The 72,089-nt window shown below is 42.0% G+C and overlaps 4 protein-coding genes across 6 annotated transcripts in view; 2 read left to right on the plus strand and 2 right to left on the minus strand.

Annotated features, from left to right (window-relative positions):
• Positions 1–5,134, minus strand: part of LOC138958303 (polycystin-2-like) — a 26,460-nt gene extending 21,326 nt beyond the window's left edge. Inside the window, exons 1-2 of the mRNA XM_070329413.1 lie at positions 4,512–5,134; positions 1,542–1,655 (exon numbers count right to left, since the gene is read on the minus strand). Of these exons, the coding sequence (XP_070185514.1) occupies positions 1,542–1,655; positions 4,512–4,728 (331 nt within the window). The 5' untranslated portion in view covers positions 4,729–5,134. The remainder of the gene's footprint in view (positions 1–1,541; positions 1,656–4,511) is intronic.
• An 18,448-nt stretch (positions 5,135–23,582) lies between these two features.
• LOC138958306 (uncharacterized) lies at positions 23,583–36,879 on the minus strand. Of its 2 annotated transcripts, none has more exons than XM_070329416.1 (8): positions 36,750–36,879; positions 31,865–32,040; positions 29,917–30,016; positions 29,368–29,516; positions 27,604–27,700; positions 26,161–26,325; positions 24,908–24,978; positions 23,583–23,836 (listed from the first exon to the last, which is right to left on the minus strand). In XM_070329416.1, the coding sequence occupies exons 2-8, from the start codon at positions 32,029–32,031 to the stop codon at positions 23,779–23,781; spliced, it is 807 nt and encodes a 268-aa protein (XP_070185517.1). In that variant the 5' UTR covers positions 32,032–32,040; positions 36,750–36,879; the 3' UTR covers positions 23,583–23,778. The 2 variants fall into 2 exon arrangements, with proteins under 2 accessions (XP_070185517.1, XP_070185518.1); XM_070329417.1 differs by having other exon boundaries at positions 36,715–36,863.
• On the plus strand, positions 36,431–49,391 carry LOC138958304 (ketimine reductase mu-crystallin-like). Of its 2 annotated transcripts, XM_070329414.1 has the most exons (8): positions 36,444–36,811; positions 38,697–38,844; positions 39,955–40,017; positions 40,625–40,726; positions 41,238–41,421; positions 45,168–45,289; positions 45,690–45,774; positions 46,837–49,390. In XM_070329414.1, exons 1-8 carry the CDS (start codon positions 36,645–36,647, stop codon positions 46,911–46,913), a joined length of 948 nt encoding a protein of 315 aa, XP_070185515.1. In that variant the 5' UTR covers positions 36,444–36,644; the 3' UTR covers positions 46,914–49,390. The 2 variants fall into 2 exon arrangements, with proteins under 2 accessions (XP_070185516.1, XP_070185515.1); XM_070329415.1 differs by lacking the exon at positions 45,168–45,289 and having other exon boundaries at positions 36,431–36,811; positions 46,837–49,391.
• A 21,068-nt stretch (positions 49,392–70,459) lies between these two features.
• LOC138958307 (sodium-coupled monocarboxylate transporter 1-like) overlaps positions 70,460–72,089 on the plus strand; it is a 31,665-nt gene continuing 30,035 nt past the window's right edge. The window contains exon 1 of the mRNA XM_070329418.1: positions 70,460–70,668. The gene's annotated coding sequence lies outside the window, so the exon portion shown is untranslated. The remainder of the gene's footprint in view (positions 70,669–72,089) is intronic.

Here is a 72,089-nt window from a genome sequence, read left to right on the forward strand (position 1 = left end):
AGCATGTTATGATGTTTTTATTTAATTTATTAACTAAATTGTTCTGGGAGTCAAGAGGTTTTAAGGCCACAACTGTAAATTATACAAATACTTTGATTTACTTATGTTTGTATCTTTAGCTGTCCGTTTTTGGCTCACGTAAGTGTAGCCTATGCGATGCTAACTTTTGTCTGTCTGTGCGTGCGTGCGTGCGTGCGTGTGTGATAGAAACTTTAACATTTCGTCATTTGAAGACGTCACACGCACGTATGTGCGTGCGTGTGTATGTCTGTGGTAGAAACTTTAACATTTCGTCATTTGAAGACGTCACATTATGGCGTAAGAGGGTTAGACGTCACGCGAAGGAATTACTGAAAGTCTCGGTCATTGTTACTTTGAGCGGGCCGAGACTAGTTGGCAGTCGTGTCGCAGGTATTGTTGACACACTCTCTCTCTCTCTCTCTCTCTCTCTCTTTCAACTTCAGGCCCTTCAAGCGTTATTATTCTGATTTGTTTCGTTTTGGTTTCATTTTTCATTGCTCATTTTTCTTTTTGATTTATCTCCCTTCCCCCTTCTTTTGCGCTTGGAGGACATCATCTTCTCTGATAAGTCGTTTTGATATTTGTATTGTTGTTTTCATTTTTTTTTTAACCTGTTGAAGACCATTAGGTCGAAACGTTGTTCATTGTCATTTGTTTGTATATTTCGTTGCGAGTCCAGAATATTACCCAATATTGACGGACTGTGTGATGATATCTTCTGCTATGGTCTGTTGAGACAGTGATATCAAAATCGAGACCGGAGGTCGAGATTTTGATATCACTGTCGAAACAGACCAATGGCAGAAGATATCATCACACAGTCAGTCAATGTTAGATATATTGCTAATTCTCTGGACATTTTGTATTTACTGTATAGAAATTACAAAAGTATTTGTCTCAGTTTTGGCTGTTCCATATCCCTCCCTCTGATTATTATTTCTTTTTGTTCACTCTTTTTTTGTACTTTTCAGTATTTAAAAATGTCTTTTCTTTCAAAAAATCTTTAGTCACTTGCTCAACTAAATTCTGGGATCATTACATTTTCATATATATTTGTTTGTTTTTAAATTCAGGTGTTTTTGTTTTTGAAGTGGGGAAGCAATAAAGAGGTCGTCGATATCAAAACTGATATCGACGGAAATGTCGTCGATATCACTTTTACAATGAGCTCAGTTTTGCCCAATTGACCAATGGAAATCCACGTAACATATGAAATAGCAATATTAGGTATTACTCTTAGTCGTGTCCCTGTAAGTAGGCTACATGCAGACAGACATATCTAGATCTAGTGTTTCGCTTTCTTGCACAGTGTCACCAATGCTTACTGTGTGTGTGTGTGTATGTGTGACGGAGCGATTGAGTTTGTCTTACTGTTTGTCTATTTCTTACGTGAGCCTTGAAGGCTTCGCCTCTTGTTTATAATCATAATCATCCCACTAATTCACAATACTTTCACTATTGTACTCAATAGCAATTTATCATTACCTTTACAAAAGAATGAAAGCAAGCCAGACACTTACTGACACAGATGACGATGAGAAAGACGATGTAGATGATCAGCTCTCTCAGCGTGGTCTTGACGTACAGCTCGCGGTTGGTCGTGGTCTCCTCCGTCTGGCGAGTCGCCCATATCGCTGTAAGTTTAGATGCAAATTTATGTAAATGTGCCTGTGGCAAAAGGGCGTAGTTTGTGAAATATAATCATGCAAACAAATATCCACACAAAACTGAATGTGAAAACTTACTTTATTTCAATATCTTCTGCAAACACAGAAAATAGCAACAAGCTGATAACTAACTGCACAAATAGTTGTTTAGCTAAAGTTGTGATGCGTAGGACATCTTCTTCGAGACAAGAAAATGAGGATGATTTTATTTCCCTTTTGAGAATATCAGCAAAAAACCCAGATTTGCCGGTGATGTCATTTCTGACACAAACATGAAAACGCCAGCTTCTGTCACAGGCACAAATGTGCTTACCCAACTAAAATAGTTAAAACGTTTACTAGTTTTAGACATTCCCGCCTGATTTTACACCTTCACAAAGTATGAAGACATGTCATTGTCAACCTGAAGTACAGTGAAGACCCAGACATATATCGTTATAATTAAGACTTTCATTCTATACTACGCGTCATAAAAAAGTAGGCAGATACGCATAAAAAGGCGGGTTCTTTTAGCCGTTTTAGCGGACTTAGCCGTTTTAGCGGACAATGAGACAAAAACAGTACACTTCAATACCTACTCAACGCATTACCTTCAAAATTTCCGTGATTGGTGGTAACATGTCGTTAAATACACATTTATCTTAGGTAATTTGAGACATTAGTTATGCTGTTATGTGACATGCCAAAAACAGTTTTAAGAATAAAGATGAATCCTATCACACTCGCAAAAAAATTAGTAGGCATGAAGAAAATAGAAAGCTTCAAATAACACTTTAAAGGCATACTAATTACTAGTGAATTCAAGTTACATGTACTTCCCCTGCTCTGTGGCGTCATTTGCTTCATTTATTCGAGGAGTTACCTCCCTTACTTTTGTTCTCTCCAAAGACAAGAAATATATATAGGTTACACACTCCGAGTTCTGATTATCTTGCATATTTTCCCGAGGGTCGATTTTCATGTATTACCAAGCCTTTGGCGAGGTAATACATGAAAATCTACCTGAAAATCGACCTGAGGGAAAATATGCAAGATATTCAGGACGAGGTGTGTAAGTTCTAATAGTTTTAATTTTTGTATTTGTCTTTAATGGCAAAACGCAGTACTGCAATTTGTTTTTTTGCTGAAAGTATATATATATATATATCTTTCTCTTTGTTAATTAATTTACTAACTTATTTCACAATCAATTTATAAGCATTGTTTTCAATAATAAAAACTTATACTTTTTTGGTTTTTCATTTACTCAATTAATGCCTTTTCACAAACAGGCTCTTCCCAAAGCCAAACACTGTTTTTGAAGTGATAATGTACAATAATTTAGTCAGTTGAACAAGTCATATTAAGTGCTTAAAGTTAAAATAAAAAAGTATCATATTGTTGACATCCAGGCGTAACTCCATTCTTGGTGATTTTGATGTGTTTGTGCTTCAAAAAATAAATCATTTTTCATGAGAAATGTTCTCTAAATTACGATTGACAATACAGGAATTAACTATCTTTTATTTTTCTATCCATAACAACAGGTACAAATATAAACACTATTTCATAATATAAATAATCAGTTCTAGACTTCTGTTGAAAATCTATATAAAATGAGATACGCCAAAATTCCATGACGACGTTGATATAATATATATAAGATGAGATATATATAAAATATGTATGATGTATTATTATCCTTATGCATACTGAAACAATGATTTCTTTTTAGCACAAAACTACAAATCTAAATGAATACATGTACTATGTAGTGATATATTGTCAAAGAACAGATCATGATTCACAATCACATAATAATCTTGTCATCCTTGGCCAACCCATCGAAATAAATCTCATTGAAAAAAAAAATTATATAAAATAATATATATATATGTATTATATGACATCAGCATTCAGTGATTCCCACTCACAGTAATACCAATAATAAGTAATAACCACAAAGAAAGAAAAGAGCCCAGAAAGTCCAACAAATGGTGTACTCACCTTTAGCTAGTGATTCTAAAAATTTACTAGCCAGAGAGCAAACTTTACTAGCCAAACAAACAATTTGTTTCAGCAAATTTACTCGCATTTGGCGAGTAGATGAATATTTCTACTGACCAGTTACATACATGTTTCTACTCGCCATGGCGAGTAAGACACTTGCCACTTTCAGGCCTCCCCCCGCAGGTTAGGGGGAAGAATTTCCCCGATGCTCCCCAGCATGTCGTAAGAGGCGACTAATGGATTCTTTCTCTTTTTACCCTTGTTAAGTGTTTCTTGTATAGAATATAGTCAATTTTTGTAAAGATTTTAGTCAAGCAGTATGTAAGAAATGTTAAGTCCTTTGTACTGGAAACTTGCATTCTCCCAGTAAGGTAATACATTGTACTATGTTGCAAGCCCCTGGAGCAAATTTTTGATTAGTGCTTTTGTGAACAAGAAACAATTGACAAGTGGCTCTATCCCATCTCCCCCCTTTCCCCGTCGCAATATAACCTTAGTGGTTGAAAACGATATTAAACACCAAATAAAGAAAGAAAGAAACTTCCAGGCCTGAACAAGGCAGTGGTAATAAATCTTAACTGAAAAAAAGTTAACCAGTGTAAACTGTAATAGGTTTATTCCCCACACTTTCTGTTCATTTCCTCCTGACCCAATCCCACAACATATACACCCTTTGAAAACCCCGCAACCCATAACCCTACAACTTCAGCACCACATCAACAATACATTAATTTAGTCAAAATCTGCATAAGTATTGTGCTCCTAAAAGAAAGCAAACCAACCCAACAAATTTACAGCAGTGTTTTTCACAATGAAAGTCAGTAAACTACTTACACCTGATGCCACGACCAATGGAGGCGAAACAGTTTCCACCACCACCACCTCTGGCAGTGGACTTAGTCGCCACAGTAGAGGTGTTAGCAGCATTGCGATTCTTGTTTCCTCCCATGTACTGGCTGTCTACCAGATCGGGTTCGTCTCGAATCCCATCATTGCCGTAGTCATTTACCCAGGCGTTTCGAGACTGGGCGCTCCCAGGACGATTCGACATCGCGGCAGTCAAAGTTTAGAAACTTTTACCTTCAATTTCAGCCTTCGGTCAACGGTAGGTGAGGAGGGCAGTTCTTTTAGAGAATCAACAACTCTGCAACACACACAGTTGGTCTAGTGTGCTGTTTGCTTATGGAATATTTTGTTTTTACTGTTCAAACTACCGAGCGCGGGTGTCCGCTCTGTTCAAAGGTGAAACGGGAACTGCGCAGAGCGCGGCCGGGCCTACCAACTTTTCTTCCAGAACTCTGCGAGAAAATCGATTTCCAGGCAAGCAACCAAGATGGCTGCCAATGACGTCACTCATCAACACCACAAAGATCGATCCTGTACATGGGAATGCAGGGGAAGTGAAGAGAACCAAGCTCCCTGCCAGCAGAACTAATCAATTAAAGATACGTCAGTGACAAGTTGCTTGGCGACAGGTACGCCGTGTGACTGAGGCTTTATCGCATCGCTGTGGTCCCAAAGAAGGACTGCGCAAAAGTTCGGATTGGAAGTTTGGAGGGCCGAGTTCTGGACGAGGCACAGGTGCTTGACAGAAGTCATTTTTGTAACAACTCTCCTTCTCGCACAAAACAATAGACTCAATGCTGGTTCCTTTACTCATACAACTGACCCTAAGTACGTTTTTAGCACTTTGATGACATACATGTTCAAGGAAGTATTAGTAAAAGCACATTTTAAAACAGATAAAAATTATGGAAAACAGTTGCAATGCGAAAACTTTTGACCGCAGTGACTGTTTTCGTAAAAATTGCCATATTTACAACACTCAACTTCAACTCAGTTGAGAGCGGTTGGAAAAAAACACAGGTTCCCTTTGGTGTGTCTGGCGCCTGTGTTAAGTAGTGCAGTTGCGACTGCTGATGGTGATGGCAACTAAGTTGAGGTTGATGACTCCGATCTAAACTGAATTGAAGATCTCACTGATAATGAAGCGAATCAGTGGAATATTTGAAACAAACAAACAAGCGAGCAGGCAAACAAATAAACACCGTGAGAATACACACAACTCCGCCTCTAAGACTGATGAGGCGGTTTGGGTTTACAGAACGATGGAATCTTTCACGAAATAAGCAATTCTAACCTTATGGAACACACTTGTACTAGTATTTAACAGCATTAAATGACACAGTTCGTTTGGATGGCTATTTAGCATGCGTAAACCACACACCAGTTCTCGTGCAGTTAAATCCCCGAGCGATCGTGGACCCGTGTGACCCACTTCCCCTTTTTCACATACGTGATGAATTAAGTCGTCAGTGTGTGGTTTCAATGCGACTCGCTGTATCTCATAGCACGTTATTGTGTACATCTGAATCTAAAATGCAACACACGACTGCGTGTGGCACGAACTGCGGGGTGGCGGTTGACGGGCCGTTCAAAGAAACTGGCAATATGCAGAAAATTCGTCTGCTTGGACAAACACGACCTTGCATGATCTGCTTCCAGGCTCCCCTTTTTCAAAGTTTAAAAACTTCGAATTGTACTGATCTTGTCTTGATGAAAAAAGAATCATTTTAAGATTTAAGAATGTTTGTCTCTCATGCTGTCAATTTATTAGTTCAGAGATTTTAAAAGTTAGTTCTGGCGCCAAAAGGAGGCTCCCGATTTGTTTTGTAGTACATCCTTTTCTAACTGCACGAATTAAATTGTTTGAAAATGTCTCACTCTCAACGCAAAGCAGGGAGGATGCCCCCGAGCGGTAAGCGTTCAAATGGAAGTATGTTTGTAGACCTACTGTCCGTGTAAAAGCTCAGGGATCAGAAACAGATGGTTCACGGGAAACGGAGGGTGGCTTTTAAAACTAAAGTTCTCTGGTGTGAAAAGTGTGCGAACACAGGGAAACAAAAACACCCATGAAACAGCGATTTTACAAACACTTAGTTTGCTGACATTCGCCAAAACACTGGCCCAGCACACGTGTAACACAGCACTTCAATCAGCCGGGTCTTGGGGTGGACGATAGTCTTAGATGACGATGCACCACGCCGCACTGACAAAGTGCCAAGTGGGATTCTTGTGGATGACGAAGCTGAAAACGATACATCCCCTTGGACTCGCCGGGCAACTCCGCGAGAGAGAGAGAGAGAGAGAGAGAGAAATGTCAGTGTGTGCGTGCGCGCACGCGCGCGTGTATGTGTGTGAGGGAAGAATGAGAGAGACAGACAGCCAGACAGAAAACGCGAGAGAAAGAAAGACGCGCGAGAAAGAATATGATGTCATAATTCATCATGACAATACACTCAGTATCACGTGCCGTTAGTCCGTCGCGATATAACCTTGAACGGTTGAAAACGACGTTAAACACCAAATAAAGAAAGAAAGTGCCGTTATTCCATACTTTCACGACGTGTACAAGGGTTTGGGACTTGGCAAATGGTGGCCGCCATTATTTAGTCTCGGCTTTCCCATTTGTTGGAGGAACTCAAACTTCCGGTTAGAAAACACGTGGAAAAGTTTTAGACATAAATAATAACAAGCGTGTCGTCACAGTCGCGTCAAATGTATCATTACGTCATGTTTTTATAGCAAGGGACGTAATCGCTTCTCGTTTTTCTTCAAGCTGAAAGTGACAAATAGGATACTGTCGAGGCTGTCTGTGCGGGAAAAATAATGTTTCCCACGCGGTTTAGCATAAGAGAATATATATGCGAGGACGTTTCACTGAGGAATCACTCTTGCAAAATCAGTAGCTGCAGCTGGGTTACGGTGTACAGGGGTTCTGTGTGCTGATCAATCTTTCAAAACAATACAAGTTTCCACGTGTTTTTGGCTCACGTAAGTGTAGCCTATGCGATCGTAACTTTGTCTGTCTGTGCGTGCGTGCGTGCGTCTGTGCGTGTGTATGTCTGTGGTAGAAACTCTAACATTTGAAGACGTCACATTACATTGACGTCACATTATGACGTAAGAGGGTTAGACGTCACGCGAAGGAAGTACTGACAGTCTCGGTCATTATTATTTTGAGCGCGCCGAGACTAGTTGGCAGTCGTGTCCTTGTAAGTAGGCTACATGCAGACAGACAGATCTAGATCTAGTGTCTCGCTTTCTTGCACAGTGTCACCTATGCTCTTTCTCTCTGTGTGTGTGTGTGTGTGTGTGTGTGTGTGTGTGTGTGTGTGTGTGTGTTTGTGTGTGTGTGTGTGTGTTACTGTTTGTCGATTTCTTACGTGAGCCTTGATGGCTTCGCCTCTTGTTTCCACATGTTTTCTAACCGGATGTTCTGGTTCCACAAACCGTATGGCCTTCACGGCTTGGGTCTGTCAATTATGCTGGGTCACGGGGTCCTGCTATATAGTATGGATCAATTCAAAGTTATGTAGTTCAAAAACACAAGGCTACGACACGCATAACTTGCATCTTTCATTAAATTTTGACTACTGACCCACCCCCCTCCCCCACCACACACACACACACTTAAAAACATACCCAAAATGAACTGCCTTGATCCTTTCCGCAGTGCAATGCAGGTGGGGATTCTTGAATGAATTATTTTCCCAGCTGACACAAGTGGCATTTAGCGACATATACACTCTTCACTGAAAAAGCAGTTGATTTTGGCCTGGGTGGATGTCCAAGTGGAGGCATGCTATGCCGGCTAACTTGGTTTTTCTGTCCCCAGAACTAGTGTCTATTTGGGACATGACGTGGTCATATGCTGGGTAGTGGAGGCAGGTCAGTGTGATCCCATAAAAGCCTGGGCAGATCTCAGATGGTGAGCCGAATCGTTTCCACGGCAAGGACTCTGCCTTCAAACATTCAGAAACAACAACAACAACAACAACACCAACACCAACAACAACACCAACAACAACAAACAACAACAACAACGACGACGACGACGACGTTATGACAACACAATGCTTTGTTGGTTGTAATGCGAAATAAATCGTTTCAGATCGCCGTTGGTGCTCGGGAGACAATACCCCCTTTTAGTAAAGAAAGGGGCGGGGATGTAGCTCAGTCGGTAGCGCGCTGGATTTGTATCCAGTTGGCCGCTGTCAGCGTGAGTTCGTCCCCACGTTCGGCGAGAGATTTATTTCTCAGAGTCAACTTTGTGTGCAGACTCTCCTCGGTGTCCGAACACCCCCGTGTGTACACGCAAGCACAAGACCAAGTGCGCACGAAAAAGATCCTGTAATCCATGTCAGAGTTCGGTGGGTTATAGAAACACGAAAATACCCAGCATGCTTCCTCCGAAAGCGGCGTATGGCTGCCTAAATGGCGGGGTAAAAACGGTCATACACGTAAAATTCCACTCGTGCAAACCACGAGTGCACGTGGGAGTTTCAGCCCGCGAACGCAGAAGAAGAAGAAGAAGAAGTAAAGAAAGAAAGGCAAAGAAGAAAGAAACAAACAAAAAAATACAGAAAAAATACAACTCACAAACAAAGAAACAGTAGAATTGTTTTCTAATCTTCCAAGTACAGTGCTGTCAGTGCTGCATTCTTCATCCCCCCTCCTCCCCCTCCCCACACACACACAAGCAGTGAAGCACATCATCGCATCTTGTCAGGATGAATTCAGCTTGGCCGAGACTTGATCGTCTTGCACTAAGCCCCTGCAATGGTCCTGTCCCGCGTCATCTGCCATCTTGAACGGGATGATCGTGCACTTTTGGGGGTTCAGTCCCCTTGGTGACAGCACCGCAAGAATTCGGCTTATGCCATCTGAATGCGGACTGAAGAGGCGACACATGTACAGTGACGCACAGAGTCCAAACGGATTAATGCCGCATTTATTTGCTTGGTTATTTACAGATTTGTTTATTTATTTTGTTGACGTCAGAACTGCAAAAAGAATGCTATGTTTTACTGCTTCAGTCTATAGGGGAAGGGCTCCTAATATGGACCACTTTTTGTTTCATGCTGATAACTAGCTTGTTTTCTTGCGAAGAAGTTTCATTTTGTGTTTGGTAGTCCTTCTCTCTTAGGTTAACCGTTAGGCCTAATTAGAGTGAAATAGCTTTGATAGACATTCAGCAAAAATTAAATAGAGAAAAAATCACAAAGGATCCATATTAGGAGCCTGGGCGCCTAATATGGACCAGTGAAGCGGCCTTCACGAATCACTGTAAAAAGCCCCCTATATTTCAAAATAACATGATACAACTTGGTGTACAAGTCAGCCTAATTAAAATATGCTCTAGATTTATCTGTTTCGGGTTGATGAGAGCATTATTTGAAGCACACCAGGAAACTAAAGAAACTTATCAAAAACATAGTGAAAATAAGTGAAATTATCAACTTCCACGAAAAGAAGACTTTTTTTTGCATTTATTTTAAATCTCGAGGGCTAGTTATGGGTTATTTCCAGCAAGCTTCTTAATGAATTAATGAAAATAGCCTTTAGCTTTTATTTTCTTCGATTTGTTGAAGGTGGTCCATATTAGGGGACTCGCACATACTTTGAGATTTTGCTATTATGTTTTGTTTGCAGTAGAAACTCGGGGTCAACACTGCTAAAATGTAACAAATACGGTCTTAGCTGTCATATATAGCAATTTTTGTGTGATAAAAGCTTTGGCTGTGGACAGAAACGAGTCCGTTTTAGGCGGCAAATTTAGAGTGAACGCTGCCAAAAGTGAAAACAAGTCGCGTAAGGCGAAATTACTACATTTAGTCAAGCTGTGGAACTCACAGAATGAAACTGAACGTTGTCCGCCGCTAGTGCAAAAGGCAGTGAAAGTGACGAGCCTGTTTGGCGCTGTAGCGGTTGCGCTGTGCTTCATAGCACGCTTTACTGTACCTCTCTTCGTTTTAACTTTCTGAGCGTGTTTTTAATCCAAACATATCATATCTATATGTTTTTGGAATCAGGAACCGACAAGGAATAAGATGAAATAGTTTTTAAAACGATTTCGGAAATTTAATTTTAATCATAATTTTTATATTTTTAATTTTCAGAGCTTGTTTTTAATCCAAATATAACATATTTATATGTTTTTGGAATCAGAAAATGATGAAAAATAAGATGAACGTAAATTTGGATCGTTTTATAAATACTTTTTGTTTTTACAATTTTCAGATTTTTAATGACCAAAGTCATTAATTAATTTTTAAGCCACCAAGCTGAAATGCAATACCGAAGTCCGGCAAATGTACTTTTTTTTTCCTTCTAATCTTAGGGAGAGACCCAGAATACCCAATTTAAATGATAAATTTCAAGAGTAGCTTGGGGGCCAGGGTCGCACAGGCCCTCCACCTGGCCAGCCATTTTCCCCTGCCTCTTTTTGGGAACACCTCCCTTTTATATCCCAAGTTCAGCCATGTTTATCATGCTTGTCGTGCATATTAATTTTGAGTGAATAATATTAGTGGGTTTTTTTTAAACGACAGAAACCAGCTCAGTCACAAAGGGTGGAGTGGGAAAAAACCCACCTGGCAAAGTAATGATGACTGGCACATATACAATGATCGATAATTTGAATAATTCATATATTATAGGTTCAAAACATTTAAACTTGAAAGGAGATGTGAGTTGGAGGAAAACATCGTGTTAGTCTAACGGTTTTGGAGGTGTAGCTTCAGAAATCTTGAACCAAAACTGTTCACCAGTACAGAATAATCTGCGTTATAACATTTACCAAGGTAAACCATCCGCAGTCAAAAACATGATCTTCAAACATTCATGTGAGTATTTCTGCGCTTCACTGAGCTAAGTGAAAAAATAACATCAAAAACATTTTAAGCGAATATCGCTTCACTGAGTTGGACTGGCAAATCGATACTTACCATACTTACGTCAAGAGTTGTCCGAGCAACCATGTCACGCAAACGTGGTCTTTAATTAAAAGGCCAAATACCTGGTCGATAATGAAAATGCATGTATGGGAAATATCGATTTTTGTCTGCGCTTTGTGTCACATACATAACACCAACAATACATTAAGTTTAACATTTCTTCTTTTAATGTCAGAGGTGGCACGAAATATTTGTCAAAACAAGTTCAACTTGAAACGTGTTTTGGGCTCTTGGCATAGAACACCATAAAATCATTGTCGTCCTCTTCCTCACAATGAAATGATGATTTTAAAAGTGATTTATAACATTTTACATGATCACTGAGAAAAATGTAGACGCTTTTTTTCTCAGAACCGTTTATTTTTTCTTTTCTTTCTTTTAAAGCACAAGTGCTGTCACATAGAAATACTCATCTCCTGAAATAACTATTCAACCTTCTAACTTCTTTGTGTGCTTTTACCAGAAATGATGTCTTCACACTGTAACAGAGAGACTTTATATGCATTATAGAGGAACAATTTGAGAAATGTTGGCAACGTTGGAAAATCTGATTTATTCATTTTTATTTTATTTTAAATTTGTTCATATAATATCTCTCCAGAGAACAAAATCTGTACACATATTTGAAGAAAACTCGCTGTTATTGTGTGGTTGGGTCTCTTTTTTGACTGAAATAAGACATATGCATATCCCACAACTCTGAGTACCATCCTTCTCTGTTTCAAGCGATCATATTCACCACCACACCGGATCAGCCCGGTGTAACACGAAATTTTTACTCCACGAAAAAATGACTCCGGAGTAAAAATTTCGTACGAAATTCTTACTCCAAGTACACCTTTTGTACGAGAAAAGAAATCACCAAGGCACGAAAAAAGTACTCCCTCTACGAAATTTTGACTCCCCAAATTTTTTACTTCCAGTAAAAATCTCGTACGCGAAAATGGAATGGAGGCGAAGGGATAATGCCAATATGTGATCTCGCGCAAACAAATGTCGCGCTACCCTCCCTCCACCCCCCTTCCACCACCAAGACTAACAGGGAACAGGAGTAAAAGTTGCGTACACCTGGCGTGGGCAGTAAATTGCTCGTGTCACTAGGGTGGACTATTTATTCGTCAGGGGAGTATAACATTTTCGACCGAAATGTTAACTCGGAGCACACCCGTCGTTGGAAGTAATATTTTCGTGTTATGGGGGAGTAGCTTTTCGTAAAGGGAGTAAAATCATAGTTTTCGTGCGAAATTTTAACTCCGGAGTAAAAATCTCGTGGGAGTAATTTTCTCGTGTTACACCGGCTGTCACGTGGTATAAGAGCATCCTTCCACTCACCCAAAATCAACAGACTGGCTGCTTTCTTTGCAGACTAGGAATTTTTAAGCGGAATTTATTTAGCAAATTAACAGAGGTGTTGCGAAATTAATTCAACAAAACATTCCCATTCTGGACAGAAAGCAGCCATGGCTGGTGATTTTTGGTATGTGTCCAGAGACGGGCGCAGTGGCGCAGTGGTAAGACGTCGGCCTCCTAATCGGAAGGTCGTGAGTTCGAATCCCGGCCGCGGCTGCCTGGTGGGTTAAGGGTGGAGATTTTTCCGATCTCCCAGGTCAACTTATGTGCAGACCTGCTATAGTGCCTTATCCCCCTTAGTGCGTACACGCAAGCACAAGACCAAGTGCGCACGGAAAAGATCATGTAATCCATGTCAGAAATCGGTGGGTCAAGTTATAGAAACACGAAAATACCAAGCATGCATCCTCCGAAAGCGGCGTATGACTGCCTAAATGGCGGGGTAAAAACGGTCATACACGTAAACCCCCACTCGTGCAAAAAACACGAGTGTACGTGGGAGTTTCAGCCCATGAACGCAGAAGAAGAAGAAGAAGGAATGTGTTCAGGGCTCCCCATCCACCTAGAGGGTCCCGGGAACCTCAATTAGAATTTCTAGGGTGTCCAAGGACCCCATAAGCGTTAATGATAGAGGGTCCAAAAACCAGTAGGACTTTTGGCAGTTCTCTGAGACCTTCACAAAAGTCTTATTTGTCATATAGGTTTGATTTACTCCGTAGACATCCGGCAGGAAAGAGAAAATTGATTTTTTAACAGTTGTAGAAATGTCCCGTTTTTTAAATGAGTTTTTAAAAGGGTTTCCCGAAGCATACATGTGTTATCCTTGTCAGAATAATTGGCGGGTTTGAAAATCCCTTTTATTCATATTGATTTCATACAATATATCAAATCTTTCAACAGTATAAATGCTTACATTTAACTGGCTTAAAAATGGGAAAAAAAACCACCCCAGAAAACAAGAATAAAGAGCCTGCCGCCCTGCGAGGGAAAAGAAACGCCAAGGGTGTTCAGTAATTCGATTCCTGTTATTCTGGCTATCACTGAAATCGATGTTGAGCTGGGCCTTTGCTATTTATTTTCACAAACACACACACACACACACACACACACACACACACACACACACACACACACACACGCGCGCGCGCGGCGCACGTACACACACACACACACACACGCACGCACGCACCGTCACGCCGCAAGCACACAGACACACACACACACACACACACACACACTTACACACACTCACACACACAAAACTAGGACATCGATCGTATTTCTTTTGGGTCCGCTTTCATGCAGGGTTTTGTGTAAACAGTTGACTAGCGATGGCAGTATACCTGAATGCCGAAATCGATCGCAATGATCCCGGGCCCTGTTCAGAAATATCAAAGCCAAGGAAATCAATATTGTGCGACAGGTAGAACCGGTTTGGCATCTCTAGGGGATCGGAACAGTTGTTGTTGTGCATTCAGCTATTCACTGATCCTTCGATCGGTATCATAGTCGCTGACAACTGACGTCCATTTCCCTGTCCGTAGGCAACAAGATTACCCCCATCAATGTCTCTATCCCCCCCCTCCTCTTTTAGTACGACCTGATGGAGTCGAGTTTGTACATTGATGTAATCTCTCATCTGTGAAGTGCTACTGACACGGCAGGCACAAAAGCCCAGTTGATAGCGGCCTTCAAACTGACTTGAATGTTTGAGGTTCGAATCCGATCCCCCAGGTATCAGAATGAGATTATGCAAGACCTGCTACCCCCCCCCCCCCTGCCTTCGTGTGTACACACAGGCACAAGACCAGATTTGCACGGAAACAAGATCATGAAATCCATTTGGTTTGGTGGGATATATAAACGCGATAAATACAGAGGGCCCCAAAGGGTTTAAAATCGTGATCGTGATTGGTGTTTTTTTACCTTTCTGTGACCGTGATTGCCGAAATTTCCATTTCTGTGATCGTGATGGGACTTTGCCCGTGATCCGTGATGACAAAAAAATCAAGTCTCGTGATCGTGATCGTCATTTGTTTTCGTGATCGTGATGGGCATTATTGCAAAGCATTTTATTTCCAACGTACATTTTTCACAGCTGTATCACTCTATGATCCTCTATTCGTCAAGGTGTTTGTGATCGTGAAAATAAAAATCAAGGTAACTGTGATCGTGAAAGCTAAAATTTCCCTTCCCGTGATCGTGATGATACCCCCCCCCCCCCCCCCCCTTTGGGGCCCTCAATACAAGCACGCATCCCCCGAAAATGGAGTATGACTGTTTCAATGGCCGGAGTAAAAAATTGTCACATCGATGAAAGCCCACTCGTGCAAAAAGAGGAGGAAGAAGAAGAAGACGAAGAAGAAGAGAACAAAATCGAATGACTGACTGATTCTTAGGAATCTAGGGAAATACATTCACGTGTCAGCCTCATCCCGGCGCATGTATTGCCGGTTTGTGACCAATAACATTTTTTTTCCCTTTAGCACATTTCATTACTCATGAGAATCCCCATCGAACAAGGCTTTCCGATATACAAAGGTGGGTTGATTGATTCGCAGAACGCTCCTGACTAATGCTGGGACGACATTTTTTTTCATTTGTAATCAAAAATAAAACACCTTGAAAAACAAACAAACACACAAACAAGTAAACAAAACAAAAGCAAATAAACTAACAAAAGCAAACAAACAGCATTGGTTGACCCCGCCAAGCATTCAACGGTTCCATTGTCCAGCTTGAAGTAGCAAACATATATGTTTTACCATGATCAGCGTATAATTTCAGTCACTTGACTGACGGCCTGGCCATGGAACGTAAAATCTGACTTTTAACCGGTAGAATCTATCGGTGTCCTGGGAGCCGTATACCGGTATAAATCTGTACTTAATTGGCTCTTTTAAGGATTCCGGTAGAAAAAGGTTTGACATGTACATGTATGTATCCGTATTGGGTTTTTTTCCCGAGGAGAAAGCCGCCATTGGTGAAACTAGCACACTCGCAGTGGGAGAAAATGTCCCACGTACGCCAAATAGGCCTACTGACTTTTCCCGGTTAATAGACAGCAGTATACCGGTATCTCCGTTCTTGATTGGCACTCATAACAATACCGGTATAAAATAAGCCAATGAAAATCTGGGATAACGGTATGTTTTTTGACCAAGGAGAAACCCCAGCCACTGAATAAAATCCACAGGTAAAATCTTCTTCTTGTCCTGCCATTCATTTTAATAACTGTACATCGTGTAACAGAATGTGTCGCGCAAGGTCCCGGATGGAACACGATGTAACACATACACTTGGAAGTTTATTAATAATCAAGAACCTCAACTGAGGTCACGGTAAGGCCTGGTCCCACAGCCTCCGCGTTGTTTATCAGTCCTGGTGTAGGAGTGTCCAGTCTGTTGGGACCACAGGAGCTTGTACATGTGTTAAAGTACCTGACATGGGCCGGCCAATCGAAGCAGCACCATCACGTATAACCCTCCTTTAATAATATAGGGCAAGGGTCAGGGTTTTTGTTTGAAGACGATTGAAATGGCGCTTCGACCAACTGGCCCAAGCCACCGCTTTGATGCAATCTCCTCAGTGTGGTTGGGACCCATAATTCTATTACACTGTACGAGTTAGACCCTCGCATTTTCAAACTCTATTTCCATCTATTCGCTCTTTGTGGGTTGTTCTTTACCTTTCTATTCTCTGGTTCCCATTTAAGCTCAAAAACAATTCCATCATGTTACCTTTTTCTTTTGTTCAGGTACATTTCTGTTGACTGAACTTGACTTTCGATTTTTCTCGTGTTTGATAGACCAAGGTAAGGTGGACAAAGCTTTCAAGACGAAATGTTTGCCCAGTAGATGCAAATCAATAAAGAACAAAGCAACGAATATTTTGTCCCCAACCGGGTGCCGTCAGTTGTATAGTTCTAGCACCGTGGTTAACCCCACACGAAGCTGCAGAACAGGAAAGGGGAAAACTTACCAGGAATGAAACCTTAGAGAAAAATGGAGACAGATATTGATTAGTACCCGTCTCTAGTTTACCCGACTAATGCATAATGCATAGATTTTCCCTGGTGCACCAACACCATACCTCTCACGAAATCACGCGACGGAAGACGAGAAGAGAAAAGTAAAGGGGTAAAATAATAATGAGGGTCCCGAAAGAAGCGACTTTGCAGTCTGACAAACACCAATCAAACGAGGTTCCATAAGTTATTAGGACCGAGGGGCTTTCGCCTTAGGAGTTGATCTTCTTCATTCCTTTTTTATCACCTCGATACTAATAGCACGCTGCCAAAGCAACCGCTGACGTCAGCGTGATCCAGAACACGCAGTGGGTGCATGCGCGGCCATCTTCTTTCAAAGAGTTGTTCTTTCATTGTACAGGCCCATCTTACTCGAGATTCAAAGAACAAAAGCTTGTCTGTTCTCTTCAAAGACGGCTATTTATTCTGCAACGACTGGTCTTTGTTCTTCAAAAACTTGTCCTTTTGTGTCAAAACTTGACCTGTATTATTTTTTAATGAGGCAACGTACGTCAATAAAGCTGATGGCAGAACAAACGAAAAGGCAAAAACTACAGTTAGAAAGAACCCGATTTTCTGGTTTAACAAGTCTAAAAGTGATCGGGCAGAAAACTCAAACGGCATACCAACATACTTAGACCAATGACCTTAAGGAATGTTTATTGTGTCCTCAGTTTTAGATGGCTGCCAGGGACATCCATGATCTTGGAAGAACGTAACGAATTAATAGTTTTATTAGTAAAGATCGTGGAAACGAAGGGAAGTTATAGTAATTGCCAAAGTAGGACGGGTGGAGGACTGACTTCCGAGTATGGAGTCAACTGAACTAAAAGCTAGACTGACAAAAAATAATCGTTTCCGTCAAGTCAAAAACCGCATTATTATGAATATATTATATAAAATTTGTGTGGCATATCCGTAAGAGCCTGCTATTCACTTTATGAATTATTATATTCTAGTTTTTATTGACAGGCTGATGTTAAAAGAATGATAAAAATACATTGTGTGTGGACGGATGCATGTTAATTGATTAAATGCCCCACAGTGATGTGCTTGGCAACCTTTAAAAAACCAAAATCTGCATATCTTCTTCTTCCTTGTTCGCTTCTTCAGACGTCCACTCCTGCGGCGCGTACGCCGAAAATCGCAGACCTCTTCTGTTAGAGCCACACACACACATACTACACACTATACCTCACACACACACATACTACACACTATACCTCACACACACACATACTACACACTATACCTCACACACACACATACTACACACTATACCTCACACACACACATACTACACACTATACCTCACACACACACACACACACACTATACCTCACACACACACATACTACACACTATACCTCACACACACACATACTACACACTATACCTCACACACACACACACACACACACTATACCTCACACACACACATACTACACACTATACCTCACACACACACATACTACACACTATACCTCACACACACACACACACACTATACCTCACACACACACATACTACACACTATACCTCACACACACACATACTACACACTATACCTCACACACACACACACTATACCTCACACACACACACACACATACTACACTATACCTCACACACACACACACACACTATACCTCACACACACACATACTACACACTATACCTCACACACACACATACTACACACTATACCTCACACACACACACACACACTATACCTCACACACACACACACACATACTACACACTATACCTCACACACACACACACACTATACCTCACACACACACATACTACACACTATACCTCACACACACACATACTACACACTATACCTCACACACACACATACTACACACTATACCTCACACACACACACACTATACCTCACACACACACACACACACTATACCTCACACACACACACACACACACTATACCTCACACACACACACACACACACTATACCTCACACACACATACTACACACTATACCTCACACACACACACACACACACACACACACACACACTGACTGAGTACACACATAACACACGGTACCGGCGCGCGCGCGCGCGCACACACACACACCGCCGCACACACACACACGCACATGTATACTGGCACACAGACACTGACTCGGACATACACAGTGCCATCCCCACACTCACCACACACACGTACACACAATGACACAAACAGGCTGACATAAGTCTGGCAAAATCAGCAATGTCTAGTTTTCTACATTATCATTATTTTGTGTTTTGGGTTGTTTGAGCTGGCAATGCTTAATAGCCGCTCACTGGGTCCGTTAGGACCCACATACGGAGTGAAGAATGAGGAACATGACGGCACATATTGCCTTTTATACCGCTCTCTCGCGAGTCTTGGAACAGTGCCACTGCCTAGCAGTCAGTTGTAAATATAGAATAAGTGTAGTCACAGACACACACTCACACAAACACAACGGCACACAAAGGCACACACACACACACACACACCGTCCTGGAGTAAGTTTGCGGTTGTCATTGGAGCAGTGTCACAGGGACAATCTCCAATATCTTCAGTTTGTTATAAAGTTGTGTCTGCATTATATTGTGTCCAGTCCGAAACCTGAAAAGGATGACTTGCTCTTCTCTGTAGGTGTTATAATAGCTGTCTGCCTTGTTGTGTCTGGGGTGCTCTTTCTGCCATTTTGTCTGTGCGATGGTCTTTATGATGGTCTTTTCCTCTTGGTAGGAGACACGTTTGTTTTGCTGTTTTAAGAGACTCTCTTCCTTGGCAAGTATGTCCGCTGTTTCGTTTCCACGGACACCGCAGTGGGCAGGAACCCACTGGAGCGCACTTCAGGCTTTCTACTCAGAGTTCAGAGGTTTCTCTAGGGCTTGGAGTACCGTCGGTGAAGATGACGATTTCCTCTTGTGCTCCGGGCAGGTTGCTGTAGATTTCTGCTGCAGCTTTCTTAGCGCCTCTGCTCTAGCTTTGTATAGTTTGTTGAATATCTCCTGGTTGCAACTGAGTGAGCAGCGTCTTCTTCTCAGTTCCCAATAAGCACCCCTCCCCCCCCTCCACTATCTGGTTCCTTCGGTGGCAGACCCATCTGTAGATATATATACATTGGTCCACTGCTCCTGGGGATAGACGGGTTGAGAAAACTCTAGAGTGAGTGATTTCCTCAGTCTGGTTTGACTGGGAGCCTTTTGGATTCCTGGGTGTTTGCGGATGGTGGGTGGTTGAGAAACCGGATCTGGTCGGGGTGGTGGGTATAGACTCTTTCCTGTGCATATCAGCTCTTGCCCGCGCTGTCACAGCTCTTCGTTGCAGATTTTGTCTGCCAACCTGATCTTGAAGATGCGTCTCAAATAAGTGTTGATGAATGTCTGAATCTTCTGCTGCGTCACCTTGCGTGGTCATTCTCCACGTCCCGTAGCAGAAGAGCAGGGCCGATTTGACATTGGAGTTCAAGATGCGCAAGTTTGTGGTTGTGCTGATTTCTCTGCAGACCCAGATATGTTCTTCAACATGATGAACTGAGGCTGCTCGTGCATTGCCTGTCCTTGCCGACGTCTCTGTCATTGCCCCCTTGCCTATCGATCACACTTCCTATGGATACACACAGGACTCGACCTCTCCGATTGGCTCTCCACCTCCTGTAACTGGAGTGTGTTGGCAGTGGTGTTTATCTATCTTAGTAGCAGTAGAATATCTTTGACTGAGTCCATGCCGAACGTCCTTTCTGTTTCTCAGGCCATATTTGGGAGAATATGCCCCATATCCGTTGTTTGGGATCACTTTTGTTCTTCAAAACTGCCATCAAAACCTTCGCAGTCTCCAACATCTGTAGATATTCTTAACTCTTAAACCAATACATATATATTTTTAAAAATTTCTGCTGCATGTTTGTACTGAAAGTTTCGAAACAGTCGCTTTTTGTCATGGTACCCTTAACAATTGACACAAACACCTCTCGTTTTTGACAGCTCATACTTCTTCTTCTTCTTCTGCGTTCGTGGGCTGAAATTCCCACATACACTCGTGTTTTTTGCACGAGTGGAATTTTACGTGTATGACTGTTTTTTACCCCGCCATTTAGGCAGCCATATGCCGTTTTCGGAGGAAGCATGCTGGGTATTTTCGTGTTTCTATAACCCACCGAACTCTGACATGGATTACAGGATCTTTTTCGTGCGCACTTGGTCTTGTGCACACAAAGTTGACTCTGAGAAATAAATCTCTCGCCGAACGTGGGGACGAACTCACGCTGATACAATCGACACCTGCATCAGTAGGAATCATAGGCACAGTACAAAAACTACGCAAGATAGCGAAATAAAACAATCTGTTCTGTCTGGATGGATACTTGATTAGACTTTCTCCTCATATAGAAAAGATGTCGGGTTGTGCCTATTATGAATTTTCGTTGATCTTTTAATTGGTATCTTATGTTTTTGTCAGGTCGGTTTTGGTGTACCCTTATTTTGGCGGTGGTCACGTAACCACTCTAAAACAAAGTTTTGATCCAAAAAGTGTTCCAGATAGCCAAGTCGAGTGCATTTAATGGCATAGAAAGTTTGAATAATAATATTAACACAGGAATCAATGTTTTAGTTGGGGTACGAAAATGGGTGCAATAATCTAGTTTGCACAGTATGGTTTCGGTTTAAGATAAGAAAACTTAAATGCCCATTTTTACTGTTCATAATGATTGAAATTTTGTCTTTTAGCAACACATTGCACTATTTATGGAACAAACACAAAGACCTTGATGGAAAACCATAATCATATGCATGCCGGTGAAAGGATGTTCCTATCCCATGTAAAATCCTTTAGTGTTCTACATGATGGTTTACACAAGGATGGCATCTTTAGGTGTATCGCATTGTGATTGTTTACACAAGGATGGCATCTTTAAGCGTATCTCATTGTGATTGTTTACACAAGGATGGCATCTTTAAGTGTATCTCATTGTGATTGTTTACACAAAGATGGCATCTTTAAGCGTATCTCATTGTGATTCTTTTACACAAGGATGTTAACTAGTTTAAGCGTATCTCATTGTGATTGTTTACACAAGGATGGCATCTTTAAGTGTATCTCATTGTGATTGTTTACACAAAGATGGCATCTTTAAGCGTATCTCATTGTAATTGTTTACACAAGGATGGCATCTTTAAGTGTATCTCATTGTGACTGTTTACACAAGGATGGCATCTTTAAGTGTATCTCATTGTGATTGTTTACACAAGGATGGCATCTTTAAGTGTATGTCATTGTGACTGTTTACACAAGGATGGCATCTTTAAGTGTATCTCATTGTGATTGTTTACACAAGGATGGCATCTTTAAGTGTATCTCATTGTGATTGTTTACACAAGGATGGCATCTTTAAGTGTATCTCATTGTGATTGTTTACACAAGGATGGCATCTTTAAGTGTATGTCATTGTGACTGTTTACACAAGGATGGCATCTTTAAGTGTATCTCATTGTGATTGTTTACACAAGGATGGCATCTTTAAGTGTATCTCATTGTGATTGTTTACACAAGGATGGCATCTTTAAGTGTATCTCATTGTGATTGTTTACACAAGGATGGCATCTTTAAGTGTATCTCATTGTGATTGTTTACACAAGGATGGCATCTTTAAGTGTATCTCATTGTGATTGTTTACACAAGGATGGCATCTTTAAGTGTATCTCATTGTGATTGTTTACACAAGGATGGCATCTTTAAGCGTATCTCATTGTGATTCTTTTACACAAGGATGTTAACTAGTTTAAGTGTATCTCATTGTGATTGTTTACACAAGGATGGCATCTTTAAGTGTATCTCATTGTGACTGTTTACACAAGGATGGCATCTTTAAGTGTATCTCATTGTGATTGTTTACACAAGGATGGCATCTTTAAGTGTATCTCATTGTGACTGTTTACACAAGGATGGCATCTTTAAGTGTATCTCATTGTGATTGTTTACACAAGGATGGCATCTTTAAGTGTATCTCATTGTGACTGTTTACACAAGGATGGCATCTTTAAGTGTATCTCATTGTGATTGTTTACACAAGGATGGCATCTTTAAGTGTATCTCATTGTGACTGTTTACACAAGGATGGCATCTTTAAGTGTATCTCATTGTGATTGTTTACACAAGGATGGCATCTTTAAGTGTATCTCATTGTGATTGTGTGCTTATTCTTGAGTGTTTTGAACTGCTATGTTTATGAATAAAGTTGGCTGTTTTCAGCTTGTTACGTGTATATTAGTGTGTGTGTGTGTGTGTGTGTGTGTGTGTGTGTGTGTGTGTGTGTGTGTGTGAGAGAGAGAGAGAGAGAGAGAGAGAGAGAGAGAGAGAGAGAGAGAGAGAGAGAGAGAGAGAGAGAGAGAGAGAGAGAGAGAGAGAGAGAGAGGTGTGTGAGAGAGATTGTGTTCGTGTTTGACAATGTGCCTTTTTCTTCAGTTCATGTTGTTAGTTGTAAATGAGTTTGTGCATCTACGGACCACCCTGGTCATAAGGCGAGGCGAGTGTATATGTACCATGAATAATTTCTCAGTTAGTTTGTGTTGTGTGTGAGTATGTGTATGTGTACACATGTGTGTGTGTGTTGAAGCTGCAAGCTGGTCTGCAATCTGTATTGGTTGACATGCATCATCACAATCCTTTGCTCCATCACTCAAGTGAATGATCACAGTAAAACAAAACAAAAGCTTATCTTTAGTTCTTTCTTTTTAATCAATTGTCAGCAAAAGCCATTTAATTTCAACATTTGAAACATCTCTCAAACCTTCAAAAAAGCTTTCTTTGCACACTGCTTTCGTCTCATACACAGACATGTCATTTGCATTTTCACAGACACATATACCACACACACACACACACAGAGTTCTCACACCAGTAAAATTGATGATAATCAGCTTCCATCCACTAAAGCCTTCTTCCTCAGCAGCTCTTCATACCGCTGCTTTAACCTGTACACAGAAACAAAAGACTTAAAACTCTATTCATAATTTTACACAGTTTCTATCTCTTTTTATATTTAGTCAAGTTTTGACTAAATATTTTAACATCGAAGGGGAATCGAAACGAGGGTCGTGGTGTATGTGCGTGTGTGTGTGTGCGTGTGCGTGTGTGTGTGTAGAGCGATTGAGAGTAAACTACTGGACCGATCTTTATGAAATTTTACATGAGAGTTCCTGGGTATGATATCCCCGGACGTTTTTTTCATTTTTTCGATAAATGTCTTTGATGACATCATATCCGGCTTTTTGTAAAAGTTGAGGCGGCACTGTCACACCCTCATTTTTCAATCAAATTGATTGAAATTTTGGCCAAGCAATCTTCGACGAAGGCCGGACTTCGGTATTGCATTTCAGCTTGGTGGCTTAAAAATTAATTAATGACTTTGGTCATTAAAAATCTGAAAATTGTAATTAAAATTATTTTTTTATAAAACAATCCAAATTTACGTTCATCTTATTCTTCATCATTTTCTGATTCCAAAAACATATAAATATGTTATATTCGGATTAAAAACAAGGTCTGAAAATTAAAAATATAAAAATTATTATCAAAATCAAATTTCCGAAATCGATTTAAAAACAATTTCATCTTATTCCTTGTCAGTTCCTGATTCCAAAAACATATAGATATGATATGTTTGGATTAAAAACACGCTCAGAAAGTTCAAACGAAGAGAGGTACAGAAAAGCGTGCTATGCAGCACAGCGAAACCACTACCGCGCTGAACAGGCTCGTCAGTTTCACTCCGTTTTGCACAAGCGGCGGACTACGGTCATTGTGAAAAAATGCAGTGCGTTCAGTTTCATTCTGTGAGTTCCACAGCTTGACTAAATGTAGTAATTTCGCCTTACGCGACTTGTTTTCATTTCATACGAGAGAAAACCCTTTTATTCAGCAAAAAAATTATAACTCTGCGAAGTTCTTTTCTGTTTTTATTGAGTAAAGATACTGCACACCAAATTAAAATTCAACTATTTTGTGATCACACAAGTTTTAGAAAATGAGCATGAGATATTCACCTGTCCATTTCTTCATCATATTTCTTCTGCACCTCATCTCGTGTCATCCTGACAAGGTCACAGATAGTGTACTGAAACAAACAGAATAACACTTCAAATTTGCAGTTCAAGACAAAAATGGCCAAAGTTAGCCAAGCAACCAATCAACGTTTACATACAGGCATGCACACAGTTCAGCCCATGATTAAAGAAATAGAGTGTGGATACAAAACTCTGTATTCCTTGGGGGGAAAAAAGCCTCCTTTCCGGGTTTTCTCTATCTAATTTAATGTATGTAAACTGAATTTAATGATCACACTGAACCATGTTTCACCTATTCCAAGACCACGGGGACTGTCAGGGGAGGCAACTATACTTAGAAGCTGGTAGATCAACATGGAATAAAGAAATACTTCCACCTTCTTTGGACAAAGAGATACTAATACCGAAGTTAATTACTACCATATTTTTTTCTCCATGTGGTACAAAAAGGCTCTGCCTTTGTTTAACCTTAACAGGTAGGTTTTACTCTTTAAAACAATTCTAAAATACTCTCCAGGTTTGTGGCACATTTCTTTTTCCTCCATGACAATCTTCACTAAAGAAGGGCTGTAAAACTCCTGTCACAGTAGGGCTGCGTCCTCTCTGCGTCCAAGAAAAATGGAGAAAGCCAAGGTGCGCGCAGTAGGGTCTCCTACAGCGCCGGAGTAACGCGGTGGCAACTCCATTTGACATGGTGAGGTCGCCAAGACCATGCACAAAGTATGCACCGTCGCTCAGCGTTCTGATATGTGCGTGGTAGGAACGCCTTTTCTTGGACGCCACGGGAATGCCGTGAGGACGCAGCCCTAGTGTGACAGGGGTATAACTCAATTTCTAGAAGTCCAATTGATCCCATTTTTGCCTCATGCACCCTTCAGACCCGATCTCACCCCCTGTGATTGCTCTTTAGTTTCTCTTTGCAATTTCATTGCATCAAGGGCCTCGCAAAAGCTGTGAAATCAGAGCTCAAACTCTGCTCAAATCAGAGCCTGCACATGCACTTGTAAGTATAATTGAAACAGGGAAAAACTGCGAATTTTCAAAATCAGAAAAATGCTACTTTGTAAATGTAGGAAATCAAGAAATTCCCAATTAAAAGACTGTTTCTGGACGGGTTGTCAAATTCCCAAAACATGCTAGAAGGGAAAATGTTTTTGAAAAAAGTCTGCACATTTACTTTCATCCCCGTGAAATTCAAAACAGACTTGGAGGCTGATTCATGGCCACCTTACCTGAACCACACTGGCCTGCTTCCTGAAGAAAACCTTGCCCTCTTCATTGTTATAGTATGGCTGGATCCTGACGCGTTCATCCTCTCCCAGGCTGGGATTGCGTGGGTCGTGGTCGTCCCACGGCTTGATGATCACTTCCAACACAAAGTCTGTAGAAGTTACACCCTGAGAACAAAATTGTTCCAACGTTGTTAACTGTCAGGCTGTCTGGTCCAGGTTTGTTTAAACCACTAGTGCAAGTGAAGTACAAATGTCTGCCTAAAAAAATCCACAACACTATTTTAAGTACATACATTTCTTCAGTTTGGCCTTTTATTTTTCCCCCCGTATACAGTGGATCCTCACTTTTAACCCTTACACTGGTGCAATTCTGTAACACATGTTACGTAGCCACTGGTGAATTAACAGAGAGAAAAATAACAAAAAACGGTCATATTATAGGTTTTCGCATCCATGGGAGGTAATCGGAACCGACCAAACAGACTGTCACTGAGTCAGTAGCGCGACATATGTCGTGACAACCAGGTGACAGTATACGACAACCAGCCTAAGGGTTAAGACTCCCGTTTTAAGACCTGGATTTTTCAGACTTTCTGTTCATAACCTCTGTAAAGTTACCCCCATTTTAAGACTTCCTCCTCAATTTCTCAGATTTTTGGAGGGTTCCACTGTACTGGCTACCTGACTGTTTGTACGACTGCTCAAGTTCTGGCTTCAAGCATTAGGCAGTCACGTTAAAACTCTTCTTCTCCTGTTTCCATAATACAATGCAGAATGTGATTCTAACAACTGAAATAGTAGCTTACCAGGAGTCACACACCAAAAAAAAAAAAATACAGCAGCAAGTTCATTTTCATTTTCATTACTTTATTGTCCCATCGCTGGGAAATTCGGGTCGCTTCCTCCCAGTGGAAAGCTAGCAGCAACGGAGTCGCGCTACCCAGGTGTCTGCGTGTTTAGGTGTATTCAGCCACCTGCACTTATGGCAGAATGACCAAGGTCTTTTACGTGCCATTGTGATGACACGGGGGTGGGACATGGCTTCCGTCTCTGGGTCTGCACATAAAGTTGACCCGTGTCCGTCCCGGCCCGAATTCGATCCTGCGACCTTCCGATCACAAGTCCAGTGCTCTACCAACTGAGCTACCGGGCCCCCAATCATGTTGATTGAAGGCTGGAACTTGATTCCTACTCTGATCATGTGTGAAAAGAATGTGTTGCACTGTGGTAACTGTCTTGAAGGAGGTCTTTTATGATTTTGATAATAAAAACAAACAAACAAACAAACAAGCAAACAAAGAAAAAACACTTCTAGGCAAATTTTAAAAGGTGCTATGCCAACCTTATTTCAAAGATTGCAAAGAAACCAAAGATGGGACATTTACAGACAGCAAGGCCTATTTCCAGAAGTCCCTCACATCTGTATCTGACTCTGAGACTTACGCTGTTGTATCTGGCAGTAGCATCTTTGTGACACCAACAGTAATTGCTTGTCCGGAAAATGTGTTTTCTCTCTTTGTCTGCATCAGTCAGCTCTTCACTGGAACAGAAAAAAAGTGAAACAAATTAACTAAGAATCATACTCTATGATGATCTTCTTCTTCTTCTTGTCAATCACACTTCTATATTGTTAGACCGGACAGCGAGATCTATGATGATTAAACTGAACTACCTAGCATAAACGACAGAAAGTTTTCTCAAGTACTGTTTAACGGCAATTGAATAATTATAATAATGATTGCTTTTGTAGCGCAAACCACAGGTATCTATGCTCTCTGTGCTTTACATATTAACTATGATTAAAAATACACTATTTGAACATCAAGGACAAACATACATATTCTTGCAAAATAATGTAACAATAATCTAGCAAAATAATGTAACAATAAATCCGCTTTGGGAAAATACCATCCAGATACAAACACACAATAAGGAATTATGTACAATCAACACAAAAAATTCTCTACACGCACGCACGCACGCACACACACATCATGTAAAGCCATGCACAGCCATAACTTTGTATACTACAGATAGAGAGTTGTTTAGGCCTAAAAAAAAAATAGGTGTGGTTACGGTAACCCGACCTACCCTATTTTTAGGGGCCGACCCTATAACTTTTTATTACATTTTTCCAAAAAAACCAAAAAAGCACACAAGAAAACGAGTGCAGAAAACGCAATGAAAGCGAAAGCGCCCGAGTCGCACACTTATTTCCCTGTCAAGTAGGTTTAATTTGTACACATTAGAAAAAAAAGTAAAAAAGTGTTTGCCTACCTTCCTACCCTATTTTTTTTGGCTATGTTACCGTAACCACACCTATTAATTTTTTTGGCCTTAGTGATCTAGATACAATTTGAATGGATAGGTTTTTAAAGGCCAGGGTTGACTCAAGTTTGCGTATGTTATGAGACAAGAAGTTCTATTGTAAATCAGCAGTCTTATCTGCGGTTATAACAGACATGTATGTAGTAGACCTAGTGTCTTCTTCTTCTGCGTTCGTGGGCTGAAACTCCCACGTACACTTGTGTTTTTGCACGAGTGGATTTTTACGTGTATGACCGTTTTTACCCCGCCATTTAGGCAGCCATACGCCGCTTTCGGAGGAAGCATGCTTGGTATTTTTGTGTTTCTATAACCCACCGAACTCTGACATGGATTACAGGATCTTTTCCGTGCGCACTTGGTCTTGTGCTTGCGTGTGCACACGAAGGGGGATAAGCCATACGTTGACCTGGGAGATTGGAAAAATCTCCACACTTAACCCACCAGGCTGCCGTGGCCAGGATTCGAACTCACGACCTTCCGATTAAGAGGCCGACGTCTTACCACCCCGCCCGCCTGACCTAGTGTCTAAATGCCATTTCAAACTGCCAAATCGTACGCCCGATCGTCAGGGGCGAGTAAAAAATCCAACGGGCCAGTAGAAACAGCCTGGCAACTCGCCCGGCTGACCAGTGAAAATGCTTGTCAAATGCACCACTTCAGGTTGTACAAACTAGTTTCAAAGTGTTATAAATGCTGCAGATGCAGCAATTGTGGTATGTACCGGGCCATTGAAATTTCTGGCAGGCTAGTGACTTTCTTGAAGTTACTTGCACGATTGGCGAGTTTAAATGTTGAGATTTGGCCATCCCTGCTGTACATGAAAAATAATGCTTTTTTTCTGCCAAGCAGTAACAGACATTCCGTTAAAGGGGGGTTTACCTGGAGATATGCTCCAGAAGTTGTACAATGGCCTCTTGAGTGCTCTTGGCGTCAACGACAGGTGTGAAGCGTACGCTGTACTGGTGCGGCAACACCTGGGGGTCGTAGCGTCGCATCAAGTTGTCCACGCTCTTCAGGAAGTGATCTCTCTGCACAATAGCAAAGACAAATACTGTGAAACTTTTTTTTTAAGACCCCCGATTTACAGGCAAAGATGGCAAAAAAATTAAGATTTGTTTCTTTGGAATGCTTTTCAATTTTTTTCAAGGTGTTTGTCCTTGAGAAGAAAAAAATTCAGTAAAAATGTTTTTTTTATTTTTTATTAGAAAAGTAATATTTACATGACTCTTGGGAAAAAAATTACGTTAAATGTGACTCTTTAGGGTAAAACATTTAGTTTTAGGGATACATTCATCTTTAAGAACAATAAATGCCTAACCTTGAAGTATGTTTTATTTCACAAAACAGATCCCACCAGGCAATTACAGAGCATTTTCTTTATATTTATGAACAGATTTTGTTCCCAGGGTAAATGTCACAACTACATACCGTGAGCTTGGTCATGTTGATACCAAAGATTTTCCCTGAGTCGATGACTCCCAGGAAAACGGTGCCTCCCAGGCCAGAATTCAGAAAAGCATTTAGGTTTCTGAAAGTGAGGATGAAAGTCGCTTGTTCATTTCGATGCTTGTTACTCTCTCAGGTACCAAGAGATGGGACTTCTGCATAACTCTCACTAACTCTTGTTGCACGTTTCGTATAAATTTAGAGTGCTTACTTCTCAGTACCCCTAGTTTGAGTACTGCTGAAAATGACACTGTAGGCCTATAAACTGAAGTCTATAAAAACACAACAACAACAAAAACACCGCTCAAACACCAAAACACAACATAACACTCTGGTATGTTTAAAAACAAACAAACCTGTGCTCTCATTGCATTCAAAGAATCAGAAACAGATAGACTGTCAAAATAAGACTCAAAGACAGGAAAGTCTACAATTTTGGAACATTTAATTGAAAAGTAACAAACATTTATTCTAGGGTGTCTCAATTCAACATGTCTGGTACATGGATTTTACTGTAAATTTAAGAAGAGAAAAGTTAACCTGTCAGTTGTACTTTTTTTGATCCCCCTAACCCTACCCCCACCCCCCAAAAAAATAAAAACCACCCAACAACACACCAAGTCAAGATACAACGGACCGCTCCCCCCCCCCCCCCCCCCCCCTTTAAGACCCTTATTTGAGACTCCCTCCCTGTTCAAAAATTGCTTTTGCAGATTTTTCATTCGTCAGTAAATTTGGCTCAAATATAAAACTCCATTTTTAATTTAATGATTTTCTCAGATTGTTTAAAGGCATATGTACGCGCTCCCGTGTTTACAAAGTGTAGTTTGCCCATAATCGATGTCAAACGCACCATAAGACCATGTAATGACGATATGTCGCCATGCGCGGACCATATACATGCATTACAGCTTGTTTTAGAGTCTCAAAAACTTTGGATGTAAACAAAGACGCGGAGTTATTTCCCTTGCGTCAACGCTACCTCTGTTGGCAAATCTATAAATAGGACGATCCAGATCAAAATGAAAATTAACATATCTCAACATTGAAGGGGTCCTAGACCACAATATTTTGCAGGGAACTTAATTTAGCATGTCTTCAGCTGTTGGTAAAGCAATTAGCGTGTATAGTCATCGAGTACATATGGCTTTAAGGTCTCAAAGAAGTGTTCACTGTATTGCTGTCTCTTTCAGCTTTAGTGTTACTGGTTACCTTGACATGGTGACTGCATTTTGTGTGCGATAATCTTTCCCATCTAGAATATCATTGCTATCTATATCTAGGCCTGATAAGCTGTATCTGTGTGAGATAACATTCCTTCTCCTCTGACCTACATTTTTCTTGTTCCGGAGCTCCATGTTTGTTTCCAAAGTTGGGAAAAAAGTTACATGGTCAGCAGCACAAAATACGGTTGGTCACCTTGATCATCATGTTATCCCCAACACTGAAAAGCTTGATAATTGATGATGTGTAAATGTTTGGTTTTGCGTAAAGCAAAAAAAAGAAAGAGAGTTTGTTTTGGATGACAAGACAAACAAAAAAAACCACCAACCAAAAACAATGAGTAGGCAGGTCGCTACTTAAATTTTTTTTTAATACATGTATTACAGTATTTTTACCCAGTAGCATTTTATAGATATATATGCCACGAGGCCGAAATATTGGTGAAAACGTGAAGGCTTGTTTTGGTTATTTTTTCCATATTTGTTAATATATATATGGCTTAATTATTGGCCTGAACAAATGCAAGTTGTGTCCCCTCATTGTCGGAGAAGATAAGCTTCCCTTCTGTAGTCTGCAAATCAAGTTTTTATTTTATTTTGTTGAAGGATCAAAACAAAATTCTAGGGTTAGGAATAGGAGAAAAAAAACCAGGGTCAGTGAAGGAACCAGAAACTCTTTTAAAAAACATATTCACGCCTCATCTAACCTTGAAATAGGCTTCCTACTGCCCCTCTCTCTCTTGGTCTCCTGTGCCCACGGTGGAATCTCCTCCTGGCACAAATTCAGATGACCCTTGAACTCATGCGTCTTGTCTTCCTCGAACGGCAGCGTGCTTCCCCTTACGTAATATTTACGGAACTTCTGTGATGCCATGTTTTAGGTCTGCAAATATAATGAAAGACATTCATGTATCGGCTGTTTCAATACGCATTCAGCAATGAGGTTCAGTCGCGACGTTAGAATTGACGAAAAGTGAACAGGCACAGAACATACTGACAAAGCGCTGAAAATCCACAAAATAGGGCACTTGCCTTTGGCTAGTACTTCTCTTAATTTACTAGCCAGAGAGCAAATTTTATTCGCCAAACCAACGATTTGTTTCAGCAACTTTACTCGCCTTTGGCGAGTAGATTAACATTTCTGCTCGCCATTTACATATCTCTACTCGCCATGGCGAGTAAAATACTTGCTTGTTTCAGGCCTGTGATAGTTTTTTTTTTCACAAGAGCTGTTCTTTCTGCATCCAATACTATACAAAATTCCTTCCAAAATTCTACATTCTTTCATATTTTTTTGAATTCAACATTCATTTCGTACTTTCAAGCCTCTGAGTATGAGCGTTTGTATGTATACATGTATCGCCCTTAAACAGTTTTTTTCATACAATATGTTGATTACTTATTGTTTTGATCTACTCATAACTGTAATCTCTCTGTTCTTTCAGCATCTCTTTTGCAGACGGAGAAGGAAGAAAATAAAGAAACAAAATTAGAAACAGAGGAAAAGGCAGTAATTGGCTTTCACACGTTTTCCGGAGAACATTGTTTACAACAACAGGAGAAACCGTCATGTTTTATGAGGATTTTAATTTTATTTGTGCAGTCTTATTTACTCATTTATTTAATTTATGTATTTACTTATTTATCATTCATTTACTTATTTAGTTCTGAACAATTGATCCACCGCAGAAACATTTGCTAAACAGCGACAACATAAGTATCCATTTCCTTCAAATACTGTATAAAAAAAATTAAAACTTGCAAACAGACTTATTTAACGGTGGGTAAATCATGCACATTGTTTGAAATTAAAAAAGGATCGGAAAAAGTGCTGTCAAATCTATGTTCCCCCCCCCCCCCCCCATGCAAAAGCGTAGTAACGCGTGACTAAGCTCGATCCGTAAAGCCGCTGCCATTAAACTTTAATAAAGCCTAAATTACTGTTGCCCACAGCAAAGGGAACTTACGGGCTTTGCCGCTGAAGAGCTTTCTCGGGGCCGTACTGTGCAAGTAGGCTATTTATACAAGTAGAAATCCTAACCGGCGGTTTTCAGTTTCGAGTGCACAATTGTTCACTTCAATACAATTGAAAATTATTCTTACACCTCATAACCTTTAGGCTGTGGCTGGAGGTTCGGCGAGCTGGATCCTGAGCCTGGGGGCTCAAGCACCGGCGAGTCAGTGCTCAAACCCCAAGGCTCAGGAGCCGGCACTCACATGAGCGCTCACCCTGTAAATCATTATTTTGAGTTTGTGTAGGAGTTTGTAATCGCTGTTCAATTCAAAGAACTGTGGAGAAAGATTAATAAAAATCAGTGTTGGATTCAGAAAGAAGTTCATACTATTACGGCAACAGAGCGGTCACTGGTGAGCGACTAACCGTTGTTGCTTTGTAAATGTCTATGTATCAGTGTATTATGTCTTGCCACACACATGCCAAATTTCCTTGTATTGATGAGGACAATAAAATTTCTTGTATCTCTTGTATCTTGTATCTTGAAGCGAGAGATGCGCGGTTCATTCCGAAGCAGGTGTCAGCGAGATTCTGTTGAAGTATCTCGATGCAAAGTAGATTTATCTTTTGCCATAAATAAAACACGTTTGTTGTTTTTTGTTTTTTTCCATGTTAAAGGCACAGTAAGCTTCCCGTAAACCATCACAGATACTGTCAGAAACACCCTTCCATTTGAACGCTCACCAAACGGGAACATCCTAGGTGCTCTACGTAAAGAGTGAGCAATTTTTAAAGAATTAATTTTGCGGATTGTGTCAGAGACAATCGGACCGTGGTGCGTTTTGGCGCTAGACCTAACTTTTAAAATCTAAATAATAAATTGACAGCTTGTTACACAAACATTCTTAAATCATAAAAGAATTCTTTTTTCATCAAGACAAGATCAGTACAATTCGAAGTTTTGAAAGTTTGAAAAAAGAAAAGCCCGGAAGCAGGCTCACGCAAGGTCGTGGTTCTCGTAGCAGACGACGGTTTATGCCTATTGCCAGTTCCTCTGAACAGTCAAAAGCCATCGCTAGAGTTCTTGTGAACCACAGCAGTTTGTTTCGTGCATAGTCAGGGGTACATAATAACGTGCTATTGCAGATAGGCTCACATCAAGTCACATTCAAATTACTAACTGACGACTACATTGTGAAACAAGTCGCGTAAGGCGAAAATACAACATTTAGTCAAGTAGCTGTCGAACTCACAGAATGAAACTGAACGCAATGCCATTTTTCAGCAAGACCGTATATTCGTAGCATCGTCAGTCCACCGCTCATGGCAAAGGCAGTGAAATTGACAAGAAGAGCGGGGTAGTAGTTGCGCTAAGAAGGATAGCACGCTTTTCTGTACCTCTCTTTGTTTTAACTTTCTGAGCGTGTTTTTAATCCAAACATATCATATCTATATGTTTTTGGAATCAGGAACCGACAAGGAATAAGATGAAAGTGTTTTTAAATTGATTTCGACAATTTAATTTTGATAATAGTTTTTATATATTTAATTTTCAGAGCTTGTTTTTAATCCAAACATAACATATTTATATGTTTTTGGAATCAGCAAATGATGGAGAATAAGATGAACGTAAATTTGGATCGTTTTATAAATTTTTATGTTTTTTTACAATTTTCAGATTTTTAATGACCAAAGTCATTAATTAAATTTTAAGCCACCAAGCTGAAATGCAATACCGAAGTCCGGGCTTCGTCGAAGATTACTTGACCAAAATTTCAACCAATTTGGTTGAAAAATGAGAGCGTGACAGTGCCGCCTCAACTTTCACGAAAAGCCGGATATGACGTCATTAAAAGACATTTATCAAAAAAATGAAAAAAACGTATGGGGATTTCATACCCAGGAACTCTCATGTCAAATCTCATAAAGATTGATCCAGTAGTTTAGTCTGAATCGCTCTACACACACACACAGACAGACACACACACACACACACGCACGCACATACACCACGACCCTCGTCTCGATTCCCCCTCTACGTTAAAACATTTAGTCAAAACTTGACTAAATGTAAAAAGGAAACTGGATCACACGGGTTCACGATGGCTCAGGGGTAAGATAACCCACGCAAAAATAAATTCTTTGAAAATTCCTTGCTCTTTACGGAGGGCACCTAGGATGTTCTCAAGCGGTGAGTGTTTAAATGAAAGGGTGTTTGTACTGTGTGTAAAAGGCGGGGATGTAGCTCAGTCGGTAGCGCGCTGGATTTGTATCCAGTTGGCCGCTGTCAGCGTGAGTTTGTCCCCACGTTCGGCGAGAGATTTATTTCTCAGAGTCAAGTTTGTGTGCAGACTCTCCTCGGTGTCCGTACACCACCGTGTGTACACGCAAGCACAAGACCAAGTGCGCACGAAAAAGATCCTGTAATCCATGTCAGAGTTCGGTGGGTTATTATAGCAACACGAAAATATCCAGCATGCTTCCTCCGAAAGCGGCGTATGGCTGCCTAAATGGCGGGGTAAAAACAGTCGTACACGTAAAAGCCGTGGGAGTTTCAGCCCATGAACGAACAAACAAACTGTGTGTAAAAGCCTGACAGTATCTGTGATGGTTTACGGGAGGCTTACTGTGCCTTTAAGTATTTATTTACTGCATTTTGTTTTAACTAATGCTGCTTCAGTCTAGCCTCGGGACCAGTGACACATGTTGCTTGGTTCGCGGACAAATTCAGTTATCGGGGACAATGGCCAATGCCGAATCCTTGAGTGACTCGTAAGCTGCTTTGTTGTTGCAATCTCAGTTCGATCACCGAAATGCTTTGGAATAAAGAATAGAGCAAAGGAAAGTTAAGAGTGGGGGGGGGGGGGGGGGGGGGGGGGGGGAGGATAAGTCAGTTAAACAGATATTTTATTTTACAGAAAAAAAATGAAAAAACGGACTGCCCATGGCAAGGCTCGAACCGGCAACCTCATGATCTCCAGCGCATTACACTACCGACCGAGCTATGAAGGCAAGATAACTGATAAGTGAAAAATAGGAAACTCTATTTTGTGAGATACTGGTGAGTGGTGACTGCCGGTGCTTGAGCCCCCAGGCTCCGGATCTCGAGCCACTCTGTAACTTTTATTTGCCTGCATATTAACCCTGTTAACATGTTGCTGTTTGTAGGAGGTCAACTGACATCCTGTGTATAACTTGGTTTAACCGGCAACAAACCATTCTATACACAACAACAGAAGAAGAAAAAAAACCAAAAAACAAACATTGTGTGTGTTACTGTGTGTGTGTCTGTAGTGTATTCATTTAAAATACATCAAGGGCACACTGTTGTCAATTAACGTAAATTACTTGTATTGCTTTGGGTACAAATCTTTCCTAGCAGCGAACAGGTTCAATTAATTTGTGATATTCGCTGCTGACAATGACAGCCTTGATCGTGGCCTTGTAATGGAAGAAATGGGTCAAATATGCAACCATGTCATTGTCAGCAGCGAATATCACATTACTCTTAGTCTTAACACAACAGAATCAAAATGGTGGAAAACATTCGTCTGATTTCCGCGCAAGTGGTTGAAGAAGTTTTGAAGTATGATGAGCTTATACCGGTCATCGAAAGTGCATTGGGGAAATTCTCTAACCGTCCACAATCCGGTGTTATTCAGCCGCTTCGAACTTGTTTGCGAATCCCGGCAGTAGATGGGTAAGTTCGTTGGAAAATGTGCGGTATTTCGTGTGTTGCCCTGTTGGGCACGCCAGCTTGGGGTGCGTAATGGCAGAGTGGCTTCCCTTCATTTGTTTTGCTTTGATAAAAATGGGGATCAACAACAGAGGAAGTTGTAGATAAAGTGAATCATGATGTGTTTGTTGAGCATTTTGAAATATTATATAGTATTTCAGAGGAGCAGATTGTTCATTTTGATGAAGATGATCAAGATGTGTTGGTGTAAGCTAACTAAGTGTGTCCCCAGTGCGGCCGTGTGTGCATGTAGGGGAAAGGCTCCTAATATGGACCGACTCCTAATATGGACCACCTCCTGTTCTGACAAACTAACGGCGCTAGAGCGCTCAAAACAATTTCATTCGCTTTATTCACCCTCTCTGGATAAGTTGCACATGTCAAAACAGTTGCAGAAACACAAACCTCAAAACCGTTAGGCTTTTTCGCTTTTTATATTTAGTCAAGTTTTGACTAAATATTTTAACATCGAGGGGGAATCGAAACGAGGGTCGTGGTGTATGTGCGTGTGTGTGTGCGTGTGTGCGTGTGTGTGTGTGTGTAGAGCGATTCAGACTAAACTACTGGACCGATCTTTATGAAATTTGACATGAAAGTTCCTGGGTATGAAATCCCCATACTTTTTTTCATTTTTTTGATAAATGTCTTTAATGACGTCATATCCGGCTTTTCGTGAAAGTTGAGGCGGCACTGTCACGCCCTCATTCGCGTTATAAAGCGAAAATACATTTAGTCGAGTCAGTCAAGTAGCTGTCGAACTCACAGAATGAAACTGAACGCAATGCAATTTTTCAGCAAGATCGTATACTCGTAGCATCGGCAGTCCACCGCTCATGGCAAAGGCAGTGAAATTGACAAGAAGAGCGGGGTAGTAGTTGCGCTGAGAAGGATAGCACGCTTTTCTGTACCTCTCTTCGTTTTAACTTTCTGAGCGTGTTTTTAATCCAAACATATCATATCTATATGTTTTTGGAATCAGGAACCGACAAGGAATAAGATGAAAGTGTTTTTAAATTGATTTGGAAAATTTAATTTTGATAATAATTTTTATATTTTTAATTTTCAGAGCTTGTTTTTAATCCAAATATAACATATTTATATGTTTTTGGAATCAGAAAATGATGGATCGTTTTATAATTTTTTTAATTTTTTTTTACAATTTTCAGATTTTTAATGACCAAAGTCATTAATTAATTTTTAAGCCACCAAGCTGAAATGCAATACCGAAGCAGTCCGGGCTTTGTTGAACATTACTTGACCAAAATTTCAACCAATTTGGTTGAAAAATGAGGGCGTGACAGTGCCGCCTCAACTTTCACGAAAAGCCGGATATGACGTCATCAAAGACATTTATTAAAAAAAATGAAAAAACGTCTGGGGATATCATACCCAGGAACTCTCATGTCAAATTTCATAAAGATCGGTCCAGTAGTTTAGTCTGAATCGCTCTACACACACACACAGACAGACAGACAGACAGACACACACAGACAGACAGACACACACACACACATACACACAAACACACACACACACACACACACACACACACATACACCACGAGCCTCGTCTCGATTCCCCCCTCTACGTTAAAACATTTAGTCAAAACTTGACTAAATGTAAAAAGGGAAACTGGATCAGACGGGTTCACGATGGCTCAGGGGTAAGATAACCCACGCAAAAATAAATTCTTTGAAAATTGCTCGCTCGCTCGTTCGGTGAGCGTTCAAATGGAAAGGTGTTTGTACTGTGTGTAAAAACCTGACAGTGTCTGTGATGGTTTACGGGAGGCTTACTGTGCCTTTAAGCACTGAGGCGCTGTGCGACACTCGGCATTGTGACGTTTCAGGTTCCTGGGTGTGATGCCAGCCTACAGCGAGAGTGACGGAGTTCTGAGCACCAAGCTCCTGACCTTCTTCCCTCACAACAGTGGCGGTCTGTCCACCCACAGCGCCCTCACCGTGCTCTTCCACTGCCAGACTGGAGTTCCCACAGCGGTAAGTGCCTATGCCGACTACCAGTGACTACCACTGAACCTGAGGTTCCTTTCCTTGAAAGCAGTTCTTACTATAGGCTCTGTATCATGGTGTTCTTCCACTGCCAGACTGGAGGCCCCACAGCGGTAAGTGTCTCAGTATGACTACCAGTGACTACCACTGAACCTGAGGTTCCTTTCCTTGAAAGCAGTTCTTACTATAGGCTCTGTATCATCGTGTTCTTCCACTGCCAGACTGGAGCCCCCACAGCGGTAAGTGCCTATGCCGACTACCAGTGACTACCACTGAACCTGAGGTTCCTTTCCTTGAAAGCAGTTCTTACTATAGGCTCTGTATCATCGTGTTCTTCCACTGCCAGACTGGAGGCCCCACAGCGGTAAGTGTCTCAGTATGACTACCAGTGACTACCACTGAACCTGAGGTTCCTTTCCTTGAAAGCAGTTCTTACTATAGGCTCTGTATCATCGTGTTCTTCCACTGCCAGACTGGAGCCCCCACAGCGGTAAGTGTCTGTGACTACCAGTGACTACCATGGAAGGGTTCAAAACTGACTGTTAAAGGCACAGTCCTTCCCGTGAAAACAGTTCTGCTTACTATCGCATGCATCCCTCGACATTGGTGAGTGGCTGCCTAACCACACAAGTTCAAGTTTTATTGGTCCATAACCCATGGGGGCATTTTGAACAATAAATACAATCAATACAATCAATATATGCTAATGTAGTAAATAAAAAAATAAAAAATAAATAAAAAAAAATTATGAAAAGCTGTTACAAATTCTATCAACAAAGTCCAAAATATTCTTTAGCAATTTCTTTTTCTTCGTATAGCGTAGCAAACAACTTTTTAAATTTAAGTGCATTAGGTGGTAACAACTCAGCTCTTTCTTCTTTGAAAAAATCACAGACAAATAAATAATGGAATTCATCACCTATGTCTTGTGATACACAGCGGGGTAAAGACGGTTATACACAGACTGACAAGAAAACGTTGCATGTTGTCATTGCTTCGCTGAGTATTTGTTTTTTTGAAAAATAAATGAGTGCTTTAAAGATAGTTCTTTTGGAGAATGTTTGTAATTTAATGTTATTATTTTGTTGTTGTTAATAGATCTTGGATGCTGATGTGATTACTGCTTACAGGACAGCCGCGGCCTCCGCTGTCGCGACCAAAGTAAGAATTCTCATTGACCACTTGAGTCAGTCAGTCACTCAGACTTCATACTGTAGTACATAATGTCAGGCGATCGGCACCGCAAATCCCCCGTCTTTCCCCTTTTTTCCCTTCGGTTTGTCTGTCTGTGTCTGGCTGTCCGACTGTTCGTGTGTGTGAGTTTATCTGTGTCTGTCTCCCTCTAACGCTGCATGTGCCTGTATCTGTATGTCTGTCTGTCTCTATATGCCTGTCTGTCTGTCTGTCTGTCTGTCTGTCTCTCTCCGAGTCTCTCTCTCTCTCTCTCTCTCTCTCTCTCTGTGTCTCTTTTTCAGTCTCTCGATGTCGATAATCTAAATATGAAGAGAAACCCGAGGTGCTGCTCTATTAATTAATGAAGTACTATTATACTGTGTGTGCTGCGTTAGTTCACTTTACTTTGTCCTATTATCTGTGAGTTGTGGGCTTTTTTCTTTCTTTCTTCATGTTTTGACATTACAATTGTAAAGCGCTTGGAGCTATTTTCGAGACGTGCTCCATAAAAAAGCTTCATCGGCATGATCACTCATCATCATGATCAAGATCATCATGATCATGATCATGATCATCATCAATATTATTGTAACAGCACCTGGTGTCAGGCAGTCCCAAGAAGCTGGCCATTCTTGGAGCCGGGGTCCAGGCTCGCTCACACTTCTACGCTCTCTCGCATCTCTACAACTTCTACGAGGTCAGTGTAGAGCATTACAAGACAGTGCCCCCCCCCCCCCACCCCCCTTTAGACTCGCTCACACTTTCACGCTCTCTTGCATCTCTACAACTTCCACCAGGTCAGTGTAGGGCATTTCAAGACAGCGGACCCCAAAATATACGGAATAGCAAGGTCTTGAAAGGGGGAAAGTATTGCATCGGGACGGGGGGGGGGGGGGGGGGGGGGGGGGGGAGGGTTGTCCACTGAAAAAGATGGCGTTCACCGGAGAATTATCGGTATATCAACGGTTGATATCTGGTATATTTTATACATATAAAGACTGACGTTCTCAACGGGTCATAACCGTCTCGCATTTCTGTATCATTGCTGTCTATGTATACACGTGCTTGCGCGCGCGCGCGCGCGCGCGCGTGTGTGTGTGTGTGTGTGTGTGTGTGTGTGTGTGTGTGCTTGTGTTTGTGTCTGTGTGCGTGGTTGCAGTGCCCCCAAATACTTCCTCTACGTAAAGATTTCATTTTTGTTTCCTTAGGTGACGATATGGAATCACAGACCGGAGAAGGCCAAAGCATTAGCAGCAGAACTAGGAAACCACGTGACCTCTGTTGATGACGCAGAAAAAGCTGTGCGTGATGCTGACGTCATTGTGACTGCCACCAATTCCAGCACGCCTGTGCTGAAGGCAGCCTGGGTCAAATCTGGAGCGCATGTCAATGGTTTGTGTTTGTGTCAACCGGTACTTTCCGGTATTTTACTGGTTTGAAGATGACAATAACGTACTAAGATCTCTGTTTTAAGACCTCTAAATGTCTGAGATTATCCGGTCGTACATGTTTTAAGACCTCTAAATGTCTGAGATTATCCGGTCGTACATGTTTTAAGACCTCTAAATGTCTGAGATTATCCGGTCGTACATGTTTTAAGACCTCCAAATGTCTGAGATTATCCGGTCGTACATGTTTTAAGACCTCTAAATGTCTGAGATTTTCCGGTCGTACATGTTTTAAGACTCCTCTAAATGTCTGAGATTATCCGGTCGTACATGTTTTAAGACCTCTAAATGTCTGAGATTATCCGGTCGTACATGTTTTAAGACTCCTCTAAATGTCTGAGATTATCCGGTCGTACATGTTTTAAGACTCCTCTAAATGTCTGAGATTATCCGATCGTACATGTTTTAAGACTCCTCTAAATGTCTGAGATTATCCGTTCGTACATGTTTTAAGACCTCTAAATGTCTGAGATTATCCGATCGTACATGTTTTAAGACTCCTCTAAATGTCTGAGATTATCCGGTCGTACATGTTTTAAGACCTCTAAATGTCTGAGATTATCCGGTCGTACATGTTTTAAGACTCCTCTAAATGTCTGAGATTATCCGGTCGTACATGTTTTAAGACCTCTTAATCAAGTCTTACGAAAGAGGGTGTCTAAAAATAGAGGTACATTTAGGTGCACGAACCGAAAGTGGATGCCACCCAAACGGGAGAGAACAAACCGCAGTGTCTGATTCGTTGAAATCACAACAAATCTCGATTTCAATCAATCCAACACCGCGGCCGGCTACTGACCGGTTGGTAACTTTCTCGTGCACTTTGGTCGGCCCAGGTCTTTAAAACAGAGGTTTTGCTGTACCGGAAATCAAGTCGGCAAGTGGTCGAACTTACCGGTTAGTATACTGTTCAAAAAAAGAAACGCATAGTTGCTACTTGCCAAATTTGTTTTATTTTTGGAAAAAATTAACAGAAAATCCAATATTTAGATTATTTGTTTGAAATTTGGTATGGACACAGTTGAATGCACACACAGTTCATTTGCATCTTCAGATCAATCAGTCAATCAATACGATTGGGTGCCGAGGCTGTCAAGTCAGTAGGGGGTGTGACTGCCTTGAGCAGCAACAACTGCCCGGCACCTTCTGGGCATGGACTGGATCAGATGCCGGATATCTTGCTGTGGGATGGTGTCCCACTCCTCCTGAAGTGCCTGCAATAGATCGCGGTGATTTGCCGGCGCTTCTTCTCGCCTGCGCACACGTCTGTCCAATTCATCCCAGAGGTGTTCTATCGGGTTCATGTCTGGCGACATGGATGGCCAGGGAAGCACCTGGACATGGTGGTCGGTGAGGAACTGGGTGGTGAGTCGTGCTGTGTGCGGGCGAGCGTTGTCCTGCTGGAATATGGCATCCTGGTCAGCCAGAAGAGGAAGGGCGTGTGGGCGCAGAATTTCCTCCACGTATCGCTGGGCAGTTATACGCCCTTGGACGTGCACCAGGGTGCTCCTTCCAGCGGTATTGATCGCCTCCCACACCATGACGCCTCCACCACCATGAACGGGTGCCTCATCCACACAGTTGGGCGCGTAACGTTCGTTTACTCTCCGGTAGACCCTCCTCCGACCATCATGTCGCTGGAGCAGGAAGTAGGACTCGTCGCTGAACCACACGTGTCTCCAGTGATTCCGGACGGTCCAGCGAAGGTGCTGGTTGCCCCACTGCACTCGGTTCTGGCGATGGCGGCGGGTGAGGACAGCTCCTCTGTGAGGTCTGCGAGCTCTCAAACCAGCTTCATGCAGGCGGTTCCGCACGGTCTGGTCCGATAATCGGTGTGGCCCGGGGAGAGCCTGGACAGAAGATGAGGCCGACAGGAAACGATTCCGGAGGTGGCGGAGCCGTATGAAGCGGTCGTGAGCAGCAGTTGTCGCCCTTGGTCTTCCCGCTCGTGGCAAGTCAGCAACGGAGCCAGTGGCTTGAAACCTGACCCACAGTCTACTGATGGTGCTCTGGGACACGTGGAAGTGCCTGGCGATTGCACTTTGACTTTGGCCTGCTTGTAAACGACCCAATGCAATTTGGCGGTCTTCTCTGCTCAATCGGGCCATCTTTCGTCGCTGAATTGTCGTCTGATTTCTTTGTGGCGAACAATCCGCTTTTATGGGTTTTGGAAGACATGGTGAGAGCTCAATATTCCCCGAGTTTCACGAGATTACACTGAAGCATGACGAGTGGTCATGCCAAATGAGCAATTTTGACATTGTAGCCACTGATAACGCATGCGTCACGTGCAGAGCTCACTTGTGGCAATGGACGAAAGGTCGACGACCAGATAAACATTTTCTGCAGTTTGGTGGATATCCTTGTAGCCATATAACTAAATTAACCAAATATTACAAGCTATGCGTTTCTTTTTTTGAACAGTATATTTCGTTTGACAGGTAGGTCGGTTGGTCTTTTTTTAAGTACCCGCTCCAAAGAGATTTGTTCTCCCCTCCTTTCCCTATTAGAAGGGAGACTATCGAAGTTGGAAGTAGAAAGATGGTCTGCTTCAGAGTAATGTCCTTTGTTCCATATTTCTCTCTCTCGTAAACGAAAAAAGACTGAAGGAGAACAAGTATTTTCTTTGTGAGACACGGTCAGTGTGTGACATTGAAAGAACACACGAAACCAACAATAAAGAAACACAGAAAATCAGACACGTTTTACCCTTCATGACTATCACGTGTTTAGACCTTTGTAAGACTATGTTCTTTTGGATGGATTTTGTTGATTTTGAAATGTGACTATCCAGAGGCGACCGGCACGGTTGGCCTAGTGGTATAAGGCGTCACCCCGTGATCGGGAGGTCGTGGGTTCGAACCCCGGCCGGGTCATACCTAAGACTTTAAAATTGGCTATCTAGTGGCTGCTCCGCCTGGCGTCTGGCATTATGGGGTTAGTGCTAAGACTGGTTGGTCCGGTGTCAGAATAATGTGACTGGGTGAGACATGAAGCCCCAAAGGGGGGTATCATCACGATCAGGGGAAGGGAAATTTTAGCTTTCACGATCACAGTTACCTTGATTTTTGTTTTCACGATCACAAACACCTTGACGAATAGAGGATCATAGAGTGATACAGCTGTGAAAAATGTACGTTGAAAATAAAATGCTTTGCAATAATGCCCATCACGATCACGAAAACAAATGACGATCACGATCACGAGACTTGATTTTTTTGTCATCACGGATCACGGGCAAAGTCCCATCACGATCACAGAAATGGAAATGTCGGCAATCACGGTCACAGAAAGGTCAAAAAACGCCAATCACGATCACGACTTTAAACCCTTTGGGGCCCTCTGTGCTGCGACTTCTGTCTTGTGTGTGGCGCACGTTATATGTCAAAGCAGCACCACCCTGATATGGCCCTTCGTGGTCGGCTGGGCGTTAAGTAAACAAACAAACAAACAAGATTCAGAGGCGAGTCTATTTTTGTTAGTCTGAGTAAAGCACATCGATGTGCATTGTAGAAGCGTGCTTGAACCTAGTCAACACAGGTAGAGTACAATCATAAGTCCTGTGCCTAACCACACTGTGTGTGTGTGTGTGTGTGTGTGTGTGTGTGTGTGTGCGTATTTGTGCGTTTGTGTGTGTGTGCGTGTGTGTGTGTGTGTGTGTGTGTGTGTGTGTGTGTGTGTGTGTTATAGCGGTGGGTTCGTGTCGCCCCGACTGGCACGAGATCGACCCCCTGCTGATGCAGACCGCCGCTGTGTACGCTGATTCTAAAGAGGCCGCCCTCAAGGAAAGCGGTGACGTCATCAAGGCAGGGGTAAAAAGCGGCTCTCATTAAAAAACAACCCCCCCACCCAAAAAACAAAAACAGTCGACGTTCGAACGAGCTAACCTAAACGAACAGTCAAACGAAGGAAGCATCCAACACTATTTACACGAATTTTACATTTGAGATAACGTTTTCTATACTGTCAATGCCCATCCGTCGCTTGAAGTCATTACCACGCATTTCTTGATGACATACGCGGTGCTGGATTCGCCCCTAACAGCTCGATTAAATAGATGTTTGCAAACTCAGAGTTTAAAAGAATCAGCTTTTGCCTTTTGGGTGTCACCCTCCGGTTAGGTCATTTATATTCGATTTAAAGAGATTCAAATGCAACCCTTGTGGCATGCGTTCGTGATGCAATGCGGACATCATGTTTTGTTTTCATCAGGCTACCATTGTTGCCGAAATCGGAGAACTGGTCCTTGGAAAAGTGCAGCCAAGGAACTCCGAAACAACTGTCTTCAAATCGTTAGGTAAGCTGTCTGCTTCACTAGTGCAGTGGAAGCGTTCGTGAGATTTCTCTTTTTCTCTCTTTCTCTCTCTCTCTCTCTCTCTCTCTCTCTCTCTCTCTATCTTATCTTCCTCTTATTTTTATTTTTCACTATATTTCTCTGTTTGCGCGCGCGTATGTGAGTGAGTGAGTGTGTGTGTGTGTGTGTGTGTGTGTGTGTGTGTGTGTGTGTGTGTGTGTGTAAGCGTGATTGCGTGCGTGTGCGCATGCGTGTATGATTTTTGACGTGGTTTGTCTGTGTCTGTGCTAGTCCTGTTGAACGTTTATCACAATGTTATGTGACCTGACTGTCTAAGGAAGTTACTGTTCAGGCGTGTGTGGCAGCGCATATAAATTGGTCCCTAGCTATCTGTCTGCCCTGAAACTGTTGTCTGAAAAGATGTTGCCTTAAATTAGCCGCATTGTATTGCCCAACATGATCCGTGCTAACAAGAGAATCATTTCAATAAATTTGCATCACTGCCTCCAAAAACGGATTATAACTGCCTAAAATGGGGCCGGGAAGGGGAGGGGAGATGGTTGGGGGAGGGCATACAAGTAAAAGCCCACTCTTGAAAAGAAAAATCAAAGAGCGCACGTGGGAGTTGTAGCCCCAGAAAGCAAAAGCAGAAGAATTTGCATCACATACAAACTCTTGTTTAGTTGCATGCTCATGAATGTGGCCCTGGGATATTCTGCAGCAGTCGCAGTGTCGTGATAAGAGCGAGAAAATGGAACGTTTCAAATGATAACCTAACCACGACAGCGATGCACGTTTACATCTGAAATGCTCGCTCACTAAATGAAGTCGAGCGAAGCTGTTACATTATTTTTTTCTTACCACGATTAGTTTTGGAGACGAAATCCAAATACATGCTCCTATAAACACAAACACATCTTGGTAGCGCGACTCTAGTTTCTGTTTAGTTTCCACTGGGAGGAAGCGACCCTAATTTCCCAGAAATGACTAATGGTACATGTATCATAAAGTAACCAAAACATATAGTATATTTCTTGCTGAATTCGGTTTTTGACATGCGTGCAGGTATTGCCATTGAGGACGCAGTCGCAGCCAGTCTGGTCTTGAGCAAACTCGACGCACACACTGCGTCTACTCAGTAACAAGAGTCGTCTCTTCGCAAAAAGTGTGCAGATACATTTTGCAGTGTTTTAAAATTGCAGCTTGAACGCGGACCACGACTTTTGATGTCAGTAGAAAGTGCACATTGTGCACGCATTGAAGTGACTGGTTGTGCGATACTACCGGGTCTTTTGTGCAGGACTTCTTAACCTGGTCTAAAAATACAAACATGTTTTTCTCGTTGCACTATTCAAGACGTACAGGTAATTCTGATGTCCATATTTTAACGTACCTAACAAGACACCGTAAAACTGGGAGTTACTAGGTTGCAGTATCCTAAACGATCAGGCCATGTTAACCAGTGACTGCATTTATTTAATCTATTAAGCAAGAACAGACCTGTGTGCTTGTGAATCATATTGCGCTATCCTTGACTTTTGTGTTGCAATTCTCAGTGTTCAGCGTTCTATTCTCCAACTGTGAATTGTTTTGTTCTTTCATGTACAGTAACGGCTGGATCCTAATCATCTATCAAAAATACACATGTTTTATTTTTAACTTTTATAGGCATTCATATTATGTTCACGACTGAATGTTTAAATTACCTGTCAATCACGATCACGCACTCTTGTGGACTATGTTGGACTATGTTATCCGACATTCACGTCATGTGACTGCATTTGAGTCTGTCCATCAAGCACCCACACGCGTGACTGCGTTTGAATTATTTGACACTAGACATGTTCAAGTCATGTTAACATTTTAACCTATCTAGATTTTTTCCCCAGACGTTTTAGACGATAAAACATCCGCTATAAAACTTCCAACAGGTGTAGTGTCGTTGACCCTTGTGCACGGAAACTGTAGGGGAGACCGGGGCTAGTCCGCCTACTTTTATGCTTTTGGTAGCATAACTGGCGAGTTTGATGAACTAGAAGACTGATTTTTTATTTTACATCAAGACAAATGTGTAGCTGATATCAACGTGCAGACAGTTTTTATGCGCATGAACATTTGTTGTACATAGTAGATCTACCCATACGTAGGCGAACTTGCCCCAAGTCGGGGTAAGTCCACCTACAGGGTGGGGCAAGTCCGCCGCCGCTCTCATCCCATAGTAGGTACAAGACTAGTAGTGGGCAAGCTTTATTGGGAAAGCTTTTTTAATTCCCCTCAATATTTAGGTTCAAAAATGCCAATGACAAAATACGAAAGAATGTAACACAAAATTACGTTAGGGGAGACCGGGGCTAGTCGGCCTACTTTTATGCTTTTCAAGTAGCATAACTGGCGAGGAGACCGGGGCTAGTCCGCCTACTTTTATGATTTTGGTAGCATAACTGGCGAGTTTGATGAACTAGAAGACTGATTTTTTATTTTACATCAAGACAAATGTGTACGGCTGATATCAATGTGCAAACAGTTTTTATGTGCGCATGAACATTTGTTGTACATACTGCTCACGGCGAACATGCCCCATGACAAATAGGCGGACTTGTCCCCGCACGGGCAGGCAACTCTAGTGCCAGATAGCGAGCACAACATGGGAAGGAAGAAGCAAAACTTTCGTCAGAACTCGACCTTAATTAACTTGACGCACTTTCACTCGACATCAAAACCTAAGTCAACTCCCATGCATTCATGTTACAAATGTAACCGAGTGCCAATTTACTTTACTCTTTCTTACCGAGCTCAAACACTCAAGCAAACGACACAAGTTATATTACCAGGTTCTTTTATTCCATACGATGAAATGGGGAATGTGTGGGATAACGGGGGTTTACTTTCAAATACAAAACTTTCAATGTATTACTATAGGACTAAACAACTCCAAAAAAACAACAATGCTCTCAACTCTTCACTCTAAAACTGCATTCTAAATTCTCCCTCTAAAGCTACCCTTTAAAAACACACTAAATCCTTCCCCCAAACTACACTCTACTCTAAATCCTCACTCTCAACTTTAATCCAAAAAAAACAAAAACAATGAGACTCTAATCTAAAACAAACGAAATCTAAAAAAAAACTCCCGCAGTGGGCACTGCGGTTATGAAATTAAAGGCCCCTCCTGTTTTTGGAACCGCAGGAGCTTTCTAGTTTGCTGTTAGGTAGATTTTTGGTTCCTCTTTCCTGTCATGCTCTCTTTTTCTTCATGAATTCTTTTCTTTTTTCTGCCTTCTTGCTCATTCACCTGTATTTTTTCCAAAAATCTCTTCTCTTGCCGCTTGTCTCGCGATTCATGTATAGTTTAATCTGTTAGTGTTCTGATGTAAGTCCAGCAGTAGATAGGTTAAGCCTATTTTAACATACTGGAAACTGGTAATCTTCCAGTAGGTATTAATTTAGTTTTACTAAAGCCTGCTGGGACACCAGTAATGGGTTAGTGCATTTGTAAACAGGAATCGCTTGACAAGTGGCCCCCTTCATCCCCCCCTTCCTCGTCCTGATATGGCTCTGCGTAGTCGGCTGGACGTTAAGCAACAAATAAACAAAACAAAACAATAAAAAAAACCACCTAAAAACAATTCTTCAAAAAAACCCAAATCTACAAAAACTCTAACAAAACCTGATCAAAATCCCTCCACTAAAACTAACTGCTCCCCTCTAACGAAATCTAGTCTACGAAAACCTAACGAAACTAAAACCCAGCTAAAAAAGAACTAACTGAATCTAACTACACCCCTCTAAAAAGAAACCCCGTCGCACACTCTGCCATCCTGCAAAGCACAGAATGCACGCCGTAAGCATACGTAAACAAATCAACAATTTCAACTACCACAAGCTAACTCGTTGAACAACAAAACACATCATTCCTACCAAATAACATGCCTACAATACCGTTCTCTCAAACAACGGTTTTCTAAAGCATTCAACAAACAAAAGTCCTCCCAAACATTCCAACTCACAAAACAATCTACTTGAACATTCAAATAAATCCTTTCCCCAAGCAGCATACTATTCTTCTCACTGCTTACCCATTTACAGAAAGAAAATCAAAAGAATTCTCACATCCCGAAAAGATTTCAGCCCGTGACAGACATGTCACACAAGGCGTCAAAGAAACACGCACAAAATACACGCTGTCTTCACTCCAAGACCCCAAGCAAAAAGACAGTTTTAGCGGCCACATCCTGCGCGCCGCATCACAAGATTAACACATATTCGACTCGAGGGGTGTCGGGCAGCCCCACTTTCTTTAGTTAGTGTCTAACTTCACCTTCAACTATTCAAATTTACATCGCGGCGGAGGGAAAAAGGGAGATGGAATAAAGCCACCTGTCAATTGTTTCTTGTTCACAAAAACATTAATCACAAAATTTACTCCAGAGGCTTGTACCAAAAAAGCGATCGTTTTACCTATGCAAATTTTAGAATCGGCTCTTCCGCGAGACCAATTCAATAGAAACGAAACAGTCTCGGAAACCTTAATGGATCCCCGATAGTACAGGTTTGAATCCTCGATAGCACAGAGGTACCACGAGTTCACACGGATGCACAAAAGTGCATGTGTACCGTAACTCGTTCCCAAGCTCACACAAAAATGAAGAAAAACACTTTTTGTGATCTGTACTCACGATATATGGGCGCGCAACCTCTGAACTTCTGCAGGATATGGCGGGAAGAAGGGACACCACTCTCACATGGTGTGAATGACTAAAAGGTGGCAAACGTAAGAATAAACAGACAAAGACGGATGTGCCCCGGGGGCGGACTAGCCCCGGTCTCCCCTACCTTGCTTTGTGTCTATGTCGACTGCAATTATTTGTCATACCCTTTGTGTGTGTCCGCGTGAAAGTAAACATTTTACACGCATAAAAGAGGACAGGTGTTACTGGCCTCCCGACTTGCCGCAGTAAGCCCAACATCTGTTACCTTTGCCGTGAAACTGTGTCAGTAGTTGACAGAGTGACAGTTGGTCTGTGTGTGTGTGTGTGTGTGTGTGTGTGTGTGTGTTTGTGCTCTCTATCTCGCTCACACACACACACACACACAGACACATACACACACTAAATTGGACACACACACACACACACGCACGCACACACGCACACACACACACACACACACACGCACACACACACACACTGCGGACATGTCTTCGTGTTGGCCGTACTAAAGAATGCCACATGTACACGAAGACAGAATGCACACACAAATGTGAAAACACTCATATACAAACACGTGAACTGATAAAGCATCCATTATACCCTCAAGTGTTGACATATATACAAAAACGCACACACATAAACTGCGTGAGTGAGAATACGAATACGAATGGATTATTTGCTGTAGGCCACCGGCCTTTAGCAAGGGGGTATGGGTTTTGGGGCCGAAGTACATGATCTTTTCGAAATATTCGAACCGAAGAATGTAAGTGCGATTCACCATATTTGTTAGCAACAATCGTGTGTTTGCTTTTGCACCGCAGAATGTCATGTGTGTTTTCGAGTTTGCAATGTCGTGAACTGTTCACAACATCGCGAGAAGTAATTTTGTGATAAGTACTTTCGCGAGAAGTAGGCTTACTTTTGATACCGATCAGCCCAGGTGGCCTACAGTCTTCTCAAAACCTCAAAGTGGTTTCTAAGCCCTCTCCCTCTCCACGATAAAGTCCCCGCTGCCCAGGGGAGTCCACCGACGCAGACAGCGCAGTGTGTAGTCCTCCAGCTCCGTCACCACACTCCTGCACATCTTGACGTACCAGATGGTCACTCTCTGCTCTCTGACGTCATAGCGGAGAATTAGATCGTTGGATTCACATACAAGTACTTGCATGTCGTACCGCTTGTCGATGAAACAAGTCCTGAAACTGTTATTTCTACGACTGTCTCTGAGCTTGTCTTGTTTCTGTCTGCTCTGTCACCCAGGCTGAAGCTTGCTTGCTCTGCCTCTGTCTAGAATGACCCGCTCTCCTTTTCATTATGATTTGTTCGGTAGTTTTACTTCAACAGGAGAACGCTGTGCTTCTTTTTCTGGTCAATGTCACATCACACCTTCATATCTGTCGAAGGGTGAAGACCCGCCATACTGTTTTGGGTTTGATGAACCACTGCGTTCAGTTACATTCTGTGAGTTCGACAGATTGACTAAATTGATTAATGTCGCTTCACGAGACTTGTTCTTTATTATATGTTATTTGTATTTTTGTCCAAAATATGATATTTTACACAGATCGAGACAGTCAGTGTTCCCCCCAGAGTGCGCCAGCGATCGAGATTTGTGTAAAATGTCATATTTTGGTCAAAAATACAAATAAAAGTTATGTATCGATCCAATTTAGATAGAATTGTTTAAAGCTTTTACGATACGAACGCTTTGTGGGACTCTGACGTAACATTACCCAAAGAAGGACATTCAAATGTTTAATCAATACATAAATTAATAATATCCAGTACAACTTATTATACAACTTTATCTCTTCTTGACCTCCATTGGGTGCATACCCATTATCTAAAATAAACTCCTTGTATTCTTTCTTCACGGAAATGACTGATTGTTAATCGATGTTTTAATTGTTACCTTCCGTTTTTGTCAGGTACATATTCGAGGTACATTTATTTTGGAGCGGCGGTCACATGAACCCCGGACAAAAATATTTGATCCGAAAAGTGTCCCAAATAGCCAAGTTGAGTGCATTATTAGCATAGAAAGTAAAAAATTTTTTGTTTTGTTTGTTCGTTCATGGGCTGAAACTCCCACGGCTTTTATGTGTATGACCGTTTTTACCCCGCCATTTAGGCAGCCATACGCCGCTTTCGGAGGAAGCATGCTGGGTATTTTCAAGAGTCGTGTTTCTATAACCCACCGAACTCTGACATGGATTACAGGATCTTTTTCGTGCGCACTTTGTCTTGTGCTTGCGTGTACACACGGGGGTGTTCGAACACCGAGGAGAGTCTGCACACAAAGTTGACTCTGAGAAATAAATCTCTCGCCGAACGTGGGGACGAACTCACGCTGACAGCGGCCAACTGGATACAAATCCAGCGCGCTACCGACTGAGCTACATCCCCGCCCTGACTGAGCTACATCCCCGCCCTGACTGAGCTACATCCCCGCCCTGACTGAGCTACATCCCCGGCCCTGACTGAGCTACATCCCCGCCCTGACTGAGCTACATCCCCGCCCTGACTGAGCTACATCCCCGCCCTGACTGAGCTACATCCCCGCCCTGACTGAGCTACATCCCCGCCCTGACTGAGCTACATCCCCGCCCTGACTGAGCTACATCCCCGCCCTGACTGAGCTACATCCCCGCCCCGACTGAGCTACATCCCCGCCCCGACTGAGCTACATCCCCGCCCCGACTGAGCTACATCCCCGCCCTGATTGAGCTACATCCCCGCCCTGACTGAGCTACATCCCCGCCCTGACTGAGCTACATCCCCGCCCTGACTGAGCTACATCCCCGCCCGGAAAGTAACAATGAAACGACGCAGGAATGAATGCTTCTTTTTGGGTACGAAAGTTGTGTCAAGAATTTTTGTGCACAGTTTAGGTGGACATGTTGTTCAACTATTTTTTCCAACATACAAATCAGCATGCTTGTCAAGGTACATATATACTCCTAAACGCACGCACTATCGCATGCAATTCCTTCTCTTTAAATCTTGTGAAAAATGTAATATCCTCAGAAAAGAGAAATACATTTTTATATGGTACATTAACACAAACAAAACAACAAAAACACAGCCATACATACATCATTGCCTCATTGAATAAACGGGCACGCTGACTTTTAATGCTTTAGTCCAAGTGTACTCTGCGACAGGGTTTTTGAGGACAATGACACATAGTTCAGAAAACATGCAGCTCATTTTGCTTCTTTTGTGTGTGTTTGTATGTGTGTGTTTGTATGTGTGTGTTTGTATGTGTGTGTTTGTATGTGTGTGTTCGTTTTATAACCAAATATATGAACTCCTTAATCGTGCATTATTATGTAAGTTGGACATACTTTGATTTTTTTTGCAAGACCCCGGACATGTTGAAAAGAGTCTGCTTTTTGAAGACGTGTCAGTTTGCTGATCTACCTGAGAGATTTGAAATGGAAGTAATTATTCAAGTTTGTTGATATCACTGCCTTATTGAGTAAACGAGCACGCTGCATTTGTAGCGTCTTCCCACACGTAAACATAAACAAACAAACAACAACAAAAACTACCACACATACTAACACGTGCGCACACTCAAACACACACACACAAACACAAACATACACTCTCTCTCGTTCTCTCTCATTCGAGTGCATGCGTGCTCACACACACCCTTACACACACAAACCCACACACAACCCCCCCACACACACATACACATACACACACACACATACACACACACATACACACACAAACACACACAAATACACACACACATGCACACACCATATCACACACATACACACTCTCTCTCTCCCCCTACCTCCCCCTCTTTCTCTCTCTTTCGTGTCCGTGCGTGCGCGCGCGCGAACACATATACACACACACACCCTTACATACACACACACACACACACACACACACACACACACACACACAAACACACTCTCTCTTTCTATCTCACTCCTTCTATCTCGCCCTCCCTCCCTTTCTCTCCCCCTCTTTCTCTCTCTTTCGCGTCCGTGCGTGCGCGCGCGCGAACACATATACACACACACACCCTTACACACACACACACACACACACACACACACACACACACACACACACAAACACACTCTCTCTTTCTATCTCATTCCTTCTATCTCGCCCTCCCTCCCTCTCTCTCCCCCTCTTTCTCTCTCTTTCGCGTCCGTGCGTGCGCGCGCGCGAACACATATACACACACACACCCTTACATACACACACACACACACACATACACATACACACACACATACACACACAAACACACACACACACACAAACACACTCTCTCTTTCTATCTCACTCCTTCTATCTCGCCCTCCCTACCTCTCTCTCCCCCTCTTTCTCTCTCTTTCGCGTCCGTGCGTGCGCGCGCGCGAACACATATACACACACACACCCTTACATACACACACACACACACACACACACACACACACACACACACACACACACACACACACACAAACACACTCTCTCTTTCTATCTCACTCCTTCTATCTCGCCCTCCCTACCTCTCTCTCCCCCTCTTTCTCTCTCTTTCGCGTCCGTGCGTGCGCGCGCGCGAACACATATACACACACACACCCTTACATACACACACACACACACACACACACACACACACACACACACACACACACACACACACACACACACAAACTCTCTCTTTCTATCTCACTCCTTCTATCTCGCCCTCCCTCCCTCTCTCTCCCCCTCTTTCACATTAGCTCGGTTTCGTAGAGCAGTGACGTTCAATGACTTAGTCCAAGTGTAATTTGTGACACAGACAGGATTTTTAAAAAACACTAACACATATTTTAGAAAACATGCAGCTCATTTTGCTTCTAGTGTGTGTGTGTGTGTGTGTATGTGTGTGTGTGCGTGTGTATGTGTGTGTGTGTGTGTGTGTGTGTGTGTTTTATAACCGAGGACATGAACCCCTCAATCGTGCATGATTATGTAAGTTGGATAGAACTTTCATTTGTTTCTCGTTGCATGCCCCGGACCTGTTGACAAGTCTGCTTTTTAAGACGTGTCAGCTTGATTTGCCTGAGAGATTTGAAATTAAGTCATTATTCAAGTTACAAGGAGGGCGTCATACGTAACTTGAGAAGGTTTCGTTCACCTGTTTTATTGCGCCGCTCCTGGAATGCCCTAGTGAACTTTACTGAATATCACAAAGCATTTTGTATAGGACTCAGTGCTATAAGGTGCTGCAGAAGAGGGTAACAATTGTATTTCACAATCAAAACCTGATGGTTTAACTCCGATGTCTTAATTTTTGTTAGTTTTGTGTGACAAAGTGAATGTACAGATACTGTGCACACTTTAAAGCTTTGCTTTTGCGTACTTTTTTCAATTAGAGCGCCCTCGAAAATCCAAGCTTTCAAAGCTGACATCAATCAATCAATCAATCAATGACGCTTATATCGCGCATATTCCGTGGGTACAGTTCTAGGCGCTCTGCAATGATGCCGTGTGAGATGAAATTTTATACGGCCAGTAGATTGCAGCCATTTCGGCGCATATTTACCTTTCACGGCCTATTATTCCAAGTCACACGGGTATAGGTAGACAATTATCAACTGTGCCTAAGCAATTTTGCCAGGAAAGACCCTTTTGTCAATCGTGGGATCTTTAACGTGCACACCCAATGTAGTGTACACGGGGGGAGGGTTCGGACACCGAAGAGAGTCTGCACACAAAGTTGACTCTGAAATAAATTTCCGCCGAACCTGGGATCGAACTCACGCTGACAGCGGCCAACTGAATACAAATCCAGCGCGCTACCAACTGAGCTATATCCCCGCCCCTGCAGGACCCAAACATGTTGAGTATCACCTCTGTAACAAAATAAAAATCACAGTTCAGTGTGCAGATTCTCGAAAAAAACGACGGTTTAGTGTAATTTTAAGATGTCTACAACGTTTTGAAATTGTTGTTATCTTTGACGTGCGACATGTATCTTTTTTTTCTCACATATTTTTTTTTCGAAATAGAAATTTAACTTGTTCTCTGCTCAAACAAATTTATAATGGAAAGGCGCTGGTTCTGAGCGACGCTTAGTTCTCGAGATAGGTGTGACCACATGACGTCATTTATACTTTTGTCATCGAAGATCTTTCGTATTTCAATCAGTGTCATTTCCCAGTTCTGTGTTCTGCGGTCGTTTTGTTGGCTGACTTGACAAGTTGAGAAAACCAATTACATTTTATTTTTGCGAAGCAACTGAATATGACAAGAAAAAGAAGCGTGCTGAAGTATGTGTGGGTCCTGCAAGACTTTATGACCAACGATTTCTCCCTGGGAAGAAAATGAAGATGTCTTCTTTCTTCGAAGTACCGTAGATTTGTTCTTGGCCATATTTTCGAGCTGTGCATTGTTATATTATGGAAAAAACACGCTTGAACGCAAATTCGCACATACATTTTGATCATTTGCTCCGGAACTGCAACATCGATTTGCCTTAAAAAAAAAGTTCTGGCTCAATATGCAGAAACAGTCTGGTATAGGTAGTGTCATATTTTTTAAATGGATTTGGAAGAATTGCTCATAATTTACAGAGCACTCCGGCCCTGTTCTTTTTTTCGTCACACCCAAAACCGTTATTTGTTTTAGGCGACGCAGCATTATTACGTCTAATGGAAGGGCGCTGGTTCTGAGCATAGCAAGAGAATCTCTTGTTGGTCTATGTTCTGAGAGACGATTAGTTCTCGAGATAGGTGTGACCACATGACGTCATTTATACTTTCGTCATCGGAGATCTTTCGTATTTCAATCAGTGTCATTTCCCAGTTCTGTGTTCTGCGGTCGTTTTGACTGACTTGACAAGTTGCAATGACATTTTATTTTTGCGATATGAAAAGATAAGAAAACGTTCAGAAGTATGTTTGGGTCCTGCAAGACTTTATGACCAACGATTTCTCCCGTTGAAGAAAATGAAGATGACTGCTTTTCGTCTGCTTTGAAGGTAGGGAGATTTTACAACGCACACGGCAAAATGCAAGTCGTGTTGAACAAGAATGTTGTTATTCTTTTTTTTTCTAAGTACCGTAGATTTGTTCTTGGCCATATTTTCGAGCTATGCAATGTTATATTATGGGAAAAACACGTTTGAACGCAATTTAGCAAAGAAATTTTGATCATTTGCTCCGGAACTGCAACATCGATTTACATACCACTCCGGCCCTGTTCTTTTTTTCGTCACACCCAAAACCGTTCTTTGTTTTAGGCGACGCAGCATTAGTCAGTAGTTACACACAAATGAAACTTTGGCAGTATCTGTATCCATGATTTGTCTGCAGACATGAGGAGTCATGATTTTTTTGGACACAAGTGAACAATACTATGACGGGTTTTAACGCTTTTTCCGGAACATTGCGTAACATCTGAACAAATAACTGTAACAATCCAAGTACTCGAAGAACGTGTAGTATATTGGCAAAATATTCTAAAAGTTTCAAAGCAATCCACCCGGTCGTTGCTGAAATATAGCGCTTTTTGTCATGACAACCCTCACAATTGACGCAAACAAATCCCGTTTTTGACAGCTCAAGCTATCGACACCTTCATCAGTAAGAATAGCTTAGCTTAGCACACGAAGTAGGGGAAAGGCTCCTAATATGGACCGGCTCCTAATATGGACCACCTCCTGTTCTGACATACTAACGGCGCTAGAGCGCTCAAAACAATTTCATTCGCTTTATTCACCCTCTCTGGATAAGTTACACATGTCAAAACAGTTGCAGAAACACTTTTTTTCACTTTTGGCAGCGTTCACTCTAAATTTGCCGCCTAAAACGGACTCGTTTCTGTCCACAGCCAAAGCTATTATTACACAAAAATTGGTATATATGACAGCTAAGACCGTATTTGTTACATTTTAGCAGTGTTACCCCGAATTTCTACTGCAAACAAACAATAATAATAATACCTCAAAGTATGCGTGAATCCCCTAATATGGACCACCTTCAACAAATCAAAGAAAATAAAAGCTAAAGGCAATTTCAATTAATTCATTGAGAAGCTTGCTGAAAATAACCTATAAATAGCCCTCGAGATTAAAAAAACCCAAAAAACAAATAGTCTTTTTTTTTGCCGTGGAAGTTAATAATTTCACTTATTTTCACTCTGTTTTTGATCAACTTCTTCAGTTTCCTGGTGTGCTTCAAATTATGCTCCCATCAACCCGAAACAGATAAATCTAAATTAGTCTGACTTGCACACTAAGTTGTATCATGTATATTGAAGTATAGGGGGCTTTTTACAGTGATTCGTGAAGGCCGCTTCACTGGTACATATTGGGCGGCCAGGCTCCTAATATGGACCATTTGTGATTTTTTTCTGTATTTAATTTTTGCTGAATGTCTATCAAAGCTATTACACTCTAATTAGGCCTAATGGTTAACCTAAGAGAGAAGGACTACCAAACACAAAATGAAACTTCTTCGCAAGAAAACAAGCTAGTTATCAGCATGAAACAAAAAGTAGTCCATATTAGGAGCCCTTCCCCACGTAAACTAGCTAAACAAAACAACATATTCTGGGTAGATCATGGATTTGACTTTCTATTGTGGATTTTCTACCTATTGTGATTTTTGTCGATTTTTAATTGGTCCCTTCTGTTTTTATCCGGTCGATTTTGGGGGAACCCTTTTTGGGCGGCGGTCACGTCATCCATGTAAAAGAAATCTTCAATCCGAAAGGTGATCCAGATAGTCGTCAAGTGAACTGGCATAGAAAGTTTGAATGAAATGACACCGGAATTAATGCTTTACTCTGAGTGCGAACATTTGTCGCAACACTTTTTTGGTGAAGTTTACATTAGATGACTTTGTGCCAAAACGTGAGCCAGAATGGTAAAATTAGAATACAGAATACAGAATACAGTATTTATTGAGCCAAGTGACATTAAAAAAAAAACATTTAAAGCACAAGGAATTTAGCGTAGTGTTGGTAAAATCACGCACACACACACACCCACACACTCACTGACACACACACACACACACACGCCCACACATTCACTGACTGCAATGGATGTCACGCTTCACATTACAAAAACCCATGATGATGCAGAAAAGCAGGTGTAACCCATACTTTATTAAAAAAAAAACCCACCCAACACAGGTGCATGGTTCAGCATGTTAATCGGCCTATAGATCATCAACAAACTGGTTTGATGGAAGAAATAGTTTTGGTTTCTTCTGAAGCTTTGTTTTATGTAGTGAATGTAACAAGACGTTTGACTAAAAACATTCATAGTTGTGACGGGCATTAGCTTAAGATCTGGAATGTGCATTCTTTGACTCCTTGCATGAAAGTCAATGCAACTTGGTATTTGTTGAAACGGACACCAGCCTCAGGTATGACTGAAAGCCCTAGGGGCTCCGTGCACCTGGACCTGACAAGTTCAGTAAACATAAAGGTGACGAATCCTTTTCTCGTCTGAATTTTTCAACTTTTCAACTCTTACTTGAATTTCTCACCTCTTTCATTTGTATCTGAAAACAGATCGACTTTCTCTGCACCGAAGAATAACATTATAAAAAGAGCTATCAGATTTCCTGGATTAACGGTTAAGCCTACTATGGGCAAGAGTAATATAAAACGATGTAATGAAAACGAAATATTTTCTTTCGTCATACTCTTCCTAGTATAGCTGCCCTTAAAGTATGAACGAATGCCTTTCAGCGAGAGAGACACTGACACTTGGTCTATGCACTGACACAGTTTACTGTGAAGCCACACAGATCGGGGGTGGGGGGGGGGGGGGGGGGTTAGATCGCGGTATGTACGCGCACGCTCTATCATACTTTCGAACACAGACACACAGACACATAGACACACACGTACCTAAAGTGTGGATGGTTACCTAAGAGGCGGCACTGGGTGTAGTGCCTTTCTAGTGCACTTGCACTACAACAGCACTGGGTGCAGTACTCGCTCCGGCATCGAAGAATTTTGCACTAAAAAATGCACAAAATTTGACCTATTTCGTCGCCTATAGAGGACGGAAAGAATGTCATTTTGAACATTGTTATGACATTCTTTCCGTCAAAAAAGTCAATTTAACGGTGTTAAATGAAGCGAGCATCCACACAATTAGGTTGCCATCCAGAGTTTAGGTTGCCATCCACGTGTGGATGGTTGCCTTATGGTGATTTAGGCAACCAAACCTGTGGAAACATGGGTACACAGACACACACACACACACACACACACACACACACACACACACACACACACACACACACACACACACACACACACACTCACTCACTCACACACACACACACACACAAACACACACGCACACACACACACACACACGTGCATACACACACACGCACATGCACACACACACACGCACATGCACACATACACACACATGCTCACCCCCCCCACACAGACATGTTGATACAGAAAAGCGGATGTAACCCATACTTCATTAAAAAAACAACCCATTTAAACGCTCACCGAATGGGAACGTCCTAGGTGCCCTACGTAAAGAGCGGCAATTTTCAAAGAATTAATTTTGCGGATTGTCTCCTCACACAATCGGACCGTGGTGCGTTTAAACTTCCGCTCCTTGACGCACCCCCCCCCCCTCACCTCCCCTCATCTTCCCCCCTCCGCTACATCAAAGTCTTTATCCCGGGACAGGAGTGTGGCCATGATTCTGGCATTTGCCACAATCCAGGCGGAGGGTGACACCCGATCTAACTTCGGCTTTGTATTGGGTAATTTGATTGTCACCCCTCCGCCAAGAGACACCTCCTCCTCCACAGCCAACGAGGATGAAACAAAATCGATGATTTTTAATCCCTCACCTTTGGGTCTTGCCGGTGTCACTGGCGAACCGTCCATGTTGAGTCGCCCCAACAATTCCGCCAAACCACTGGCACCTCTGGCGGGTGTCGTTGCTCATGGGGCCTCCCCCATCTTTTGCTTGCAGGGTTTTAATCCCTGCCCGAAGCAGGGCAAGATGCCCCCTTTTCATGTTGGCACTCAGGGAGTCCAAATCCTCCGGCTCGACACATTTGAGGGCCCCCAACGAATCGAACCCCTCTTTGACAAGGACACTGGTCACCGCTGAAGGAAGGTTTGACTCCTTACACCATTGTTCTATTTCGGACATGATCACCAAATAATGTTCAATTTCCGACGCGTGCACTTCAATGCTGCTGCTGCTGCTGCCGCTGCTTTGCCGCTAATGCAAGAGCGCGCGTGTATCCTCTGGCACTCCCTTGCCAGAAAGTTTGGCGCAAAAAACCTCCACTACAACACCCTCCCCCCTCCCTCCTTACTTCTAGGCCCCGCCCACATCCGCTATCTCCATTCCTTCCCCCTTCCTCACCATCCTTGTCCAGTCCTAAATACCATCGCCTCACCTTCAGTTTAAAAACAATTTATCGTTCCTCTAAACTGACACTTTGGCGCTAGACCTAACTTTTAAAATCTAAATAATAAATTGACAGCTTGTTACACAAACATTCTTAAATCATAAAAGAATTCTTTTTTTATCAAGACAAGATCAGTACAATTCGAAGTTTTGAAAGTTTGAAAAAAGAAAAGCCCGGAAGCAGGGTCACGCAAGGTCGTGGTTCTCGTAGCAGACGACGGTTTATGCCTATCGCCAGTTCCTCTGAACAGTCAAAAGCCATCGCTAGAGTTCTTGTGAACCACAGCCGTTTGTTTCGTGCATAGTCAGAGGTACATAATAACGTGCTATTGCAGATAAGCTCACAGCGAATTACAAACTGACGACAACATTGTGAAAAAGGGAAACTGGATCACACGGGTTCACGATGGCTCAGGGGTAAGATAAACCACGCAAAAATAAATTCTTTGAAAATTGCTCGCTCTTTACGGAGGGAACCTAGGATGTTCTCAAGCGGTGAGTGTTTAAATGAAAGGGTGTTTGTACTGTGTGTAAAAGCCTGACAGTATCTGTGATGGTTTACGGGAGGCTTACTGTGCCTTAAATGTAGTGAATGTAACAAGACGCTTGACTAAAAACATACATTGTTTGTTTGTTTTGCTTTTGCTTAACGCCCAGCCGACCACGAAGGGCCATATCAGGGCGGTGCTGCTTTGACATATAACGTGCGCCACACACAAGACAGAAGTCGCAGCACAGGCTTCATGTCTCACCCAGTCACATTATTCTGACACCGGACCAACCAGTCCTAGCACTAACCCCATAATGCCAGACGCCAGGCGGAGCAGCCACTAGATTGCCAATTTTAAAGTCTTAGGTATGACCCGGCCGGGGTTCGAACCCACGACCTCCCGATCACGGGGCGGACGCCTTACCACTAGGCCAACCGTGCCGGTCTCATACATTGTTGTGACGGACATTAGCTTAATATCTGGAATATGCATTCTTTGACTCCTGGCATGAAAGTCAATGCAACTTGGTATTTGTTGAAACGGACACCAGCCTCAGGCATGACTGAAAGCCCTGGGGGCTACGTGCACCCGGACCTGACAAGTTCAGTAAATATAAAGGTGACGGGGAAGGGGGGAATGATAGATCGGGGAAGGGGGGAATGATAGATCCAAACTTCACAGTCAGATACGGTCAGGCTTTTACACACAGTACAAACACCCTTTCATTTAAACACTCACCGATTGAGAACATCCTAGGTGCCCTCCGTAAAGAGCGAACAATTTTCAAAGAATTTATTTTTGCGTGGTTTATCTTACCCCTGAGCCATCGTGAACCCGTGTGATCCAGTTTCCCTTTTTCACAATGTAGTCGTCAGTTAGTCATTTGAATGCGACTCGATGTGAGCTTATCTACAATAGCACGTTTTTATGCACGAAACAAACGGCTGTGGTTCACAAGAACTCTAGCGATGGCTTTTGACTGTTGAGAGGAACGGCGATATGCATAAACCGTCGTCTGCTACGACCCTTGCGTGACCCTGCTTCCGGGCTTTTCTTTTTTCAAACTTTCAAAACTTCGAATTGTACTGATCTTGTCTTGATGAAAAAAGAATTCTTTTATGATTAAAGAATGTTTGTGTAACAAGCTGTCAATTTATTATTTAGATTTTAAAAGTTAGGTCTTGCGCAAAAACGCACCACGGTCCAAAAACATTCTGATAATCATCGATCCACGGCTATGGCCAGTTTACATCGATAGAATGAGACCCGAAGGGAAGTAACTAATTTTTGACCTGAGTTCAGGATGGGTCCAAAAAGTGTTCGAGACAATCTGCAAAATTAATTCTTTAAAAATTGCTCGCTCTTTACGTAGGGCACCTAGGATGTTCCCGTTTGGTGAGCATTCAAATGGAAGGGTGTTTGGACTGTGTGTAAAAGCCTGACAGTATCTGTGATGGTTTACGGGAGGCTTACTGTCCGGGCGTGATTTCCAGTATTGAATATTCATAACAGCCGTCCAGCACCAAAACGAGGCGCCATTGTTGTAGAGGAGCAAGTCCACGAAAATAAATTCTTTGAAAATTTCTCACGCTCGACAGAAAGCAGCCAGGATGTTCCCGTTCGGTGAGCGTTCAAATGGAAGTATGCTTGTACTGTATGTAGACGCTCGGGGAGCTCTGTGATGGTTTACGGGAGGCTTACAGTGCCTTTAACCTATTTTCTGTATTTCTGAGTACATTTTTATGAGTGAACATGACATATGTATATGTTTTTGAATTCAGGAGAAATTGAGGAATACGATGCAATCGCTTTTAAATCTGTTAGTGACAATTCGATTTGAATGATAACTTTAATGAGCAAACTAACTAACTTATGCTGCCAAGCTAAATTTCAATCCCATAGTCCGGACTTTGTCGAAGATTACTTGACCAAAATTTCAATCACTTTGATTAAAAAATGATGGCGGGACAATGCTGCCTCAACTGTCACAAAAATCCGGATATGACGTCATCAAAGACATTTATCGAAAAAATGAAACAAGATATCTGGGGATATCACACCCAGCAACTCTCATGTGAAATTTCATGAAGATCGGTCCAGTAGTTTTTTCTGAATCGCTCTACACATACACACACACACACACACACACACACACACACACACACACACACACACACACACACACACACACACACACACACACACACACACACACACACACAACCAACCTCGTCTCGATTCTCCGTCTATGTTAAAACATTTAATCAAAACTTGATTTTAATGTCAAAACAAGATCGCAATTTTTCATTCCTGAGCTGCTTTTTATATTTAGTCAAGTTTTGACTAAATATTTTAACATCGAGGGGGAATCGAAACGAGGGTCGTGGTGTATGTGTGTCTGTGCGTGTGTGTGTGTGTGTGTGTGTGTGTAGAGCGATTCAGACTAAACTACTGGACCGATCTTTATGAAATTTGACATGAGAGTTCCTGGGTATGAAATCCCCAGACGTTTTTTTCATTTTTTTGATAAATGTCTTTGATGACGTCATATCCGGCTTTTCGTGAAAGTTGAGGCGGCACTGTCACGCCCTCATTTTTCAACCAAATTGGTTGAAATTTTGGTCAAGTAATCTTCGACGAAGCCCGGACTTCGGTATTGCATTTCAGCTTGGTGGCTTAAAAATTAATTAATGACTTTGGTCATTAAAAATCGGAAAATTGTAAAAAAAAATAAAAATTTATAAAACGATCCAAATTTACGTTTATCTTATTCTCCATCATTTGCTGATTCCAAAAACATATAAATATGTTATATTCGGATTAAAAACAAGCTCTGAAAATTAAATATATAAAAATTATTATCAAAATTAAATTGTCGAAATCAATTTAAAAACACTTTCATCTTATTCCTTGTCGGTTCCTGATTCCAAAAACATATAGATATGATATGTTTGGATTAAAAACACGCTCAGAAAGTTAAAACAAAGAGAGGTACAGAAACGCGTGCTATCCTTCTTAGCGCAACTACTACCCCGCTCTTCTTGTCAATTTCACTGCCTTTGCCATGAGCGGTGGACTGACGATGCTACGAGTATACGGTCTTGCTGAAAAATGGCATTGCGTTCAGTTTCATTCTCTGAGTTCGACAGCTACTTGACTAAATATTGTATTTTCGCCTTACGCGACTTGTTTTTACGTTTAGTCAAGTTTTGACTAAATGTTTTAACATAGAGGGGAAATCGAGACGAGGGTCGTGGTGTATGTGTGTGTGTGTGTGTGTGTCTGTGCGTGTGTGTGTGTAGAGCGATTCAGGGTAAACTACTAGACCGATCTTTATGAAATTTTACATGAGAGTTTCAGGGTATGATATCCCCGGATGGTTTTTTTCATTTTTTCGATAAATGTCTTTGATGACGTCATATCCGGCTTTTTGTAAAAGTTGAGGCGGCACTGTCACACTTTCACTTTTCAATCAAATTGATTGAAATTTTGGCCAAGCGATCTTCAACGAATGCCGGACTTTTGTATTGCATTTCAGCATGTAGGCTTAAAAATTAATAAATGACTTTGGTCATTAAAAATCTGAAAATTGTAATTAAAATTATTTTTTTTATAAAACGATCCAAAATTACCTTTATTTTATTCTTCATTATGTTCTGATTCCAAAAACATATAAATATGTTATATTCGGATTAAAAACAAGCTCTGAAAATTAAAAATATAAAAATTAGGATTAAAATTAAATTTCCGACATCGTTTTAAAAACAATTTCATCTTATTCCTTGTCGGTTCCTGATTCCAAAAACATATAGATATGATATGTTTGGATTAAAGGCAGAGTAAGCCTCCCGTAAACCATCACAGATACGGTCAGGCTTTTACACACAGTACAAACACCCTTTCATTTAAACACTCACCAATTGAGAACATCCTAGGTCCGTAAAGAGCGAACAATTTTCAAAGAATTTATTTTTGCGTGGTTTATCTTACCCCTGAGTCATCGTGAACCCGTGTGATCCAGTTTTCCCTTTTCACAATGCAGTCGTCATAGTTAGTCATTTGAATGCGACTCGACGTGAGCTTATCTACAATAGCACGTTTTTTTATGCACGAAACAACGGTTGTGGTTCACAAGAACTCTAGCGATGGCTTGTGACTGTTGAGAGGAACGGCGATTTGCACTGATAAACCGGCCGTCGTCTGCTACGACCCTTGCGTGACCCTGCTTCCGGGCTTTTCTTTTTTTAAACTTTCACAACTTCGAATTGTTCTGATCTTGTCTTGATGAAAAACGAATTCTTTTATGATTAAAGAATGTTTGTGTAACAAGCAGTCAATTTATTATTTAGATTTTAAAAGTTAGGTCTAGCGCAAAAACGAGGCGCCGTTGTTGTTAACGGAACAAGTCTACGAAAATAAATTCTTGGAAAATGTCTCACGCTCGACAGAAAGCAGCCAGGATGTTCCCGTTCGGTGAGCGTTCAAATGGAAGTATGCTTGTACTGTATTTAGACGCTCGGGGAGCTCTGTGATGGTTTACGGGAGGCTTACTGTGCCTTTAAAAACACGCTCAGAAAGTTGAAACGAAGAGAGGTACAGTAAAGCAGCACAGCGCAACCGCTACCGCGCTAAACAGGCTCGTCACTTTCACTGCCTTATGCACTAGCGGCGGACTACGGTCATTGTGAAAAATTGCAGGGCGTTCAGTTTCATTCTGTGAGTTCCACAGCTTGACTAAATGTAGTAATTTCGCCTTACGCGACTTGTTTTTTAAATGCACAGTCTTTCCCGAAAAATAGTTAGGCTCACCATCTCAGATCTGGCCAGGCTTCTATCTAAATGGGATAGGCCCATTCATTCCTTTGCTGGATAGTTCATAGGTCGACTCACCTTCTCAGATCTTACAGCCGGGATTTCACACGGAATTAGATAAACCTTATCTTGGACACACCGTAATCAACAGCCTGTAACACCGTAATCCAAACGTAATCATATCTATACACAGTGAGTTTTGTGTGTGAATTAATTTAACAAAAAGCCGCTAGTGTGTGTGTGTGTGTGTGTGTGTGTGTGTGTGTGTGTGTGTTGCGTGCGTGCGTGTGTGCGTGCGTGTGTGTGTATGTGTGTGTGTGCAGTGTGCGTGCATGCGTGCGTGCGTTCGTGCGTGCGTGCGTGTGTGTGTGTGTGTGTGTGTGTGTGTGTGTGTGTGTGTGTGTGTATCCGTCAAGACATTACTTCCTCATCAATTTCCCACTGTGCACACAGCGCACCCCGTCTGTTGATTTCGGGTATACATATGTCCAAGAGGAGGGATGTTTTTATTCCACATGAAAACCTGCCAGACCTGAGATGCTGAGTCGAAATGAGAAAGACCGTGCCTTTAAAACTACCAACCGGAAGGAAGTATTTCATGCACTACTTCACGCGAACTCTCGTGATAATGCACCTGCACGTGCGTAGATAATCGCTTGTTTTCGACCTCAAAAGACTGATCGGCGCGTTTTGACATTGTTCGTGCGGAGTACACGCAGACACACACACACGCTTCGTACAGTGTCATTGCATTTTGAATTAAGTGCTGAGATGCACAAACCGAAAGTGGGTGCCACCCAGAATTTTTTTTTTTCAATTTCAACCAATCTAACACCGCGGCTGGCCCCCAACTGGTTGGTAACTTTCTCGTGTACCTCGGCTCTACATACACAAAAATGGAAAGATTCATGCGCGGCGAGCGCAGCGTCGCGAGTCACCAGGCGACAAGCTTGGCGTTGTCCTTGGCCGCGGAAACCCATTTAACTAATTCAGAAAGGAAGATGCGTTTATCTTCCTCAAGGACCAAGGACATTTCATACATTCTTCAGACTGCTTTTAAAAGTGGAAGAGAAATTGACGGTTGAAAACGATTCTTGCCCGATGCACTGCTCTCTGATCACCTAGCGTGAAATTCAATTTAAATCAATAATTGAGCGGAGAGTAAATTCTTTGTTTCAACTATTTCAATATGCGAAATTATTTCAACAACAACAACAACAACAACAACAACAACAACAACAACAACAACAACAACAACAACAACAACCACCAGCCAGGCTGTAGATTTTGTGTATGTGTTCAGGTGGAAGAATGCTGACATTCCGTCGCGATATAACCTTCGTGGTTGAAAACGACGTTAAACACCAAATAAAGAAAGAAAGAAAGAAAGAATGCTGTTATTGCACGTGAAATCCGGAACAAATCCGTGGCGGTGCACACGGCATGATAGTGTACGCGAAAAGAACAGCAGCTCCAAGAAACAAACGCGATGTATCTGCCCGTCGAGGCAGAAAAACCCGACTGCTAATGGCCCTGTCACACGACCGTTTTAACGCCTGCATGCACAAAACTTTGCTGCGTGCTCAGCGTACTACGACGTATGCCAGCGTGCTTCAGCGTCCTCTTAACGTATACAAAACGTACCCATAACGTATTCGACGTACGCCAGCGTACTTATTCAAATACTTATTCAACTGTCCCATACGTCGGCATACGCAGGCGTTAAAACGGTCGTGTGACAGGGCCATAAGACCTTGGGAATGATCTACGACGCATGAAGTTCTTTGCACTTTTGAGTGTGCGTGTTTTGTGGATCTTCTCTGGAAAAAGATAATCGGGGTTGAGCTGACGCAGGGAATGCTCTGAATTCATGAATTGCAAGGTGTAAGGGTTGGGGGAGGTTTCCCGATCAGGGGCATCTTAGTGACAATCTGTCACACACACACACACGCACGCACGCACGCACTCAGTCACGCACGCACGAACGTACGCACGCTTGCACGCACGCACGCACACACACACATACACGCACACACTCGCACGCACGCTTGCACGCACGCACGCACGCAAGTACGCACACAAGAACGCACGCACGCACGTACACACACACACACACACACACACACACGCATTCGTGTCTCATCTTTCCTAACTGTGTCTGCCAACTTGAGGTTTGAAGGTCAAGATACGCAAAACAACAGTTCTGAAGGGAGACTATAGGACAGCAAGTGTATCCAGGTTTCCCAATTGCTTCGTTTCCGGCCGATTTATGTGGAGCACGTGATGCGTACACAAAATATTGGCGGTCTAGAAGTGTCATCTGCGCAATGATCGCGGCGGCGCCCGCGGCTTTCTTGACCGCCAAGGACGTCCGCGCACGTTGTGAGACGTTATTCGTTAGACCTCAATTAGAGCATAGACCATTTATCCTGGACCGCCAAGCGAGACAACTGTTACAGATACATTCCTACTTTCCCGAAACGATCGACTTTATTTTGTTTTTCGTGTGAGTGGTAAAAACATAAAGGTGAAGTCCTTCGCGTGAAAGTCGTCTTGCCTGTTCAAAAGTTTAGATAGATATGTAGTGGTGCACATGATCTCTTACACAATAACGATTGCACCTTTAAACGACAAATCTGTAGTGGTGCTCATGATCTCTTACACCAAAAGGATTGCACATTTAAACAACAGACCTCTGGTGGTGCATATGATCTCTTACACACGAAGGATTGCACCTTTAAACTACAGATCTGCAGTGGTGAACATGATATCTTACACAATAACGATTGCACCTTTAAACGACAAATCTGTAGTGGTTCACATGATCTCTGACACAAAAAGGATTGCACCTTTAAACAAAAGCTCTGCAGGGGTGCACATGGAATCTTTCACGAGAAGGATAAAACACCTTTAAACGACAGATCTGTAGTGGTGCACATGATCTCTTACACGAGGAGGACTGCACCTTTATACAACATATCTGTAGTGGTGCGCATGATCTCTTACACGAGAACTCTATAGTGGTCAAATTGACATAGGCATTGACATAGAAAACTTTATTATCTGAAAAAGATTAAGTCAGGTGTGGTGTATACATATATCGCAGCATCAAACAACATAACACGTAAGAACGTAACACAGAAAAGTTGGACCAGAAAAGATTTCACCTTCAAACGACAAATCTGTAGTGGTGCATATGTCAAACAGACCGGGAAGGACTGCACCTTTAAACACAAATATCTGGGTCGATGCGTGGCACGGAGCTTTTACTTCACTTACGAGAGCGATACCACGAGCATGCAACAGATGTTGGTGAAAATGCTTTGTAAAGTGGTGCAAATAAGATAGGCTAAGACTTGATTTGGACTGCATAGTCGGATAAAACCGACGCTTCGTCAACAGAAGTCCATTATACTATTTCATTCACTTTGTGCCGTCAACGAAACACTTGGCTTCGAATCAGGTAAGGATGCGTTTGCTTTATTTTGGGAGGGAAAGTGAACTTTGCCTTCTCGATGAAGAATTTAACACGGCATCGGCAAGAAATGGACGGAATTTTGCTTGCATGCAGCCATGATAATTTAGTTTGGTACAGTAGTGTGATAACTTAAGTACGTAACCGAAACAATTATGTGCTTTTTCTGTTTTTTTTTAAAATATTTGTTTTTTTCAGGCTTTCAGATCTTTAGTCTAGCAGTAGATGCAATCATGTTTCGCGGCTGTCATGGGCAACAAATAGGACGAAGAGTTTAAGGAGAAATATAGTCGGCAAATGTTACCAAAAATTAGCGTTACAATTTGAATAACTGAACGCTCAAACACTAATATTAATGTTTGTCATCATTTCCACGAGTTTTCATTCATAACCAGCTGGGGAATAAATAACGCTGTTCCCCATGTAACAAATCGAGGTGGTGAATGGGTTTAAACTTTCAGATGAAACGTGGATTGTCAAAGTTAAAGCGAATGAGGTTGATTGTTTGATGTGTGTAACCATCGCGGCTTTGGATTTGTGTTTCCGAGGACAACGATTGTAAGCATTCACTCTCAAAGACCCAATAAATGTTGATGATTACCGGCGCTGCAACTCATGGTCAATTTGCAACTTATTTCTGTAATCGCAAAATCCACAACGAAAAGTCTAAAAAGTCATATAACTTACTGAATAAGATGGCAGCTCTGTATATTTTCAGATTGGATCAAAGGCGACGAACAAATTACGTTTAACGTCACGGACAAATATGACGTGTTATCTCGAACTTCTGACGCGTTGGAGCCCTGGAAATTGCATTCTAAAAATGACGTTCAGAATAGGGATCCCCATGTATTATTGTGCGTACCTTTGCTCATCCAAAATGATGACAAAGATGTTTGGTGGCTTGTTGTCAGACCAGCTTTGTTGTTGGTCCTCGGGGACCATATCGGCTTCGGTTTTCATATTTATCAACCGCGGCCTTTGGCCTTGATCGATAAAGATGAAACCTAAGACGATATGGTTCCCTCGGACCAACAAAAAAGCTGGTCTGTCAACGAGCCACCAAACATCTTATAATTCCTGGTGTGAGTGTGGATTTCAGTCCAAACCTCAACCCGAACTGTGAAGCTCTTTTCGCGATTTAAAACTTCAGTCAGGGGTATCCCTTTTAACTTGAAACGTGCTTGAGCCAAGGGATGAAGGGAGATAACTCACGTTATATTTATGGCCAGCCTATTTTGGAGTCGACCCTGGAAAACGGGTTTCTATTCCCGTTTCTTTAATTTGAAGGACCACGTCAGGGTTGTGTACATATTCTGTTTGTTTAATTCTTTACAGGGCTTTTTTTGGGTTATAATTATGAAAGGACTCACGTCTCGTCGTGAAATATGAGAATATTTGTTTCCTGT

The sequence above is a fragment of the Littorina saxatilis genome, linkage group LG2 (genome assembly GCF_037325665.1).
Source record: "Littorina saxatilis isolate snail1 linkage group LG2, US_GU_Lsax_2.0, whole genome shotgun sequence".
NCBI classification, from domain to species: Eukaryota; Metazoa; Mollusca; class Gastropoda; order Littorinimorpha; family Littorinidae; genus Littorina; species Littorina saxatilis.

What these genes read in the sequence shown, in the direction of transcription:
- LOC138958304 (XM_070329414.1), top strand. Translation starts at nt 36,645, where the DNA reads ATGGTGGAAAACATTCGTCTGATTTCCGCGCAAGTGGTTGAAGAAGTT. An exon ending in ATCTCTACAACTTCTACGAG is followed by an intron (nt 40,727 to 41,237) that starts GTCAGTGTAGAG and finishes TTGTTTCCTTAG; the next exon opens with GTGACGATATGGAATCACAG. An exon ending in AACTGTCTTCAAATCGTTAG is followed by an intron (nt 45,775 to 46,836) that starts GTAAGCTGTCTG and finishes ACATGCGTGCAG; the next exon opens with GTATTGCCATTGAGGACGCA.
- LOC138958306 (XM_070329416.1), bottom strand. Translation starts at nt 32,031, where the DNA reads ATGGCATCACAGAAGTTCCGTAAATATTACGTAAGGGGAAGCACGCTG. An exon ending in AGTAGGAAGCCTATTTCAAG is followed by an intron (nt 30,017 to 31,864) that starts GTTAGATGAGGC and finishes CCTCACTTTCAG; the next exon opens with AAACCTAAATGCTTTTCTGA. An exon ending in AGCAGGCCAGTGTGGTTCAG is followed by an intron (nt 24,979 to 26,160) that starts GTAAGGTGGCCA and finishes TGTTTGTTTCAG; the next exon opens with TACACTATCTGTGACCTTGT.